Raw genomic sequence first — 70,696 nt, forward strand, 5'->3', positions numbered from 1 at the left:
TGAGACAAAAGGTTCAAAGGACCTTAACAGAAAAAAATTAGGCATGATGGTAAATGTCTGTCATTTACACTACAGTGGGAACACAACTAGGCATTTCCAGTCCAGGCTGACCTGTGTAAAAAGTAGACCCTGGGGCTGGGAAGGTGGCTCAGTGGTAGAGCGCTTGCCTTGCATGCATGAGGCCCTGGGTTCCATTCCTCAGCACCACATAAGCAAAAAGAAAAAAGCCGGAAGTGGCGCTGTGGCTCAAGTGGTAGAGCGCTAGCCTTGAGCTGAAGAGCTGAGGGACAGTGCCCAGGCCCAGAGTTCAGGCCCCACGACCGGACCCAAAAAAAAAAAAAGTAAAGACTCTGTCTTACCAAAATTGACCCAAGCAATACACAAAGCTAGGGTCATGGCTCAAGTGGCAGGTCAACTGCCTATCAAGAAAGTCTGTTCAAAAGATATAGAGTGGGGAAGGATGAGGATGTAGCTCGTTGGTGCTGGCCTGGCTTGTACAATGTTCTGAGCTCAATCCCTATGATGTGGGTTTAGATGATGTGTACAAAACTGTACAGAGCAGCATTATTTCTAACAGCCAGGATGTGGAGACTACCCAAGTGGCAGCCAGGTGAATAAGCTGTGGTATGGCAGTCTTGCTGAGTGAAATAGCTATCTATCCTCAGCAAGAAAAAAAAAAAAAGAGTCCTGGGAATGTGGCTTAGTGGTAGAGTGCTTGCCTAGCATGCATGAAGCCCTGGGTTTGATTCCTCAGTACCACATACACAGAAAAAGTCAGGAATGGTGCTGTGGCTTACGTGGTAGACTGCTAGCTTTGAGCAAAAAGAAGCTCAGGGACAGTACCCAGGCCCTGAGTTCAAGCCCCTGGACTGGAAAAAAAAAAGAAAGAAAAAGAAATAATGACATAGGTCACATGGGTAAACCTTGAAAATATTACAGTAAGTGGGTATACAGGTTCTACAGGATATATATTGTACAATGGCATCCATGCAGTGTCCAGAATAAAAAAAAAAAAAACCTGTAAAGCCAGGTGCTGGTGGCTCAAGCCTATAATCCTAGCTACCAAGGAGGCTGAGATCTGAGGATCATGGTTCAAAGCCAGCCCAGGCAGGAAAGTCCACAAGACTCTATCTCCAATAAACTACTCAGAAAAAGCCACAATTGGCTCTGTAGCACAGGTGGTAGAGCACTAGCATTGAGCACAGAGAGGCTCAGGGACAGAGCCTAGGCTCTGAGTTTAAGCCACTAGACGATCCAAAAAAAAAAAAAGGAAGGAAGGAAACTTGTAAGCAGGAAGTAGATCAGTGGGTTGCCTAGATCAAGAGGGCTCAGGGTATCTAGAGGTGATGCTGAGGAGAACAGCGCAATTAATTATCTAATAAATGTACAATTCTGTGAATATACTAAGAATATTAAGTTGTGTGTATTAAATGGGTATGATCTGTGAATTGTATCATAATTGAACTTTCTTATATGGACGCTGGTTCAGCATTCCTGACTTTGCTGTTTTTCTTTCCCTTCAGTTATAGGTGGGCATTTGTTCCAGAAGTGGACACCAAGTGCCCTGCCTACCTGTCAGATCTGGAGGAGAATCACCAAGCGTGCAAACCCCACACTGTCAGGATTCTAGAACTTCTAACATTAAAATATGGGGTAAATATTTTCCTTTTTTTTTTTTTCTCTTTTTTTGCCAGTCCTTGGGCTTGCCAGTCCTAGGCACTGTCCCTGAGCTTCTTTTTTATTCAAGGCTAACACTACCACATGAGCCACAGCATCACTTCTGGCTTTTTCTGTGTATCTGATACTGAGGAATTGAAGCCAGAGCTTCATGCATGCTAGGCAAGCACTCTACCACTAAGCCACATTCCCAGCCCAATGTTTTCCTTTTAAAAAACCTATTCACAGCAAGGAAGATGAGGAGTAGGCAGTGAGAAGCCATTTGTTGCCAGGCGCTGGTGGCTCACACTTGCATTCCTAGCTACTAAGGAGGCTGAGATCTGAGGGTTGCGGTTTGAAGCCAGCCTGGGCAAGAAAGCCTGTGAGACACTTTTTTCTTTTTTTTCTTTTTCTTTTTGTCAGTTGAGGGACCTGAACTCTGGGTCTGATCGCTGGCCCTCAGCTCTTCAGCTCAAGGCTAGTACTCTACCACTTGAGCCACAGCACCAATTCCAGTTTTTTCTGCTTATGTGATGCTGAGGAATTGAACCCAGGGCCTCATACATGCAGGCAAGCACTCTGCCACTGAGCCATCTTTCCAGCCCTGGCTGTGAGACTCTTATCTCCAACTAATCACAGAAAAAGCCAGACATGAAGCTGGACATGACACTGTGGCTCAAGTGGTAGAGTACTAGCCTTGAACAAAAGGAGTTCAGGGACAGCACCTAGGCCAAGTTCAAGCCCAACCAAAAAAAAGAAGAAGAAAAAAAAGAAGAAAGCCATGTCTTGTCACTTGATTTTAATGGTTTTGAATACTTTCTAAATATTTTCTAGTTTTAAAACTCAAAATGACTAAAAATTCCATCTTTATCTTCTTCCACATTGCAGACAGCAATCCTAGTATAGCTTGCTAGCTTACACAGTCTCACAGAAATGACTTGCCTCTTAAGTTGCTCTGCCACTTCAGCTTTTACAATCTAAGGAGCCTGATAGTAAGAATGGCCAAGACCTTCAGTTAGGCTGGGCCCAGGGTAAAAACTCTGATAGAACATGTGAATTAAAGTCAAGCACTGGTGGCTCATGCCTGTAATCCTAGCTACTCAGGAGGTTGAGATCTAAGGATCATGATTTGAAGCCAGCCCAGACAGGAAAGTCCTTGAGACTCTTACCGCCAATTAACCAGCAAAAAGCTGAAAACAGAGCTGTAGCTCAAATGGTAGAGCTCTAGCCTTGAGCGAAAAAGCCAGGGAACAGTGCCCAGGCCCAGAGTTTAAACCCCAGCAGTGCCAGCAAAATAAAAAAAAGAGAGAGAGAAGACTTAGAATTTGAAGCTTTGCCCTGTCACTAGGACTGGTGATGGGCCTTCCTGAAGAAGTGGTCTCTTAGCTTTCACTACGCAATGTGCCTTTTAGGTTCTCTAGCCCCTAGGAAAGCCTTGTTGTCTCTGTACCCTGTCATCTCTGTAGTCTTGGTCCTTTTTTTTTGCAGGAAATTAGTGAGTCTGATGAGCTCACCATGAAGGGTGAATTTCCTCTTCTGCGCCAACACTCTGTTTCCAGCATTAGGCAGCTGATGCCATTCTTCAAGACTCTGAACTATGCATTTAAAACCCAGAGTCAGCTGCCTGCTGATGTCCCAGTAGCCGTTCTCCCAGAGCTCCCTGTCACCGACAGCCCCAGAGTCTTAAGACTGCTGGAAGAATGTGTGGAATATGATTTTTTGGAACATACTGAATGCTAACATTAGGAGCTTGTTTGATCCATTTACTGATGAATACAAGGGTATATTCTAAATAAGAAAGTTAATTTCAGATAATTTTCTGCTCAGCAACAAAACAATGCCTTGTAATATATTTGAATTCCATCCTATGTTTCTTCTTCGATTTATGTAATGGGAATAAAATTAATATATTCTCTAGCAGCAGCAGCACATATGTGTAATGTGAAGTAAAGCATGGAAAGAATGAAGGAGTAATTTTGTTTGTGGGAGGAGATACCATGGGCCTCAGTGTATTTCTCTTAAGAAGTATAAACTTATTAAAAGAATGCTATTTTTAATGTTTTGCACAAATGTCCTTTAAAGCATTTATTTTGGTATTGCCTTTTGAAACTCAAATGTATTGTTCTTTGAAAATAATGCCCATTTACCTTCGCAGCAGAGGAACGCACTTGAGTATGTTCCAGTGTATCACCTCTTGCCCATTAAAATCACGTTGTGTTGTTTAACTGCACGAGGTGAGTGTGGTCTTAGAATTCTGACGCTGTAACGTTCGTTGTGCAGCATGATGTACCTTCCAGGCCCTGTTGAATCCATTCAGACAGTGGAATCATGGACGTTCAATGCTTGAAACTGGTGTCAGGACTCTTCCTGCACACTCTTCTCTCCGGATCAATTTACCTCTTTGCAGACATCACTATACATTAAACTAATCCTCTGCTTTCATAGCATCTGATCCCACTCTCTCACAAGCCTGTCTGCTGCCAGCTACTCGACTTCCATCCTGGCTTGGAGCCATTTCTGTGCAATAGGAGCTTTGACTCCCTGCCAGGCAGCCCTGTGCAGTCCAAATTCCAGGCAATGAGAATTAATTATGTAAAACGTAGACACTGAATAATGAAGAAAGAAAAATTGCCAGGCGTTGGTGGCTCATGCCTGTAATTCTAGGTACTCAGGAGGCTGAGATCTGAGGATCTTGGTTCAAAGCCAGCCTGGGCAGGAAAGTCTCTGAGACTCTTATCTCCAATAAACCACTCAGAAAACTGGAAGTGGTGCTATGGCTCAAGTGGTAGAGTGCTAGCCTTGAGCTGAAGAGCGGAGGGACAGCACCCAGGCCCAGAGTTCAAACCCCATGACTAACAATAATAATAAAAGTGAAAAGTACATTTTTAAGCAGAGCACTGGTGGCTCACACCAGTAACCTAGCTACTCAGGAGGCTGAGATCTGAGGATCATGTTGTTTAAAGCCAGTCAGGACAGGAAAGTTCATAAAAAACTAGAGAAAACAAAGTGGCACTGTGGCTCAATGTGGTAGAATACTAGCCTTGAGCAAAAGCTCAGTAACAGTGTCCAGGCCCTGAATTCAAGCACAAGGACCATGTCCCTCTTCCCTATCCCAAGAAAAAAAAAAAAAAGAATTGGGTCATTTTGTATGCAAGCTATCTTTTTTTTGTCTGTCATGGGTCTTGAACTCTGAGCCTGATTTCTGTTCCTGCTCTCTTCAGCTCAAGGCTAGTGCTTTACCACTAAGCCCCAGTGCCACTTCCAGTTTTCTGGGGGTTAATTGGAAGTTAAAGAGTCTCATGGACTTCCTTGCCTGGGCTGGCTTTGAACTGCAATCTTCAGATCTCAGCATCCTGAGTAGCTAGGATTACAGGCAGGAACTGCCGGTGCCCAGCTAAGGTATTATCCTCAATGTAAATACATTTGCAAAATTTAAACTATCAAATTGCAAGTTCTGTATATCATAATTGTTTATATGCTGAGTTATTTGCGATTGAAACCTGCTGGTATATCAGGTAACTATGTATATCTAATTAGCAAAATTTATAATAAAATCAGTGACTGGATTATGTCACTGTACCTATGATGCCATGAAAGTTCTGTGACTGCACAAAGATTTAGAAATTCCGCTTTTCAGTATTTTCTCCCTAATATCTAATGTACTATTTTCTGATGATACCAAGTCAAATTGAATCCTTATTTACTAAAGAGAAATCCTAGGAGACCGAGATTGACTGCTCACATTCTTACATCACCCAAGTACACTGGCCATGCGGTGGGCACCTGCACATTCTCTTGTTGCACCGTGTATTCTGGGTGAGGTGCTGGCTCTGGGGTTCACTTGCCTGGGTGTGACTCTCACCTTCCCTGAGAACTAGCCTGGCAAATGTTCCCTGTCCCCTGTGTCCCTTCTATCCAGTACCACTGTCCTGGTTGGCAGTGACTAACCGGCTCTGTGCTGTCTCAAATGTCCTAACAGTCTTCATAATATGAGCGTCTGCACCCCACTTTGGAGATGATTGCACTGCCCCATAATAGTGCTAAAGGTCAAAGGGCAGACTTCATGTTGGACGAGGCTGGTGCCAGCAGCTGAGATTTGCAACAAGAATTCAAGGGTGTTGCTGGGAGTCCAGGTGTGCCTGTGTGAAATGAGCCCTGGGGCAGGGGCCAGGCCCAATGCCTGGGCTTGCATGAGTTTATTTCTTACCATCTCCTCAGGACAAAGGCCTGTTAACAGTTTTCCAAGCCAGGAGGACGGAGGCTCTGAGAAGCAGAGCCAGGAACGGGTCCTAGATTTTCCTGGCTCTTGAGTTCCATGTTGTCAACCCCAAGGCAAGCAGACTGTAAGGTCCATTTCTGGACAGCGAACAGACCTCGCCTGGTACCTGCGTTACCTAGGCAACTGGGATACCTGGAAGAGTCACATCTGCATCCGCTGAGGTCACATCTTAATCTGATGTGGCCACACCTTTCTCCCACCTGATCTCACTTCCCTTTACCTGGACACACCTTTCCCAACCTCTACCCTATATAAGGCCTAACCCGGGGCCAGACGCTCTCTGTTGCCAGCCCTGTGGAGTGCCAACCTTGCCTGTTCCCAGCAGGTCTACTGAATAAATCTACCCCTAACCTGAATACCACGTGCATGGTGCAGTTCTTACTGGGCTACCTCTTTTTAAAAACCTAATACAGGGGCTGGGAAGGTGGCTCAGTGGTAGAGCGCTTGCCTTGCATGCCTGAGGCCCTGAGTTCGGTTCCTCAGCACCACATAAGCAAAAAGAAAAAAGCCAGAAGTGGCACTGTGGCTCAAGTGGTAGAGCACTAGCCTTGAGCTGAAGAGCTGAGGGACAGCGCCCAGGCCCAGAGTTCAGGTCCCACGACCGGACCCAAAAAATAAAAATAAAAAACACAGACAGCTACTGCTGTTCAGCCACAAGTGGAAATGGAAGAAAGTTCTGAAACTACCCTGCTCCATAAGACCTTCTGACACCTTCCTGGAGGAGCCCTGCAGTGCAGGTACCCAGCTCCCACGTATAGTAAAGGCCTTAGTATATGTACACTGTGCAGTTCAGAGTGGGGATCTGAGTGCGGGTGGCTCAAGCCTGTAATCCTAGCTATCAGGAGGCTCGGAGGATCACATTTCAAAGCCAGCTAGGGCAGGAAAGTCTTGAGACTCTTAATCTCCAATTAATCAGAAAAAGTCAGAAATGGCACTGTGATGCAAGTGGTAAAACACTATCCTTGAGCAAAAAGGGGCTCAGGGACAGTGCCCAGGCCCTAAATTAAAGCCCCAGGTCTGAGGGGTGAGAGTGTCTTCTCCAGAAAGTCTAATAAATTAGTAACTGGAAGTGAGGCTCGCCTATCTGTACCTACACGGGGCTCCCTGGAGCACTTTGGGAGAAACTCTAGTTCTCAGAGCAATGCCCTAACAAGCGGGCTCCTAGGGAACTAGGTGAGGGTTGGGTGAGGAACCAGCAAAGCTGCCAGCTGGCTTGGCTGCTGCTCATCTTATACCAGGAGCTGCGGTCCAAAATAACCAAGCCCATCTCGTAACTGGAGTGAGGAAGAAAAACAGACCTAAACACAGTATGGCACTTCTCCCAAACATTCATTGAGCCTAGAATTACCAAATGACCCAGCAGTTCTCTAGAAGCAGAGCACCCAAGAGAAGTTCATCAACATCAGACATACATATGAATGCCCACAGCAGAATCAGGCAGGTTGGAATCTGGGAACTGTTCTGTGACCCCTCCATCTCTTCAACCTTTCTGGGATGCATACGTATTTCTTTAGTCACCCACTTTTTACTCCACCTGGCCTGCTTTCTTCTGCTGTTCCAAGGCCCACCCAATATTGCCCAGTCCAACTGACCTATTCCACTGCCACTTGACCTTTCTTTCCTGTCTTGTCTTTTTATAGTACTGTGGATTTTGTTTGTTTGTTTGTTTGGGTGATAGTACAGGAATTGACCTCGGGGCCAGGGAGAGGTCTCTTAGCATTTTATGCTCTGGGCTGGTGCTCCACCACTTGAGTCACTCCTTCATTTGCAGCTTTTTACTGGTTAATTGGAGATAAGATTGTTGGGAATACATATTGGCCAAGGCTGGCTAAGAATCACTATCCTCAGATCTCAGCCTCCTGCCTAGCTAGTATTACAGGCATGAGCCACCAGTGCTTAGCTGAATTTGAGTGTGTGTGTGTACTTAGGGCCTGTTGATCTCCCTTGTCTTTTTTTTTTTTTTTTTTTGTCGGTTGTGGGTCTTGAACTCTGGGCCTGGGCGCTGTCCCTCAGCTCTTCAGCTCAAGGCTAGCACTCTACCACTGGAGCCTCAGCCCCACTTCCAGCTTTTTCTGCTTATGTGGTGCTGAGGAATCGAACCCAGGGCCTCATACATGCAAGGCAAGCACTCTACCACTGAGCCACCTTCCCAGCGCCTCCCTTGTCTTTTTGTTTGGCTTTTTCATGCAAGGCTTTCTCTATCACTTGAGCCATATCTATAGTTCTGGCTTTTTGTTAGTTAATTGGAGTCTCGTGGAGGGGCTGGGAAAGAAAAAAACCGGACGTGAAGCTGTGGCTCTAGTGGTAGAGCGCTAGCCTTGAGCTGAAGAGCTGAGGGACAGTTCTTCCCAGGCCCAGATTTCAGGCCCCACAGTCAACCAAAAAAATAAAAATAAAAATCATATTGTTATTTGGGGGAAGTGTATGTGTGTGTGTGTGTGTGTGTGTGTGTGTGTGTGTGGTGTTTTAAGTGGCCTGAGCGTAGTATGCATACTTTAATCTCAAGGAGGTGGATCTCAATTTGAGGGATAGTTCAGACAAAAAGGAAAACTATCTCAACAAACTGAGAATGGTGATTTCTGACTATAATCCCAACTATGTGAGAGACAGAATCATGAATCACTATCCTCAGCTCTTAATCTGCCAGAGGAGCTAGGATGACAGGTTTACAGGCCTAAGCCACTCACAGCCATCCGGGAATTGAACCCAGGGCCTCATGCATGCGAGGCAAAAGCACTCTACCACTGAGCCACCTTCCCAGCTATCACTTGGATTTTTTGCTCAAGACTGGTGCTCTACCACTTGAGCCATTCCTTCACTTCCAGCTATTTTGTAGATAAGAGTCTCACAGACTTTTCTGATGGATTTGCTTTGAACCTTGATCCTCAGATCTCAGCCTCTTGAATAGCTAAGATTGAGTCACCAGCGATGAGCTTCTTCAGCCTTGTGTGTGTGTGTGTGTGTGTGTGTGTGTGTGTGTGTTTTGGGGGGGGACAGAGAGAGAGGGAGAGAGAGGGAGAAGGGAAGAGAGACAGAGACAAAGAGGGAGGGTGGAAGAGAGAGGAAGTGTTTTTGGGCTTGAACTCAAGGCTTGTTGGGAGCTGTCCATGAGCTCTTTGCTAATGGCTTGTTTTCTACCACTTGAGCCACAGCTCCATTTCAGACATTTTTATTTGTTCTTAATTAGAGATGAGTCTCATAGGCTTTCCTGCCCAGACTAGCTTTGAATCAAGATCCTCAGATCTCAGTGTCCTCAGTAGCTAGGATTACAGGCTTGAGCCACTAGTACCCAACTTCTTCAACCACCCTGTGCACACATGTGTATATGCATGTGAAATGGCCAGCCTTACTTTCTCTCTGATCTCTTTATTATATTTATCATTCATATAGCAGTAACTACATGCTAGAAACACTAACTGCTCAGAGTACTTGTACAAGTATTCATTCAATCAATTCTCATTAAACTCTATGAAGAAAGGACTAATATTGTCCTCATTTTTTTTTTTTTTTGTCGGTCGTGGGGCTTGAACTCTGGGCCTGGGCGCTGTCCCTCAGCTCTTCAGCTCAAGGCGAGCGCTCTACCACTTGAGCTACAGCGCCACTTCCGGTTTTCTGGTGGTTTATTGGAGATAGGAGTCTCTCGGTCTTTCCTGCCCGGGCTAGCTTTGAACCGCGATCCTCAGATCTCAGCCTCCTGAGTAGCTAGGATTACAGGCGTGAGCCACCAGCGCCCAGCTTGTCCTCATTTTATAGACAAGGACACAGGGACAGAAGTAAAGCAACTTGGGCTTGGAAAGTGGCTCAGTGGTAAAGTGCTTGCCTTGCAAGCATGAAGCCCTGGGTTCAATACCTCAGCACCACATAAGCAGAAAAAGCCAGAAGTGGCTCAAGTGGTAGAGTGCTCACCTTGAGCTGAAGAGCTCAGGGGCAGCGCCCAGGCCCAGAGTTCAATCCCAGGACTGGCAAAAAAAAAAAAAAGCAATTTGCTGAATGTCACATATTCATAAGAGAAGGTGGAAGTAAGCGCAGTCCTGCACTGTGCCATTATATTCGAATTCTAGTACTTGGGAGGCACAGGCCTGAGTTCAAGACAAGCCTGGACTACAGAGCAAGACGATCTCAATTTTTAAAAAATGGATTCTAGTTGTGTTTTTACAAAGTCTATTATAAGTCACTATGATTTCATAATACACCAGCGGGCCATGACCTGTTGCTTAACAGTTGTGACACTCTAACTTCTGCAAGAGTAGAAGCATGTTGTGCTTCCTAAGCAGAGGCTCACTTAAGAGTTTTACACTTGGGCTGGGAAGGTGGCTCAGTGGTGAAGTGCTTGCCTTGCATGCATGAGGCTCTAGGTTCAATCCTCAGCACCACATAAGCAGAAAAAAGCTGAATTGGTGCTGTGGCTCAAGTGGTAGAGTGCTAACCTTGAGCTAAAGGGCTGAGGGACAGTGCCCAGGCCCAGAGTTCAAGCCTCAGGACTGACAAAAAAAAAAAAAAAAAAAGAGTTTTGAATTTGATAATACAGTTTGAAAACCAGAAGAAACCTGAGAAATGTTGCCAGAATATTAACTAGTACTCTTGGGTGACTAGCTTTATGTTATTTTACCACATATCAGTGACAAAGGTAGCAACAGGATTGTTTTTGTTTCTTCATTCATTAATTAAAAAACATTCTCACAGTTACAAATTTCAAATTGATCTAGGTTATGGAAGACAAATTGCAGAAAATCTGAGCCAGGTATTACAATATTTAGTAGCTTATAAATCTGGAGCAAGGTTCAAATTGTTTTTCTGTTCCAGAAAACAGAATGGGAAGTAGTTTTTTTAATGTTTTGGTATTATTTGAAAATATAAATATAATGTATTTTATGAAATGGCAATACGTGTTTGAAACCCCCCCCCCTTTTTTTTTTGTCAGTAGTGGTGCTTGAACTCTGGACCTGGGCGCTGTCCTTCAGCTCTTCAGCTCAAGGCTAGCATTGTACCACTTGAGCTACACACCACTTCCCATTTTCAGGTGGTTTACTGGAGATAAGAGTCTTGCAGAGTTTCCTGCCCAGGCTGGCTTTGAACCACCATCCTCAAATCTCAGTCTCTTGACTAGCTAGGATTACAGGCATGAGCCACTGGTGCCTGCTACTGAAAAACTTTTCTTTAGTCTTCATCTGTAATATTTAGAAATCCTTGCTAGAGGGCTGGGAAGGGGATTAAAAGAAGCTCAGGGAAAGGGCCTAGACCCTAAGTTCAAGCCCTAAGACTGGCAAAACAAAACAAAACAAAAAACTCCTTGATAGATTTACTTCTATGTTGTATTACTTAGCCCAACATTGACCTCAATGTGTGTTTGTTTTTGGCCAGTCCTGGGGCTTGACTCAGGGCCGAGGCACTGTCCCTGAACTTCTTTTGCTCAAGGCTACCACTCTACCACTTGAGCCACAGGGCCACTTCTGACCTTTTCTGTGTATGTGGTACTGAGGAATCGAACCCAGGGCTTCATGCATGCTAGGCAAGCACCCTACAACCAAGCCATGTTCCCAGTCTTCAACGTTGACACCAAATAAATGTTCATGGACCTTTTCTTTTCTTTTTTAAATGATAGTAGGACTTGAACTCTGAGCCTTGCATTTGTTAGGAAGGTGCTCTATTACTTGAGTCATGCCTTCAACCCTTTTGGTTAATTTTTTTCAGATGAAGTCTAGAGTTTTTTGCTCAAGAAATCCTGGATTTCTTTTTTTTTTTTTTGTCAGTCGTGGGGCTTGAACTCTGGGCCTGGGCGCTGTCCCTTAGCTCTTCAGCTCAAGGCGAGCGCTCTACCACTTGAGCTACAGCACCACTTCCGGTTTTCTGGTGGTTTATTGGAGATAGGAGTCTCACGGTCTCTCCTGTCCGGGCTGGCTTTGAACCGCGATCCTCAGATCTCAGCCTCCTGAGTAGCTAGGATTACAGGCGTGAGCCACCAGTGCCCGGCTTGAAATCCTGGATTTCTTATCCTATTTAAGCATCCTTAATTGCTGTAATTATGGACAGTGAACCTCCCTCCACCAAGCTCATTTGTTGAAATGGGATTCTCTGCTTTTGCCCAGCATGTCCTCTTCTTCTTCAACAGCTTTTTACAGAGATGACCCATCCGAGCCAGGCTGAGAATGATTGCTTTTAGAATGAAGGATGATCATTTCTGTAAGGTCCGCTCCTGGATGGTGAACAGACCCCACCCTCCTCACAGCGAAGTCTCCACCCAGTACCTGTGTTACCTAGGCAACTGGCACACCTGGAAGAGGTCACATCTGCATCCACTGAGGTCACATCTGAATTTGATTTGGCCATACCTTTCTCCTCCCATACCCTAGATAAGGCCTAGCCCAGGCCCAGATGCTCTCTTTCCTAGGCCTTTCCCAACCCCGTGGAGGGCCAAGATGACCTGATGCCAGCCAGAAGGATGAATAAACCTACCCCTTACCTGAATACCATGTGCGTGGTGCTGTTCTTACTCGGCTACCTCTTTTTAAAAACCTAACAATTCCCATTAGGAAACTTGAAAAATCTTTTTAATATTATAAGGGTGATGTACAGAGGGGTTAGTTACATGAGTTAGGTAAAGAGTATATTTCTTTTTTTTTTTGTCGGTCGTGGGGCTTGAACTCTGGGCCTGGGCGCTGTCCCTCAGCTCTTCAGCTCAAGGCGAGCGCTCTACCACTTGAGTCACAGCGCCACTTCTGGTTTTCTGGTGGTTTATTGGAGATAAGAGTCTCATGGTCTTTCCTCGCCCAGGCTGGCTTTGAACCATGATCCTCAGATCTCAGCCTCCTGAGCAGCTAAGATTACAGGTGTGAGCCACCGGGGCCGGCTAGAGTACATTTCTTCTTGGGCAATGTCACCCCTTCCCTTGCTCTCAGTTGGACTTATTTTTGGTCTTTATTTCTTTGAGAGTTTGAAAAAATTCATTGATTCGCTAATTTAAAAACGTCTTGGGTGTTGTGTGTGTGTTTAGTTTGTGTCGCCCTGGGGCCTGAAATCAGGCCTAGGCACGGTCCCTGAGCATTTTGCTCAAGGCTAGGCTAGGGCTTTACCACTAGAGCCACAGACCTACTTCCGGCTTTTTGGTGGTCAAGTGGAGCTGAGTCTCACGGGCTTCCCAGTGCACCCTGACCGTCTGGAGGTCTAAAACCCGACCCCAGAGGATGAGGGTCGAGCTACCTTCCGGGACGCAGCCTGCCCACGCATGCGCCCTACCGCGCGCCCACACAACCGGCAGAACCGGTCCTACCAGCTCCCAGGGCTCCTACTCCCTATTCGGCTTTGCCTGGGGGCGGAAGTGTGTGGGCGGGATCCCGCACGCGACACACCCCGGAAGTGGGCGTAGCGCCGCGCCCCCACAGCTGCCCGCCGCCTCCCAGTCGGGTCGTGGCCGAGGCCGGTCCTGGCTTTGTAGCTCGCTGAAGATGGCGGCTCAGTCACCCAGCGGGATCCGCCTCAGCGCGGTGAGCAGCCGCGAGGGGAGGAGCGGGCCGAGTCCCAGGAGGGAGGGCGGGCGGACGGGAGGAGGGGGGAGAGGACGGCGGTGCGCGGCGGGGACGCGAGGGCTCGCGGCCCGGGCGGAGGGCCGGCGTCTCGCTCTGGTGCGCCGAGCCGCTCGGAGCCGAGGCGGGCCGGGCGGCGCGGGCCGGGCGGCGGTCCAGACCGCGGCCCCTCCCGGCCGGGCCGCGGCGCCTCGCAGCTGTCGTCGGAGGGCGAGGCCCCGAGGCCTGGCGTCCGGGCGGCCCGGCTGGCCTGAGGGCCGCGGGGCCTCGCCCTCCGCTGCGGGCCCTCGCCCTCCGCTGCGGGCCCTTTTCCCGCGCCGGGGAGCGCCGTGGCCTGGCCTCCCGCCCGCGGGACGGGGGTGCGCGGCCGAGGCCCCGCGCCGCGGCGGGGCTCTGGGAGACCTTCCGGGCTTTCTCGCGGGTTCCGTCGGCGCGGAGCGGCCGCTCGCGGGGGGCGCCGGGCTGCGAATCCTAGGGCGTGTGGGCGTGGCCTCCCCGCCTGGGCTACCTGCCGAAGTTCCCGGCGGGGTCGGCGCTCCCGAGCTCCGGGAGCTTCCGGACACTCCCGGCTCTGCAGGACTCGGTCTCCAAACCAAACCCAAAGGGAGAGCGCGAGTACTAGATGCAGCTTCCTTTTAACCTCTCAGTGGTCCTGGCTGCTTGGGGTAAACACACTTGGCCACTGGTAACTAAATAGTACAGAGTTCATGTATTATTCATTCAGACAGGTGTGTGTGTGTGTGTGTGTGTGTGTGTGTCTTGAACTTAGGTCCTGGGCGCTGCCCTTTGGCGTTTTTTGCTGTTTGGTTGGCATTCTACCACTCGAGCCGCAGCTCCACTGACGATTTTTGGTGGCTTATACTGATAAGAGTTTCAGGGACTTGCGTGCCCGGCTGCTTTCAAACCCCAATTCTTCAATCTCAGCCTTCTGAGTATTTAGGATTATACAAGTGTGAGCCCCTGATCCCCAGGTTTACACAGATTTATTTATTTACGTATGTATGTAAGTTGGTCCTGGGGCTTGAACTCAGGGCACTCACTGTCCCTTCTTTTGCTAGAGTTTGTTAATTGGAGATGATTCTCACAGACTTTCCTGCCCAAGCTGGCTTTGCAGAGTGATCCTCGGATCGCAGCCTCCTTAGAATTACAGGGAGTGAGCCACCACCAGCACCTGGCTCTTTTTCCCCTTTTGGCTTTATTGGAATTTGGTTTTCAGCTTGCTAGGTGTGCTGATCCTTGCCCCCACTTCTTTTCTATTCTGAATATTTTCTAGATAGGGGCATCCTTTTTGTTTTTTGTTTTTTTAATTGGTCGTGGGACCTGAACTCTGGGTCTAGGCTCTGTCCCTCAGCTCTTCAGCTCAAGGCTAGTGCTCTACCACTTGAGCCACAGCGCCACTTCCGGCTTTTTATGTTAATGTGGTAATGAGGAATCGAACCCAAGGCATCATGCATGCAAGGTAAGCACTCTACCCCTGAGCCACCCTCCCAGCCCCAGGGGTTTCCTTTTTGCCCAGGCTGTTCTGGATCATGATGCTAATATCTCTTTCAGCTTTTTCAATAGAAATGGGCTCATGTGGAAACTCCCTTTCCACCTAACTGTGCCTTTCTCAACTTCCTGGTTCATCATCTGGCCCAGCTATTGGTTGATAGGTTGTTTTGAAAACTTTTTGCCTGGGCTGGTCTCTAACCACAATTTGCCTGTCTCTGTCTCCTGTGTATCTAGGATTAAGTGTTGGTTGCCACACAGGCCTTATTGGTATTTTTGTTTTGTTACTTGCCTATTCTTTTTTTTTTTTTTTTGCCAGTCCTGGGGCTTGAACTTGGGACCTGGGCACTGTCCGTGAGCTGCTCTGTGCTTAAGGCTACAGTTCTCCCACTTGAGCCACTACAGCACTTCTAGCTTTTTCTCTTTAATGTGGTACTGAGGAATATGAACCCAGAGCTTCATGCATGCTAGGCAAGCACTCTGTACCACCAAACCACATTCCCAGCCTCACCTGCCTGTTCTTATTCTACTTATTTCCCTTTTCCTTGACAGAAGTCTTTATTGATTTATAACCCTTGTGTACATATTCTGGTAAAGTTCTTTTGGTGGGGTCTATTCAATGGGATAGTCTTTATAAGCTGGGTTATGGACAGGAGCCTTATTCTGTCTTAGCCACTGGGTATAATGTTTGTTACTCTGGCTCTTCACCTGTATGAATCCTGCAGATTTAACTGCTTTCTAGTATTGGACACCAGATACAGTTATTTTTCCAAAGGAAATGAAAGATAAGGATTAGGAAGGTGGCTCAGTGGTGGAGTGCTTGTCTTGCATGCATGAAGCCCTGGTTTCAATTCCTCAGTATCACATACACAGAAAAGACTAGAAGTGGCCCTGTGGCTCAAGTGGTAGAGTGGTAGTATTGAGCGAAAGAAGCTCAGGCACAGTGCCCAGGCCCCGAGTTCAAACCCCAGGACTGGCCCCCACAAAAAAGATAATTTATTCAGATTCAAATATGAGTGACCAAGGCCTGGAACTCAGATTGCATTCTTAGCTTTAAGGGTCAAAGGTCAATTGAGTTTGTCAGTACTTGCCTAGAATTTTACCATGATAGTAAGGAAAACGTTAGGTCAGATATAGAGTTTTATAATAAATATCCATTAAAAAGGACTAAAGATAGTCCAAGATCATTTTGGCTATTAGTCTGCAACATTCCATTTCTTCTCTCTCCAGGCCTGCTTTTCTATCTACTCAGTCTTTGATCTCTTCCACATGGGTGAGGCTTCCCAGAGAACTTGGTCATATTCAGGCCCAGAATCCCTATAGAGGAGAATTGGCTTGTTTTCTTCACTAGTTTTGCACGTTGGTTCTCTTTGTCCTTTCCCTACCTTATCACACATTGCATTGTCTCATTGTCCACCTCTTCCAAGACAGAAATGAGAAATCAAGCAAAGATAACAGCTCAACCAATCAAGTGTGTGTGTATGTGTATGTGTATGGGGACTGGGTACTGTCCCTTAGCTTTTTCTCCTACCATTTGGGCCACAGCTCTGTGTCTTGCTATTTACTGGTCAATTGGAGATACAAATCTCATGCATTTTCTTACCTGGGCTGGCATCAAATCTCAATCCTCACATCTCTGAATAACTTTTTATAGGTGTTAGACCAATACCTGACTCAAAAAGGGAATTTTTTTTGGAGGGGGGCAGTCATGGGGCTTGAACTCTGGGCCTGGGCACCCTCTCTGAGCTCTTCAGATCAAGGCAAATGGTGCCACTTCAGTTTTCTGGTGGTTAATCGGAGATGAGTCTCAAGGAACTTCCTGCCGGGGCTGGCTTTGAACCGCAATCCTCAGATCTCAGCCTCCTGAGTAGCTAGGATTACAGGCATGAGCCACCAGCGCCCGGCTGTCCTTACTCTTAATGTTCAATCTTCACATCTCTACCAGTGTACTGTAGTCATGGTATCTATGCAGATTTTTCTTCTCCCTGAAGTCAGCAGTTGGTTTATGTCTTACGTAATTTTTCTCTGTATTGATCACTAGATCATCTGAACTTTTAGAGGAACTGGGCAATTTTTTCCAGATGTGTTCTGACCTACCCTGTGTCTTGTTAATTGGGAATCATTAGCTCCATGTGACTTAGAGACGTTTAACAATTTTCTGGATTTTTTTTCCCTTTTCTATATGCCTCTCTATCCAAAAAATTCTTTTGGGCTTACCATATATATCCTTTTATTAAGCTGTTGTACAAAGTGGTTTCAATAGACAAGTCAGGTTATGCATGTTGATCAGAGTTACTCCTCATGTCATTTTCCTCCTTTTCTAAACCCATCCATACCTTTCTGTGTATCTTAGTGACTTAAAGCTCAGGTTCTGGAGCCAGCCTGACAGGTAGATAGCTGGATGTGTGATGAAGGACAAGTTATTTATTCCTGTTCTATGATTGATGGGAGTAATGAACATAGCCTCAAAAGATTTTTATTTTTTGGTCAGCTGTGGTGCTTAACTCAGGCTGGACACTCTCCCGGAGCTCTTTTGGTAAAGGCTAGCATTCAGCTACTTTGAGCCACAGTTCTACTTCCGGTATTCTAGAGGTTAAATGGAAATTAGAGTCTCACAGACTTTCTGCTCTGGCTGGCTTTAAACCTTGATCATCAGATCTCAGCCTCCTGAGTAGCTAGGATTACTGGTGTGAACGCCCAGCATCTGGTTTCAAAAGCGTTTTGTTTTGGTTTCTGTTTGGTGTCAAGATATAGCCTGTGCTGGCTTTAAATTTTTTTTTTTTTTTTTGCCAGTCCTGGGGCTTGAACTCGAGGCCTGAGTGCTGTCCCTCAGCTCTTCAGCTCAAGGCTAGTGCTCTACCACTTGAGCCACAGTGCCATTTCCAGCTTTTTCTATGTATGTGGTGCTGAGGAATCGAACCCAGGGCCTCATGCATGCAAGGGAAGCACTTTACCACTGAGCCACCTTCCCAGCCCTGGCTTTAAACTTTTTACCCTTTTGCCTTAGCTCCCTGGTACTGAGATCACAGGCACACTCTACCACTTGGTGTTGGGAATTAAGGCTAGCCTGTATTTACTTATCTGTCTCTATGTCTATTGAAATAGGGTCTCACTTTGTGGCTCAGAAAGGCCTTCGGCTCAAGATCCTCTTGATTCAGCCTGCTGGGTGCTGACATTACAGGAATGCTTCACCTTTTAATATTTTAAGAAAGATTCAATTTTAATATTTTAAGAAACAGCCATATTTTCCACAGCAACTGCATCGTTTTATACTCTGGAATCTTCAACCTAAACACCAGCTAAACCCCAAATGGGTTTAGTTGGAATAGCAGGTAATAATGGACAAACTCAGGGAAGAGAGTAATTTTATTTTACTTATTTATTTGGGTCCCATCATGGGGCCTGAACTCTGGGCCTGGGTGCTGTCCTTCAGCTCTTCAGCTCAAGGCTAGCACTCTACCACTTGAGCCATAGCACCACTTCCGGCTTTTTTCTTTTTGCTTATGTGGTGCTGAGGAATGGAACTCAGGGCCTCATGCATGCAAGGCAAGCGCTCTACCACTGAGCCACCTTCCCAGCCCCAAGAGAGTAATTTTAAAATGAAGAAAGAAGGGATGAGTTAGGAGCAATGGGTGACAATGTTGTCAGACAACATGTACTCATATATTGTTTTGTAGAATGGGAACTTCTTTGTTTTGGTTTTTTTTTTTTTTTGGGTCCGGTCGTGGGGCCTGAACTCTGGGCCTGAGCGCTGTCCCTCAGCTCTTCAGCTCAAGGCTAGCACTCTACCACTTGAGCCACAGCGCCACTTCTGGCTTTTTTCTTATGTGGTGCTGAGGAATCGAACCCAGGGCCTCGAGCATGCAAGGCAAGTGCTCTACCACTGAGCCACCTTCCCAGCCCCTGGGAACTTCTTTGTACAACTACTTGAAAAAAATAATAAAAAAAAAAAAAGGAAAGCGAAATGAAGCCTGGAGTGGTGGCTCATTTCTGTAATCCTAGTTACTCAGAAGGCTGAGATCTGAGCATCAGGGTTTGAAGCTAGCCCTGGCAGAAAAGTCCCCATGAGACTCTTTTTTTTTTTCTTTTTGCTTATGTGGTGCTGAGGAATCGAACCCAGGGCCTCTGGTATGCAAGGCAAGCGATCTTCCACTAAGCCACCTTCCCAGCCCCCCCATGAGACTCTTATCTCCAATTAACCACCAGAAAACTGGAAGTGGAATTGTGGCTCAAGTGGTAGAGCACTAGCCTTGATCAAAAACCTCAACTACAGGGCTGAGAATGTGGCTTAGTGGTAGAGGGCTTGTCTAGCATACATGGAGCCCTGGATTTGATTCTTCAATACCACATACACAGAAAACGCCAGAAGTGGCGCTGCCATCAAGTGGTATTGTGCTAGCCTTGAGCAAAAGCAGCTTAGGGACAGTGCCCAGGCCCTGAGTTCAAGCCCCAGGAATGGCAAAAAATTAATAAAAGTACAAAGAGTGTTGCATAAACTTCTTTGAAGCAGTCCTTAGACAACTTCACAGGAGTACTATTTTTTATGTAGGATTGTGATTTTTGGCAAAATTTTGTGGTATTTTCTGTTATCAGATGAATAATTGTGACAACCCTCTATAGTCAGGCCTGCCTAGCTCTGTGTTGGTCCTAACAATTTCATATAACACAGTGCAAGAGTTCTAGTTTCTGCATGTCCACTTGTTCTGTTCTTTTTGCCAGTCCTGGGGCTTGAACTTAGGGTCTGGGCACTGTCCCTGAGGTGCTCTGTGCTCAAGGCTAGCACTGTACCACTTGAGCCAATGTGCCACTTCTGGCTTTTTCTGTTTACGCAGTATTAAGGAATTAAACCCAGGGCTTCATGCATGCTAGGCAAGCACTCTACCACATTCCCAGCTCTTTCTGGCCAACTTGATGAGTAAGATAACATCGTAAGTGTTTGGTGGACATACAAACATAAGTGTGGACATGTGGTCAGGTTTTGTTTTTATTTTTTCTTTTGTATGGGTTCTGGGTCTTGAACTTGGCTTGGGCGCTGTCCCTGATCTTTTTTGTTCAAGTCTAGCTCTGCTTCTGGCTTTTTGGTAGTTAGAGATAAGAATCTCACAGGCTTTCCTGCCTGGGCTGGCTTTGAACCATGATTCTCAGATCTCAGCCTCTTGAGTAGTTAGGCTTGATTGTGGCCATGAACAACTGGTGCCTGGCAAGATAAGCCTTTTTCTGAAGATCTTGTGTTTATACATTGCTGGCCACTTTAGACTGTAGAGTCCAGACCAAAACAGAAAGCTGCCTCTATGCCAAGTCTACTACTTTGTTGGAGAAAGGAGCCCAGTTATTTCTAAGTAACTCCATGCTTTTCTTCTGCCAAATTGCCTATCCCTCCCTGAGTCACCATTAAAACCCAGAATCCTGGCTAGGTGCCAGAAGCTTGAGTAGTGCCAGCTTTGAACAGAAAAAGCCAAGCAAGCGAATGAGTCCCTGAGTTCAGTACCAATACACAAAAACAGTACCAGTACACAAAAAACAGAAATGCTTGATGCAGGAGAATACAAGTTTGAACCCAGCCTGAGTTACATAATAAAGACCTGTCTCAAAAATTTATCAACAACAGTGGGGATGGGAGAGGATGAGGGAACAGATGACACTGCAATATGAAATGTGTTTCTTTCCGGATGTATGTGAAGGTAACCTTGCTGTATAACACCTCTAATAACAATAAATTTGAGGGCTGGGAAGATGGCTCAGTGGTAAAGCGCTTGCCTTGCATGCATGAGGCCCTGGGTTCGATTCCTCAGTACCACATAAAGCAAAATGAAAAAAAAAAAGCCGGAAGTGGCGCTGTGGCTCAAGTGGTAGAGTGTTAGCCTTGAGCTGAAGAGCTGAGGGACAGCGCCCAGGCCCAGAGTTCAGGCCCCACGACCGGACCCAAAAAAAAAACAAAAAACAATAAATTTGAAAAAAAAATCAACAAGAACCTTTGCATGAAAGTTAAATTCCCCTACTCATTCTCAGAGCACCCCATTTTCAAAACTTGATGATGTGTTATTCTTTTAGCCTGGGCTAATTTTTGGAAGACAGCTCATGGTAATAAAATGAAGTGTGGGTGGAGGACTTGGGTAGTTTGGGTGAGCGTTCCTCTTGTGTGTAGGAAAAATTGGTTTAGGCATCTTTTTTTATGTATGTGTGTTGGGCCTGGACTTGGACTCAGGACTTGGGGTCTGTCCCTAAGGTTTTGTTTTTGTTTTGTTTTTTCTTTTTTTTTTTATTGTGAAAATTTTTTGATTTTAAGAAAAAAATTCAGTTAACAAAAAAATTTAACAAGTTTCACTTAGCAAAATACACCCAAAAGGAAATCACAGTACAAAGAAAGCTTTAAGTCAAGGCCTCACCAATTCCTACAGTATTAGTATTGTGTCTCAATTCTCAAAACTAACTTTTAAAAAACTTAAAACTTAACCTGACCTAAAAGATATTAAATGAAAGTATAAACTAGAATGAACAAACATGAGAACTGCTGCTCGTTGATTAGGGATCTAGCACCTTTGAGATCTCCAAAAAGTACATGTCCCCACTGCGCTCCTGAGGGGGAAGATCCACACTGCACATACTTCAACTACTTGAACTCAGATAACAGCACTCTGAAGTTTACTAGCAAAAATGTTAATCAAGAAAAGTGGAAGGCCCTCCCCCACAGTATAACCCCTGCTTTCACTGTATTTGATGTCGGTATAATTTGTGGAGGGGAAGGGGAAAAACAAGTTGTTTAAATAAGGATACAGGTGGACCTGTTGCAACAATGAGAAGTACAAGTTGTCATGTCGAAAGCGAACTTTACAACTTTGGTGGGGAGGGGGCTGGGAAGGGATGGGAAGGGGAAACAAAGAAGGAGGCCACAATGCTTGATAAGAAATGTAATTATCTTGCCCATGTAATTGTAACCCCTCTATACAATATTTTTACAATAAAAAAAAAACAAAGGAGGGGATGACAATAGGAAATGGACTTATTACCTTGCTCATGTAACTGTAACCTCTCTGTACAGTATATTTACAATAAAAATATTTAAAAAAGAAAAAAAGTGGAAGAAAAAAGTTTTAGTTTATTCAATATCACATGCTAGAAGAAAAGTTTGCATGAAAAAACACTTAAGTAATTTTTTTGTTCGTTTGTTTTTGCCGGTCATGGGGCCTGAACTCTGGGTCTGGGCACTGTCCCTCAGCTCTTCAGCTCAAGGCTAGTGCTCTACCACTGGAGCCACAGAGCCACTTCCGGCTTTTTCTGTTTATGTGGTGCTGAGGAATCGAACCCAGGGCCTCATGCTTGCAAGGCATGCACTCTACCACTGAGCTACCTTCCCAGCCCCCACTTAAGTAATTTTTAAATCTATATTTCACAAACTCATGGTGTAAAATGGGTCCCACAGCTTCCTCTAGTATAAACTGCTTTTCACTGCTAACTGGCTGCCTGTGAAAATTCAATTAACTCAACTGCTCCTACAAAACTAGTCATATCCTCCCATGTTATCCTTACTGCTGTAGCTGGTCCCATAGCAACCACTCACTGACTGGCTCTCTAGGCCACTATAGGTGGCCTTGGCAGCAGACACACCCATACCCCGTGAGAGTTCATATTGAGATTGGCCCAGATGGAAGAGTGACAGGAGAGGCTGATGTTGAGTTTGCTACCCATGAAGAAGCTGTGGCGGCGATGTCAAAAGACAGGGCCAACATGTAGCACAGATACATAGAACTCTTCCTGAATTCAAACACAGGGACCAGCCACAGGGTTTATAGCAGCCAGGTGATGCAGGAAATGGTGTGTCTGTTTTGTTTTCTCTTCTCAATACTAGCACTCTACTATTTGAGTCACAGCTCTGCTTCTGATTTTTTTTTGCTAATTGAGGTAAGAGCCTCATGGACTTGGTTGCCTATGTTGGCCTAGAACCATGACCCTCGGATCTCAGCTTTCTGAGTAGCTAGGATTAATTTTATTTACCTTTAATTAAAAAAAAAATTAGAGCCTGGTGCCAGTGGCTCACACCTGTAATCCTAGCTACTCAGGAGGCTGAGATAGATCTGTGGATTGTGTTTCAGAGCCAGCCTGGCAGGAAAGTCCATGAGACTCTTTATCTCCAGAAAACCAGAAGTGGTTCTGTGGCTCAAGTGGTAGAGTGCTCACTTTATGCTGAAAAGCTCAGAGACAGCACCCAGGCCCAGAGTTCAAGCCCTAGGACCGGTCAAAAAAAAAAGTAGAAAATACACCACTTCAAGACTAGAAACATGGCTAGAAACAGGCTACCCAGCAAGTACAAAACCCTGTTTGAGTAGAGTAGAATAAACCACTTGAATACACCACTTGAATGGTGTGTGTGTGTTGGAGGGCGGGGATTGTTTTTTGTTTTGCTCTTTGAGACAAGGTCTTATGGTACAGTCCAAGCTTGTCTTAACCCAAGTACTTGGATTACAGGTGTGTATTACCATATCTAGCTTAAGGTACCACCAAACCAGGTTTAAATATGTCCCCCCCTTTTTTTGGTCGGACATAGGTCTTGAACTGTGGGCCTAGGTGCTGTCCCTGAGCAATTCAGCTCAAGGTGAGCATGCTACCATTTGAGCCACAGCACCACTTATGGTTTTCTAGTGGTTAATTGGAGTTAAGAATCACGTACTTTCCTGCCTTGGCTAGCTTTGAACTGTGACCCCCAGATCTCCACCTCCTGAGTAGCTAGGATTATAGGTGTGAGCAACCAGCACCTGGCTTGACCTTATTTTATATGAACTCAATTTTACCTCTTTTTTTTGGTTGGTCGTTGGGTTTAAACTCTGGGCCTGGGTGTTGTCCCTAAGCTCTTCAGCTCAAGGCAAGCGCTCTACCGCTTGAGCCACAGCGCCACTTCCAGTTTTTTGGTGGTTTTATTGGAGATAAGAGTCTCACAGACTTTCCTGCCAGGCTGGCTTTGAACCACCATCCTCAGATCTCAGCCTCCTGAGTAGTAGGATTACAGGTGTGAACCACTGGCACCCAGCCTCAATTTTACCTTTAAAGGAATATTCACTTAAAACAACAACAAAAAAAAGCAGGCATTCTGCTAAGCACTTATAAATTGTGTAAATTTTCTTAATCTGTGAGTTGCTGCTAGTATCCTCAATCTTGCAAATAATAAAACTTGAGATGTAGAGGTTAAGCTTATTGCCCCAGATTCTACACTTAGTAAATGCACCTCATAATCTATCTGCAAATAGCATCTGACATCTGAATTCAAAGTAGCTTTGACCAAAGTACCCCATCATTAACTCAAGACAATGATAGATAGGGATTTATGGTAGTTTAGTAATTTTCTCCTTGTTTGGTAGCCAGAGGTTGTACATCTCAAGGCCATCCCTCTTAATAAGATTTAGAATGGATATTATACTTTCAAAAAGAAGTAAATGGTGTAGAGTTGTGTTTCCTGATGACTGACCACTGGCATGTTCTTAGGTAAATTTGAGAAAAAAACTTTTTGTACAAACTGAAAATCAATTTTTAGTAGAAATTTGTGGTAAAGTACTGTAGAAAGTCTGAATTGGAGCCAGGTATATGTAGCTGATGGCTCAGTGGTAGCTGCTACTCTGAAGGCTAAGACCTGGAAGCCTGAAGCCTTCCACTCTTACCTCTAAAGTAGCCAACAAAAAAGTATGGGATTGGAGTCATGGCTCCCAGAGGGAGAGTCAACCAGAGGCAAGAGAGTCAAGTAAGTATGCAAGCCCCCGAGTTTAAGCCATGGTTCTGGGGTATGTATGCACATACACGGAAGGAAAGGAGGGAAGGAATGAAGGAGGGCGGGGGAAAAAAGGAGAGAGAAAATTCTAAGGTACATGTAGTCCATGTTTCATGAATGTATGCCATATTAACTGGTATATGCTATAGAACGTCTAGCGGCATGTCCTCCTGTTTGAAGACCAATCTTCCGTAGAATATCATATCTCATGTGTGTAGTGCTTCAACCTAATGAATGGTAATGATGAACACTTGGTAAATAATCTAAAAGCAAGTATGAATAGAGGAAGTGTAGATTTCTTTCTGATACCTGATGGCAGCAGTGAGGCCCTGCAAATGCTGGCTTCAGCTTTCTTTCTGTAGCCTATCACACACTACAAAGTTAATGCAATGCCATCTCCCCTCCCCCCCTTTTTTTTTGTTGGTTGAGGGGCTAGAACTCTGGGCCTGGGCGCTGTCTCTGAGCTCTTCAGCTCCAGGCAAGCGCTCTACCACTTGAGCCACAACGCCACTTCCAGTTTTCTGGTGGTTAATTAGAGATAAGAGTCTCATGGACTTTTCTTGTCCTGGCTGGCTTTAAACAAACCATGATCCTCAGATCTCAGCCACTAGATTAGCTAGGAATACAGGCAAGAGTGACCAGTGACTGGCTCCCTTTTTCTTAAATATAAGACAGTCTGTTCAAAATAAGCATCAAATGCAAGGCAGTTTTCTGCATATGGAAATGTTCAAGCCTTAGCCCTTTAAAACTATGTATACATTTTTATATATTTGACGGTATCAAGGCTTGAACTCAAGGCCTGCACTTGCTAGGCAGGTACTCTACCACTTGAGTCACACTTTTTTTTGGGGGGGGGTCCGGTCGTGGGGCCTGAACTCTGGGCCTGGGCACTGTCCCTCAGCTCTTCAGCTCAAGGCTAGCACTCTACCACTTGAGCCACAGTGCCACTTCCGGCTTTTTTCTTTTTGCTTATGTGGTGCTGAGGAATCGAACCCAGGGCCTCAGGCATGCAAGGCAAGAGCTCTGCCACTGAGCCACCTTCCCAGCCCTTGAGTCACACTTTTATACACTTTTATATATCAGCCTCATTTTTATATATTTGATGTTTCCATCACTCAGGAAATTGGAATGTTTTCTACAGCATGGTGTTGGTTGGCAAAGTATTCTTTCATAGTATATTACTGAGTAAATCAAATTTAAAAGCCTTAGAAATCAAGATGGTTTGTTGCATTGGAACTGGTTTAAGAGAATATCAATGCATGCTTTCCACTGCCTCCATTGCCCCTAGTTTAACCATGATGAATTTGGGGTAAGTAATAGTCAAATCAAAGTGTCAAATATTGATCAAGCAAATATATAGGTTCATTAGAAATAACACACTAACGCCAGGAGCCGGTGGCTCACGCCTGTAATCCTAGCTACTTGAGGAGGCTGAGACCTTGAGGATCACGGTTCAAAGCCAGTCTGGGCAGAAAAGTCCAGGATACTTATCTTCAATAAACCACTAGAAAACCGAAGTGGTGCTGTGGCTCAAGCAGTAGAGCATTCGCCTTGAGCTGAAGAGCGCAGAGTTCAAGCCCCACGACTGACGAAACATACATACATACACACACTAAGGAGAAAACTTGCCAAAGTTGTGTCTCAAAGTAGGAGTATTAGGGAAAAATATGCTTGGGTGTTTTTTGGGCCTTGCCTTGGACATAATGAGAGATTTTGCAAGGCTGATTTCTTTTTTTTTTTTTTTTTTTGGTGGGGGGGGTCTGGTTGTGGGGCCTGAACTCTGGGCCTGGGCTCTGTCCCTCAGCTCTTTAGCTCAAGGCTAGCGCTCTACCACTTGAGCCACAGCACCACTTCCGGCTTTTTTCTTTTTGCTTATGTGGCGCTGAGGAATCAAACCCAGAGCCTCAGGCATGCAAGGCAAGCGCTCTACTACTAGCCACCTTCCCAGCCCATGCAAGGCTGATTTCTGTTGGGGATAGATGTGAATGGACCACAGGAGGACAGCTTAAAACAAGTTTTAGTGTAGAAGCTCTTTTGTTGGCTCAGACTTATAAGTTATACTTTAGATACCCTGGAATAAATAGCTGAGTTGTTTTTGTGTAGTCTCAATTTTTAAAACAGGGGGCTGAGAAGGTGGCTCAGTGGTAGAGCGCTTGCCTTGCATGCATGAGGCTCTGGGTTCGATTCCTCAGCACCACATAAATAGAAAAAAAAAAAAGTTGGAAGTGGTGCTATGGCTCAAGTGGTAGAGTGCTAGCCTTGAGCTGAAGAGCTGAGGGACAGCGCCCAGGCCCAGAGTTCAGACTCCACGACCGGACCCAAAAAAAAAAAAAGTAAAAATAAAACAAAGACAATAAAAAATAATTATTTTTTGTTCTTAAAAGTAAAACCTGAATTTACATGAATCATTTGTCTTGTTTCAGCTTTGTCCAAAGTTTTTACATACAAACTCAACAAGTCATACTTGGCCCTTCAGCGCAGTTGCTGAGTTAATAGGTACGTAAATCAATGTTTTATGTACTATGTGTTGCTTGTAATTAACAGTTTAAAGACTTTTTATCAAAAAGTAATCTATAAGTGTACTTTTAAAAAACACATGTATTCTAGTACATAAATCTTAGCTATTCAAATAGGTATCAAGTTACTTGCTGCTCAGTCTTCCTAAGTATTTCATGTTATTTAGGATTTCAGTTACCAAGTTCCTTGTTTATATAGAAAATATTTTCATTATGAAAGTGTAAAATGAGAATTAGCTTTTCAGTAGTATATGTGTGTAATATACAGAGTGGGTTTGTTATTCTATTGTTATCAAGAATTTATACTAATAAGTTTTTTGTGAGAATGATCGAGGTCTAGATGAGTAGTGTTAAATGAACATGAGAAATAAGGCGCAGTTGTGGGAAGAGTTGCATTGAGGTTGTGGGATTTTTTTCTTGGGAAAATTCATGTGCAAGAATAATTTTAAAAAATTCAAGCTGGGCTCTGGTGGCTCACACCTGTAATCCTAGCTACTCGGGAGGCTGAGATCTGGTTCAAAGCCAGCCCAGGCAGGAAAGTCCCTGAGACTATTATCCCTAATTAACTCCTAAAAAACAAAAGTGGAGATAGGGCCGAAAGTGATAGAGCACTAGCCTTGAGGGGAGAAAAAAAAAAAAAAAGCTCAGAGACAATGTCCAGGAGCTGAGTTCAAATCCCACAACTGACCACCACCCCCCCCCCCCCAAAAAAAAAAAAAATTCAAGAATTTTTATGTATGCTGTAGTTTCTTCACCAAAGAAGGGTCTTAGCTTAAATGTGCAAGCAAAAGAAGGAACTTTTGGCTAGGTGCCTTCCTTCTTTGGTATAAATATGTTCTCCAGAGTATTACAGCCCTAATATGTGTTCAGGTGATTATTGTCAAAACCTACAGTGAACCAGGCAGAGGTGGCTCACGCCTGTAATCCTAGCTACTCAGGAGGCTGAGGTCAGAGGATTGTGGTTCAAAGCCAGCCTGGGCAGGGAAGGCTCCAGTTAACCACCAATTAACGACCAGAAAACCTGAAGTAGAGCTGTGGCTCAAATGGTAGAGCGCTCACTTTGAGCTGAAGAGCTCAAGGACAGTGCCCAGGCCCAGAGTTCAAGCCCCATGATGGGTAAAACAAAAACAAAAACCCAGACTTATAGTGACTCTGGTATGGTATGCCACTGCAGCTCTTATTTTTATATCAATCTAGAGGATTACTTGTAACTTCCATGTTGCTTTTGGGGTCGATTCCTCAGCACCACATAAGCAGAAAAAGCTGGAAGTGGCAGAGTGCTCACAACCGACAAAAATAAAAACAACAAAAAACCACAAAGTTTTTCCTGAAATGGCTGAAAAAAAAAATGATGATTTGCATGTAGGCCTGCTTTGTAGAAAGATGAAAGACACACACACACACACACACACACATACAAGTATATATACATACATATATGTTTTGTTTTGTTTTTGCCAGTCCTGGGGCTTGAACTCAGGGCCTGGGCCCTGTCCCTGAGCTTCTTTTGCTCAAGGCTAGCACTGTACCACTTGAGCCACAGTGCTACTTCGAGCCTTTTCTGTTTATGTATAACTGAGGAATCATAACCAGGGCTTCATGCCTGTTAGGCAAGCACTCTACCACTCAGCTGCATTCCAAGCCCCCATTATTTATATTTTAAAACATCCAAATATATTTCAATTATCTAAGTTATTTGGATAACTTACCACTTGATTTTATTATAGTTCATCTCTTTGTTTACTATGTGATTGAAATGAATATGTTCAGTAAGGGTGACAGAAATGCAAAGCCACAGAAACTGGTGAAACTGAGTAGGGCCATGATCATAGACATTCCCGCAAGGTGAATCTTCCACCTGTGCATGTAGCTATGATACTATCTTCTCATTATTTAGTAACTATTATGTAACTTCCCCGTCAAACCCAAGTTCTCAGTTTCCCTGAGGATAGTCAGACTGGCCCTCCTGTTAATCATCTCTGCAGAGATAGTATATATATCTTCACTGTGGCAGTTAACAGCCTTTGCTCCCTACTTAGGCAGAAAGGATTTGGAAAGGGTTAATTCTGCAGTCACTAAATGTAGTTTAGTTTCATGGTGGGTTTTTTTTTTTTTTTGGTCGGTCATGGGGCCTGAACACTGGGCCTGGGCACTGTTCCTGAGCTCTTCAGCTCAAGGTGAGCACTCTGCCACTTCCAGCTTTTTCTGCTTATGTGATGCTGAGGAATGGAACCCAGGGCCTCATGCATACAAGGCAAGCATTCTACCACTGAGCCACATTCCCAGCCCTAGTTTTATGTTTTTTTTTACCTTAGGGGTTCCTGAAAATTGTCTGAAAAGTAAGATTAAATATGATACTCTGTTGCTTGTTAAAATTTGTTCTGAACTAACTACTCTTCTTTAGAATGTGAACTCAAAATTTCTCAAAATCATTTATTCTCCAGATAATGCTTACGATCCTGATGTGAATGCTAAACAGATATGGATTGACAAAACTGTGATAAATAACCGTATATGCTTGACATTCACTGATAACGGGAATGGTATGACACCAGATAAGTTGCATAAAATGCTGAGGTATGTAAAACTGCACCACACTTGGGAGAGGCTGGGCAGGTTGTTAGGCAGTCCCACTATTCTCCTCACCCTTCTCTATGTCTTACATTCTACCATTCCATCATTTCCAGTCGTTACATAGCCATTTACTCATGAGTGGAAATTAGTGTTAAAACAGGATGTCAGTGTAAGTCAAATGTGCCTAGAATAGAACCAATACAGACAGGTATACAGGGTAGAGGTAGAGGGGGAATTTAGGCACAGAGTCCTTCTGCTGTCACTAAAGTATTCCTTACACTGTCAGAAAGTTACATTGACCCATCACTGATCACAGTGCATAGGCCACTGAGAACAATAGGGTTATTCTTATCTAGAGGAAGAGATTCAGAGGTCTCTTAGGAGCCCAGATGATAACTCATACCTTTATCTGTGTGTGCCAGGCAATGAGCTCCTATGTAATTACCCGAAATTCTGTGTCTGGGTGATGCAGAATTGATTTCCTATAATTCAGAAATGGGGAAGAGGGGCTGGGAAGGTGGCTCAGTGGTAGAGTGCTTGCCTTGCATGCATGAGGCCCTGGGTTCGATTCCTCAGCATCATGTAAGCAGAAAAAGCCGGAAGTGGGGCTGAGGCTCAAGTGGTAGAACGTTGGTCTACAGCTGAAGAGCTGGGAGACAGCGCCCAGGCCCAGAATTCAGATTCCACAACCAACCAAAAAACAAACAAAAATCCAGAAATGGGGAAGACATCAAGGTAGTAATATACCAATTATACAGTCAGCAAAAGTGAAGTCATCATTTGAACTCAGGCTTCTTACTTGGTAATGACACTTAATTAAAAAATTAAAAATTGAGTATGATAGATGTTAATTTTTTTTTCGTATCTTTCTTTTTAGCTTTGGCTTCAGTGACAAAGTTACCATGAATGGTCATGTCCCAGTTGGATTGTATGGGAATGGCTTCAAGTCGGGTTCTATGCGTTTGGGTAAAGATGCAATCGTTTTTACCAAAAATGGAGAAAGTATGAGTGTGGGCTTCTTATCTCAGACCTACCTGGAAGTCATAAAAGCAGAACATGTTGTTGTTCCAATTGTGGCATTCAACAAGCACCATATCCTTTTTTGATTTTGAAATAAAAGGTGTAGAGAAAAAAATATATATATATTCTGAACACCTCATCTTTTTGCCTTCCTTCAACTTTTTATATTTTATAGTAATGGTGGTGATTTTTTTTGTTTGTTTGTTTTTGTTGTTGTTGTTGGTGGTGGTGGTGGTGGTTGTGGGGCTTGAACGCTTGGCCTGGGCACTGTCCCTCTTCAGCTCAAGGCCAGCACTCTACCACTTGAGCTATAGCGCCACTTTCTGGTTTTCTGGTGGTTTATTAGAGATAAGAGTCTCATGGACTTTCCTGCCCCCGGCTGGCTTTCAACCGCAGTCCTCAGATCTCAGCCTCCTTAGTAGCTAAGATTACAGCCACCGGCACCTGGCAGTAGTGATTTTTTTGTGACAGTTTCTTCCAGTGGACCAAACTGGTCTCAGACTAGTAGTAGTCTTCCTGCCTCTTCCTCCCAAATTCTGGAATTAGAAGTTGGTGCCACTATACCCAACCAAATTCTTGTGGTTTTAACCAGATATATTCTAATTTTTGTCCACTGCCTTTACCCTACACCTGAAGCTGAAGATTTGACCTTTTCTCTGTTTCAGGGCTGGGGATGTCATCTCAGTGATGGCAGGTGCTTACCTATGGTGTGTAAGATGCTGAGTTCCATTCCCAATACTGCAAAACAGTTTATTTCCATAGCTCTTGTCTGTTCCTTTGAACATAGGTTCTTGCTATGCTCCCACAGTGTCCTCAAACTAATTATCCTCCTGCCTCAGCCTCCTATGAGTAGCTGGGGTTACAGGTGTGGACTATCACATCTGGCTCATACCACCACACTAGCTTATAGCTCTTCTCGTTTCAGGCTAATTGTAGACTAATACAGTTTCTGTTCTGGCTTGGACGTTTTCCTTAATGACAATGAAATGTAGGATAACTTAAAGTGCCTTCTGTAAAATTTCATGAAGTGTACTAGAAAGCAATAAAATAGAAATAATAATGAAGTCGCTGCCCCCTTTTCTGTTTTAATGTCAAGTTAGAATCGTACTGTGTTATCTATCTGGCCTTAAACTTAAAATCTTTCTACCTCAGTCTCCTTGGTATCTGAGATTTGAGATGGGCAACTGTACCTGGCTACTTACTATCCTTGGTGTTCTTTTGGAAACACACTGCCATTTAATTTAGGAAATAATTCTTCTAATGTTTATTACAGTTGTTTCTGTACTATAATTGTGCAAAGTATGTTGGTTATCATTCTTTAACTAAGGACATACAGCAGATGATTAACTTAGCAGAATCAAAAGCAAGCCTTGCTGCAATTCTGGAACATTCTCTGTTTTCTACAGAGCAGAAATTACTGGCAGAACTTGATGCTATTATGGGTAAGAAGGGGACAAGGATCATCATTTGGAATCTTAGAAGGTAAATGTAGACCTCAGCTAGTTGTTGACCGTTTACAGGACTGGTTTCACCATGTTGACCCCTTATCACATAGAAAAGTGCAGAGAGGTGCCCGTTTGGGGCACATTCAGTAATTTGTCTTTTCCAAGGGCATTTTATTGCAGCTACTTTGACTTCAATTTGAGGTATTTCATATTGCTATTTAAAAAGTTCCTGTTTCTGCCATTTTTGTCTCCAAAATAGCATTCTGTTCACTCTATTCTAAAACAAAAAAGTGAAAAAATCTCAAGCCCCAACCAGTGCAGATTATGAGTTAAGAGGGAGATCTTTATCCATTTTGTTTGTACTGAAAGCTAAGCATGAGCACCTGGTCAGAAAAGAAACACAGATGAGAACTTTGTCTTCCTAAAATGTGTAGTCCTTCATCATGAGAGGAACAAAGCCCTTGCAAATAAGAACTTTAACATTTAGGATTAATGTATAATAGTGAGAGGTTAAGATACTGAACCATTGAAATAAAGCATAAATTATGGTAAGCCTAAAAAACTTTAAAACTTGGATTTTTTTCTGTCCTCTTCAGTTAACTTTTTTCTTTAATTTTCTCTTTTCTTTTATTCCAACCATCCTCCTCGAAACCTTTTTTTCTTAACTAAGCTCTTCTTTTTAATTAAAAAATTTAAAATTAAACTTTTTTTTTCCCCCCTTAATTTTCTTTTTTTCTTTTTTTTTTTTTGTTGGTTGTGGGCCTGAACTCTGGGCCTGAGTGCCGTCCCTTAGCTCTTTAGCTCAAGACAGGTGCACTCTACCACTTGAGCCATAGTGCCACTTCTGGCTTTTTCTGTTTATGTGGTGCTGAGGAATTGAACCCAGGGCCTCACGTGTGCGGGGCCAGCACTCTACCACTGAGCCACCTTCCCAGCCCTATTAATTAATTTTCTTAACCTCTATTTTGAGATGCAGACTCATGTGTAATTCTAAGAAATAATACAGAAATGTCATGTGCCCTTTCCCAGGGATAACCCGCTGTAGATCTATAATCACAATAGTCTGTTAACAGTGACAGGAGGAAGTGGCGCGGTGGCTCAAGTGGTAGAGCGCTAGCCTTGAGCTGAAGAGCTGAGGGACAGCACCCAGGCCTAGAGTTCAAGCCCCACAACCAACCAAAACAACAACAGCAATCAAATGAGCAAAATAAAACAAAACAAAACAAAAAAAACAACAACAACCTGACAGTGACAGGATATTGTCATAGATGAAGTCAAAACAAGAAATGTTCCTCACCACAGACATCTTTCTTGTTCATGGACTCACCGACTTTCTTCTTCCTCTCCCCACTTAGTCTCTGGCTGCCTCTTAACTGTTCCCTTTTCTGTAATTTTGTTACTTTAATGTTGTCTAAGTAGAACTTTTTTTTTTTTTTTTACTTTAGTTCTCCGGAGGTATATCCAGTTCCTTATGTGTATCAGTTTACTTTTTCCGCTAGTAGCATATGGACAGACTCAGTTGGGTTTAGCCATTCACCTGGTGAAAGTATGCCTGGGTTCACACTTGAGTGCTACTACAAGCAATGCTACAAACAGTCTTGTACTGTGGTTGTGGGAATACAGTTTTCATTTTCTTAAGATAAAATGTCCAACGGTGTAAATGCTAGGTCATATGATCTTTCTGATTCCTTTTCTTTCTCTTTGCTTACTTTGCACCTTGCACCCCCCAGGAAGTCTGTTGTGTTTAGGTCTTTTTATGTTTGTTTGTTTTTTTTGTGGGTCATGGGGCTTGAACTCAGGGCCTGGATTCTGTCCCTGAGCTCTTTTGCTCAGGTAGGCTAGAGCTCTACCATTTTGAGCCACAGCTCTACTTCTGGTTTTCTGGTGTTTAATTGGTTATAAGAGACTCACCAACTTTTCTGCTTATGCTGGCTTTGAACCTTGATCCTCAGATCTCAGCCTTCTTAGTAGCTAGGATTACAGGTGTGAGCCATCAGCACTCAGCTTTTTAGGTTAATTTTCGTTTATTTGGTTTCTCCCCTCCTAAAGACTTGGTATTTGATCCTTTATTCTGATGCAAAGTTAAATTTTGTTTCCCTTTAAAAATTATTTTTACAGCTACAAAAATGCAACAGAATTTGACTTTGAAAAGGATAAATATGATATCAGAATCCCTGAGGATTTAGATGAGATAGCAGGAAAAAAAGGATACAAGAAGCAAGAGAGGATGGACCAAATTGCCCCTGAGAGTGACTATTCCTTGAGGGTATGTATCTGTCTTCTTGGAAGAGAGAGTCATAAGTCATGGAAATACTAGCGTCCTGTTACAGACAGCCAGTGATGTCGCAATGAAAATATCTGGCTGGGCACCCATGGTTCACACTTGCAATCCTAGCTACTCAGGAAGCTGAGATTGGGATCATGATTCAAAGCCAGCCCCGGCAGGAAAGTGTGTGAGACTCTTACTTCCAATAATCTACCAGAAAGCTGGAAGTGGTACTGTGGCTTAAGTGGTAGAGCGCTCGTCTTGAGCTGAAGAGCTGAGGGACAGCCCCCAAGCCCAGAGTTCAAGCCCCATGACTGACAAAAAAAAAAAAGGAAGAAAATATCTCAGACAAGAATCAAATTAATGTGAGGTCAAACTGGGAAGAAAAGTCCTTGAAACTCATATTAACCATGGAAAAGCCAGATTTGGAGGTTTAGGTTTTTTGTTTTGTTTTTGCCAGTCCTGAGGGCACCTGGAGCACTGTCCTTGAGCTGCTTTTTTGCTCAAGACTAGTACTCTACCAATTGAATGACAGTGCCACCTCCTGCTTTTTCTGTGATTAATTAGAGATAAGGGTCTCGGGACCTTTCCTGCCCAGGCTGGCTTCAGTTGGGATCTTCAGATCTCAACCTCCTAGGATTGCAGGAAGGAACCACTGGTACCTGGCACATATAATGTTTTAAAATATCATTAATTAATTTTATAACTGACAAAACACCATTTCTTTGGAAATCTGGTTGGAGGAGGGACTGCCGACATTTTAGTTTTGTTGAATCTCATCTTTGAGTTACATAGTGCATTCTCTTCACAGTTTTCACTCTATGGAGGGAGACACCAAAGAGCATCTTGTGTTGTTATGTTTTAGATCATGGAGTTTGGTCAAGTTTCTTAATTATCTGAATATTTTAATGTGTTTGGCCACAACTTCCTTTTTTTTTTTTTTCCTGTTGGTCGTGGGGCCTGAACTCTGGGCCTGGGCACTGTCCCTCAGCTCTTCAGCTCAAGTCAAGTGCTCTACCACTTGAGCCACAGTGCCACTTCCAGCTTTTTCTGCTTTATGTGGTGCTGAGGAATTGAACCCAAGGCCTCATGCATGCAAGGCAAGCGCTCTACCACTAAGCCACCTTCTCAACCTGCACAACTCCCTTTTTTTGGTGGGGTGGGGAGGGTCCGGTCGTGGGGCCTGAACTCTGGGCCTGGGTGCTCTCCCTCAGCTCTTGAGCTCAAGGCTAGCACTCTACCACTTGAGCCACATTACCACTTCTGGCTTTTTTTCTTTTTGCTTATGTGGTGCTAAGGAATCGAACCCAGGGCCTCATGCATGCAAGGCAAGCGCTCTACCACTGAGCCACCTTCCCAGTCCACAACTCCCTTTTTAAAAAGCATTGTGCTTCCTACTTTGCTTAAATATTAGTGCATTATTTAGATTTTTTTCATTGTCAATCTTACATAATCTTGTTTATATTAGCTCTTGCTAATTATTTTTACCTAAATAAAATGATTATAGGTAATAATATCAATCTGTCAATATTCAATTGCCATGTAAAAAGTTGTCCTTTGTACTTAAAAATACAAATCATACACCAAAAAATTTTTTTTCACTTGAAAACGTCAGTATCTAAATAGCTATTTCAGTAGACTGTTACTAAAGACCATTTTTACTAACCACGTTATTAAAGCTAATACTTTGTTCCTCTCAGAACTGGCATTTGAACTCAAGGTCTTGAACTTAGCAGGCAAGCACTCTGCTACGTGACCCACTTCTTTGGCTCCTTGTGCTTTAGTTAGTTTTCAGATGGTTTTACATTTATACCAAGGCTGAGCAATAATTTTATTTTATGCTTCCTACATAGCTGGTATGGCAAGCACACAACCAAAAGATGAAGTCTGATAGGTAGACTTCGGTTGAGCTCACTTATAACTAGGATGCTCCTAATCTCAAATAGTTAAGATTATAGGTGTGAGCTATTGTGTCTGTCTACATTTATTTATTTATTTTTTTTGTCGGCCATGGGGCTTGAACTCTGGGCCTGGGCGCTGTCCCTCAGCTCTTCAGCTCAAGGCGAGCGCTCTACCACTTGAGCTACAGCGCCACTTCCTACATTTATTTTTTAATGAAAAATAGTCACAGTAGCATGAAGTACAGCTTTATATGCATTCTGTATTTTATTTTTTGGTGATGAGGATTGAGCCTTGAGCTCACATGCTAAATACACTTTTTTTTTTCCTTTTTGGGTTGTGGGGCTTGAACTCTGGGCCTGGGCACTGTCCCTTAGCTCTTCAGTTGAAGGCTAGCGTTCTGTCACTTGAGCCATAGCGCTGCTTCCAGCTTTTTGGTAGTTAATTGGAAATAAGAGTCTCACAGACTTTCCTGCTTGGGCTGGCTTTGAACAGTGATCCAGCAGATCTTAGCCAACCTGAGTAGATAGGTTTATAGGCATGAGCTACTGCTTAGTACACATTTTAACACTGAGCTAGTTTGTTATTTTATTGAAGAGTTAATGTGTCTGTTACTAACGCAGGCTAATAGCATTTTTACCATCACATCTGAGTATGTTGAGCAAATCAAATCTATAGATCTTTTTTTGTTGTTGTTGTTGGTTGTGGGGCTTGAACTCTGGGCCTGGGGCCTGTCCCTGAGCTCTTGAGCTCAAAGCTAGCGCTCTACTACTTGAGCCACAGTGCCACTTCCAGTTTTCTGGTGGTTAATTGGGGATAAGAATCTCATGGACTTTCCTGCCCAGGCTGGCTTTTTAACCTCGATCCTCAGATCTCAGCTTTCTGAGTTAGCTAGGATTACAGGCGTGAGCCACCAGCTCCTAGCTAGATCATTAGATCATTATTTTGAAAGGACAAATATTGCTGTTTCTTTGCAGGCTTACTGCAGTATATTATATCTAAAGCCAAGAATGCAGATCATCTTACGTGGACAGAAAGTGAAGACACAGCTAGTTTCCAAGAGTCTTGCCTACATCGAACGTGATGTTTATCGACCTAAATTTTTAGTATCCTTCATTTTGTGCTGCTAAGATGTCAGTAAAGCCTAACCTTCCTCCCTTTCCCCTTTCATCCTACTAGGGATTCTGACCCTTTCTGTGAGCATTGGGGCTTTCTCATAGTGAACTAGCAATGATGATTGGAAGGGAGTGGGAGGTTGTGTTCAGAATTTTCCTTAACTTTTTAAGACTAGAACAGTTCGAATTACTTTTGGATTCAACTGCAGAAACAAAGACCACTATGGGATAATGATGTATCACCGAAATAGACTCATCAAAGCATATGAAAAAGTTGGATGTCAGTTGCGGGTAAGCCTTATATTTGAAAAGAAAATGTTTTGCTTTTTAAACAAATTAGAATAATGTTATTTGGTCATTGTTTTGCCTGTGACTTTTATATGTTGATCTTTTTAAACATCAGTATGGCATTTAAACTTTTTTTTCCGAGTTATTTGTGGCTCCTCTAAGAAATCACATCCTAATACAGTGATATCTTTTCCCTTTGTATAAAATCGATGATGATGATGATATTTGTTTGAATGGCTATATATTGAATATGGGAATATACAGGAAAATATTTTATACAGACTTTGTTGAAGGGTACTTTGAGCATCACGAGTTATCCTGAAAACGCTAATTTTGTTTTGTTATTTCAGGCAAACAACATGGGTGTTGGAGTAGTTGGAATTATAGAGTGCAATTTCCTCAAGCCAACTCACAATAAGCAAGATTTTGACTATACTAATGAGTACAGGTATGTTAACTATTAATGTCTGAGTTTTTTTTTTTTTTTTTTTTGGTGCTGATACTGCGGCTTGAACTTAGGGCCTGAGCACTGTCCCTGAGATTTTTTTTTTTTTTTTTTTTTGTCGGTCGTGGGGCTTGAACTCTGGGCCTGGGCACTGTCCCTCAGCTCTTCAGCTCAAGGCGTGCGCTCTACCACTTGAGCTACAGCGCCACTTCCGGTTTTTCTGGTGGTTTATTGGAGATAGGAGTCTCACGGTCTCTCCTGCCTGGGCTGGCTTTGAACCACGATCCTCAGATCTCAGCCTCCTGAGTAGCTAGGATTACAGGCGTGAGCCACCAGCGCCCGGCTTGTCCCTGAGATTTTTGTGCTCAAGGCTAGTGCTCTTTCAGTTGAACCATAGTTCTTCTAGCTTTTTTGGTGCTTAATCAGAGATAAGAATCTCACAGACTTTTCTGCCTGGGCTGGCTTTGAACCATAATCCTCAGATCTCAGCCTCCAGAGCAGCTAAGATTATAGATATGAGCCACTATGCCTAGCTGTGACTGAGATTTTTTGTTAGTAGTGGGGCTTGAACTCCAGTCTTGGGTTGGGGCCCTGAGCTCTTTTGCTCAAGGCTAGTGTTCTACCACTTAAAGCCACAGTACCAGTTCTGGTTTTCTGGTAGTCAGTTGGTGACAAGATCCTCACAGACTTTCTTATCTAGTCTGGCTTTGAACCATGATCCTCAGATCTCAGCCTCCTGAGTAGCAAAGGATTATAGAGCCCAGCGTCCAGCTGTGACTGAGATTCTTAAGAAATGGGGTACCAGGCATTGTGCTTCATCAATAAACAACAAAATTCTACTTGGATGGAATGGAATGTATTATATTTCCTAAGATGGAAGAAGGTAAATGTGTTTTATATAAGCCCCTTAACCACTTTCCTATCATATACTCATAATTTTGTAAAGTGAAATATAAGATGCCCTCAGATGGCAAAAAAGATTAGCTTAGAAGTTACAGGATTTATGGAAATATTTCCATAGTAAACTTACAGTCAGTAAGAAGGCCAGCCCAATGCCTGAACTGTAGAAGATGCTTCTGGAAGTTGTGGGCTGCTGGTGGTAGAGGACATAGCAGGAGCTCTAGATGGATAGCAGTCCAGAACCTGGACAGGATTAAGGGATGACTGACATTCTCAAAAAGCCTTTGATAAGATTAATAATAGTCTGTAAACACATGGAAAAACTAGGGAAGATCTGGGCACAGAAAAAGCTGGAACTGCCACTGTGTGGCTCAAATGTGGAGCGCTAGCCTCGAACATATAGAGGGATATGACCCAGGCCCTGAGTTCAAGGACTGGCAAAAAACAAAAACACCACCAAAAACTTGGGAAGAAACAAAAGAAAATAAAAATGCTCAGAAATGGAAAATGAAGGCATTCCAGTTCCTATGAACAAAAACATTAACAGGATAGCATGAGATTTTCATACTTTTAAGATAGTATGGCCACATTCCTTTAAAGTTGAATCGGTTTTGAGAGAATTTCCCGCCTTCTAAATCCAAACATTTAAAAAAGTGGCTCAAGCTTCACACATACTCCTTAATGTTCTGCAAACAGGAGGATCACAAGTTCAATGGCAGCCCAAGATAGCATAGCAAGACTACCCAGGGAAGAGTCTTGGGTCCTACCACAGAGTAGGGCAGCCCTCCTACAGGCTACCACCCAGGGGATGGTCTGGCTTGTTTCAAATAAACTAATCACCATCTAACAAATAGCCAGAAGGGAGGAGAGGAAGGTGGGGAGGCACAATACAAAACAGCCTGTTCCTGACCCCAAGATAAGACAACTGGTTTCCGGGTTCTGCTGCTCACTCTCCTGAGCTTACTCTCTTTATTAGACTTTTCACTACAACTGTGAAAAAGAAAGAAAAAGAGGGGGAGGGACCTATGTGTCAAGACCTTGTCTCAACTTATCCTCCTTCAAAAACAAAAACAACCAGAAAACTAATACATTAACACTACTTCATTTTATCAATTGCTCTAATGGCAAATGCCATCCACCAACGTATGAAAAGGATAATGAAGCCAAGGGAGCTAAATTCCAAATTGGTGTGGGTGATTAGGTAGCCTGACTTTGAAAAGCTATTCTCTACTGAGCCATGCCTCCAGCTCCAAATTAATTTTTTTTTTTTTGTCAGTCATGGGCCTTGAACTCTGGGTCTGGCGCTGTCCCTCAGCTCTTCAGCTCAAGGCTAGTGCTCTACCACTTGAGCTACAGTGCCACTTCCAGTTTTCTGGTGGTTTATTGGAGATAAGAGTTTCACGGAGTTTCCTGCTGGAGCTGGCTTTGAACCGCTATCCTCAGATCTCAGCCTCCTGAGTAGCTAGGATTACAGGCGTGAGCCACTGGTGCCTGGCTTCCAAATTAATTTTAAAAAGAGAAAACTCAATGGACACTGGTGATTTACATCTGTTGTTAACCTAGCTAATCATGGTTCAAAGCCAGCGTGGGCAGGAAAGTCTGTGAGACTCTTATCTCTAGTTAATCACCAAAAAAGTCAGAAGCAGAGCTGTGGCTTCAGTGGTAGAATGCTGGCCCTGAGTTCAAGCTCCAGGACCAACTCCAAAGAAAAAGAAAAGAAAACTCCTAGATGCATTCTACTCAGACCGACATGTTGAGTTGAAACCTTGTACAACTATTTAAATAAAAAAAATACATAAAAATTTTTCAATAGAAAAACTAAACTCATGAGCTTTTTCTTAAGACAGAATAACACTTGGTAAGTTTTTTCTTTGTGCCGTTTCTGGGGCTTGGACTCAGGGCCTTGCCCTCTCACTTTACTTTTTTTTTGGGGGGGTTAGTCATGGGGCTTGAACTCTGGGTCTGGGCAATGTCCTTCAGCTCAAGGCATGCGCTCTACCACTTGAGCCACAGCACCACTTCCAGTTTTTCTGGTGGTTAATTGGAGATCACAGGCTTGCCTGCCCAAGCTGGCTTTGAACTGTGATCCTCAGATCTCAGCTTCCTGAGTTAGCTAGGGTTACAGGCATGAGCCACTGGCACCAGGCTCACTTGTTTTTTCCCATCAGGCTGGCGCTCTACCACTTGAGTCACACCTCTACTTCTGGCTTCTTAGTGGTTAACTAGTGATAAGAGTGTCTCGGGATGTTTGCCCAGGTTAGCTTTACATCTGGTTTTGAACTGCTATTCTCAGAACTCACCCTCCTGAATAGCTAGGGTATAGGCATGAGCTTCCAGCTTTAGAAGTCTTAATCGTAGGACATAAGTGGTTTTGAACTATATGTACTAGAAACAATGCCTTTCAAAAACAAAAGCTGAGTTCTGATTTTAATTGAACCTATAAGTTTATTGGTTAGACTTCAAATATAAGGAGACTATGGTTCTCTAGTGTACTTTCTCAACAGAAACCCAGCATATTGCTGTTGTTAGGTCTTTCAACCATACCCCCCACATTTCCCTCCATCCTCTCCCTCTTTTTTTGTCTGTCTGTCCATCTATTTTATCTATTATCTATTTATCTCTTCATGTTTATTTTTCATGATGCTGGGGATTGAACTCAGAACTTCATGTATATTAGGTCACCATTGTACTGTACTGGGTATTCCTTATAGCCCTGTTACTGTCTTGTGTCTTACTTCCTAGATAATACTATCTTTGCCTTAGGAACTTATGAGCATCCTTATAGAAGATTGTTAACTTTGAATATTGTCTATTAACCCCACATTTTGAAAGTTCTCCTTCCTCACTGTGTCCATGTAATCATTGCTAGATTATTTGTTTTGTATTTGAAAAAAATTTCAATCATAATATTTTTTTCTTGAATTGATCTGACATTTTACAACTTTGTTTTTTAAGGCTTACAATAACAGCATTAGGAGAAAAGCTCAATGATTACTGGAATGAAATGAAAGTGAAGAAAAATGCAGAATATCCTCTAAGCTTGCCAGTTGAAGATATACAGTAAGTTCATATAGAAAAAATACCAAGTCACCGGGCGCTGGTGGCTCACGCCTGTAATCCTAGCTACTCAGGAGGCTGAGATCTGAGGATTGTGGTTCAAAGCCAGCCCGGGCAGGAGAGACCATGAGACTCCTATCTCCAGTAAACCACCAGAAAACCAGAAGTGGCGCTGTAGCTCAAGTGGTAGAGCGCTCGCCTTGAGCTGAAGAGCTGAGGGAAGGCGCCCAGGCCCAGAGTTCAAGCCCCATGACTGACAAAAAAAAAAAAGAAAGAAAGAAAAAAAGAAAAAATACCAAGTCACCATAGTGGATATCAAGATACAGTATATTAGAGAGCTAGGAAAGTGGCTTGTGGTAGTGCTTGCCTAGCATACATGAAATCCTGGATTCAACTTCTCAGTACCACATAAACAGAAAAAGCCGGCCAGGCGCCGGTGGCGCACACCTGTAATCCTAGCTACTCAGGAGGCTGAGATCTGAGGATCGAGGTTTAAAGCTAGCCATGGCAGGAAAGATGGTGAGACTCTTATCTTCCAATAAACCACTCAGAAAACTGGAAGTGGTACTGTGGCTCAAGTGGTAGAGCACTAGCCTTGAGCTGAAGAGCTCAGGGACAGCACCCAGGCCCAGAGTTCAAGCCCCACAACTGACAAAGAAAAAGAAGAAGCTGGAAGTGGCCCTATGGTTCAAGTCTAGTGGAGTGCTAGCCTTGAGCAAAAGAAGCTCAGGGACAGTGTGCAGACCAAGTTCACGTCCCAGGACTGGCCAAAAAAAAAAAAGACAGACAGATAGATAGGATAGATAGATAGAATATTAGAGTATACATACAGTGTTTCATATACTTACAACTTACTCATAGTAAGAAATGTACAATATCAATCAGCACACTGCAATAAAAAAGGTTTAGGTATGCATTACATACAGAACTCATAAACAATATTTAGCTGAATGTATGACATACATAGATATGACCATTCTAAAAATGCTTATATTTTGAGAAGCATTGGTATGAATAATCATTGTGTAGGCTGTAGTTGTGTTCAGGTGTCTGAATTAAACACTGAGCATTGTAAGAATTAACAGCATTGCCTGGCAAGCCCTGGAAACACACCTAACACATACTAAGAATCTGATGAGGGGGGAGGGTGGGAAGGGATGGGAAGGGGCTTGATAAGAAATGCACTCATTATCTTGCCCATGTAATTGTAACCCCTCTGTACAGATTTTCACAATAAAAATAAAAGAATCTGATGAATGAGTGAATACTACATAAATGTATTGGTAAGGAAAGATAACCAACATAGAGTAAAAGATAAGAAAGATACTGTTCAGGGCTGGGAAGGTGGCTCAGTGGTAGAGCACTTGCCTTGCATGCTTGAGGCCCTGGGTTCGATTCTTCAGCACCACATAAGAAAAAAGCTGGAAGTGGCGCTGTGGCTCAAGTGGTAGAGTGCTAGCCTTGAGCTGAAGAGCTGAGGGACAGCGCCCAGGCCCAGAGTTCAGGCCCCACAACCAGACCCCCCCCCCCCCAAAAAAAAAAGAAAGATACTGTTCAATATATCAATTTTGGATTTATAAGCATGAAAAATTTCTGCCAGGATTTAAATATTAACAGCAGCAATCCCATGAAGCAATGTTTTATAAAATAATTTGTAGTTTTATAGGAATGTAAATTTTTTTTATTGTGAAAATACCATAGAGAGGGGTTACAATTTCATGGGCAAGGTTCTTTTTTTGGGGGGGGGGGGGGAGGTCCGGCTGTGGGGCCTGAACTCTGGGCCTGGGCACTATCCCTCAGCTCTTCAGCTCAAGGCTAGTGCTTTACCACTTGAGCCACAGCGCCACTTCTGGCTTTTTTCTTTTTGCTTATGTGGTGCTGAGGAATTGAACCCAGGGCCTCAGGCATGCAAGGCAAGCGCTCTACCACTGAGCCACCATCCCAGCCCCAATGGGCAAGGTACTTATTAAGCATTGTTGCCTCCTCCTTTGTTTCCCCTTACCATCCCTTCCCATCACACCCACCCACCCCCGGATGTAAATATTTATTTGTGCAGTATTGGGGATCAATACCAAAGCTTTGCATATGTTAGCTAAGCCCTCTCTCACTGTACTATACCCTCATAACTTGGTTTATTGATTTTTAATTATTTGTTGGTATCAGGCCTTGAACTCAGAATCTCAAGTTTCTTTCAGTTAGCACTCTGTCACTTGAGTCATGTCTTCAGCTGGCTTTTGCTGGCTAATTGGAGATGGAGTCTCAAGGACTTTATTGCGTAAGCTAGTTTGGGTCATTCTGATCTCAGCCTCTTGGATAACTAGAATTGTAGGTATGAAGCCCTTCACTTTATTAAAAATTTTTTGTGTTTTAGTCAATTGTGGGGCTTGAACTCGGGGCCTTTTTGTTGCCCTGAGCTTTTTTGCTCAAGACTAGCTTTCTACCATTTTGAGCCATAGTTCCACTTACAGTTTTCTGGTGGGTAATTGAAGGTATGTCTCATAGGCTTTCTTGACTGGGCTGGCTTTGAACCATGATTCTCAGATCTCACCCTCCTGAATAGCTAGGATTACAGGGATGAGCCATCACCACCTGTTTTCTTTTTGTACTAGTTCTGTAGCTTGAACACAGGGCCTGGGTGCTGTCCCTGAACTTTTGTGCTCCAGGCTAGCAAGCCACAGCTCCAGTTTTGACTTTTTGCTGGTTAATTGGAGAAGACTCTCATGGACTTGTCTGGATTGAACCATGATCCTCAGGTCTCAGCCTTCTGAGTAGCTAGGATAATATGTGTGAGCTATCAGTGCCCAGTTTAATTAAAGTGTCCTCTTTTTTTTTTCCCCAGTCCTAGAGCTTGAACTCAGGCCTGGGCACTGTCCCTGAGCTGCTGCTTCTTTTTTTTTTTTTTTTTTTTTGGGGGGGGGGGTCCAGTCATGGGGCCTGAACTCTGGGCCTGAGTGCTGTCCCTCAGCTCTTTAGCTCAAGGCTAGCGCTCTACCACTTGATCCACAGCACCACTTCCAGCTTTTTCTGCTTATGTGGTGCTGAGGAATCAAACCCAGGGCCTCGCATGCAAGGCAAGCGTTCTACCACTGAGCCACCTTCCCAGCCCCGTCCCTGAGCTTCTTTTAAAGATAGCACTCTTGCCGGGCGCTGGTGGCTCACGCCTGTAATCCTAGCTACTCAGGAGGCTGAGATCTGAGAATCGCGGTTCAAAGTCAGCCCGGGCAGGAGAGACCATGAGACTCCTATCTCCAATAAACCACCAGAAAAACCAGAAGTGGCACTGTAGCTCAAGTGGTAGAGCGCTCACCTTGAGCTGAAGAGCTGAGGGACAGCGCCCAGGCCCAGAGTTCAAGCCCCACGACTGACAAGAAAAAAAAAAAAAGATAGCACTCTCCCACTTGAGTGGCAGCGCCACTTCTGGCTTTTTCTGTTTATATGGTACTGAGGAATCAAATCCAGGGCGTTATGCATGCTAGGCAAGCACTCTATTACTAAACCACATTCCCAGCCCTAATAGTGTTCCCTTAATCAAAACATTTAAGTTGCCTTGTTTGTATTGGTGTGTGACTTTGCCCTTTTGAAGAAAACCAAAATGGTTTTTAAAATTTTAAGTTGATGTATATAATAAATGTGGTTATCATAGAATTTTCAGGAACGTAATTATAGGTATTATGTAGCAGATACTCTAGAGAAAACCTGGTGAAGTATTTAAGATTGTATTTTGTTCATGTGTTTGTTATAGGAAGCGTCCTGATCAGACATGGGTTCAATGTGATGCTTGTCTAAAGTGGCGAAAATTACCAGATGGGATAGATCAACTTCCTGAAAAATGGTATTGCTCCAATAACCCTGACCCACAGTTCAGGTACCATATAGTTGGGAGTACCCTTTTTGGAAAGGCAGAAAAGTATTGTTTGAGCTGTATGAGTAGGCCAGGGCGATGTGTTATTCCCTTGTGATTTTTCTGTCTAGAAATTGTGAAGTTCCAGAAGAACCTGAAGATGAGGATTTGGTACATCCCACTTATGAAAAAACTTACAAAAAGAGGTAAGTAAGGAATTAATATACAACAAGGATACTACCCAAATCTCAAATATTTGGCAAAATGTTGGCAAAAATGTTGGCAGTTTAATTGATGTTTCTTACATTAGACTAAGCTAATTAATTAAAGGATGATGTAGTACAGCAAATGCTATTTTCTTGTGCTTTGAGTAGCTGCTGGTTGAAGCTCGGTGTTTATTGTATCAGTGAGATACTTACCCTGTGTGCCTTGAGCCTTGATAGATGAACCATTTCAGTGCTCCCTTTAGGAGCACACACTCTTGCAAGAGGACTTGATGGTGTCTTGCCACTTAGAAGTTGATGTTGCTGCCTGGTGCCAGTGGCTCACACCTGTAATCCTAGATGCTCAAGAAGCTGAGATCTGAGGAGCACGGTTTAAAGCCATCCTGGGCAGGAAAGTCCATGAGACTCATCTCCAATGAACCACCAGAAAACCGGAAGTGGCACTGTGGCTCAAGTGGTAGGGCACTAGCCTTGAGCTGAAGAGCTGAAGGACAGTGCCCCACAACTGACAAAAAAAAAAGTTGATGTTGCTATATTAGCTGCAAATCCAGCCTCATAAGGAGTTTCCACAGAGGGATTTCTAATGGCTGGGGGGGGGTGTGGGGGAGGACAGATATGAATCACAAGTTCATAAGGAGTCCATTTTGCAATACTTTTTACTGGACAAATACAGTAAGAGTGTTAGAGGGAGCAAGTGATGTGTCCAGCTTAACTAGAGTAAAGGTGTGAAAGAAAAGAATAGACAAAGTAGGTAGGAAAAGATCAGCTTTGGGAACTCTGGTTAAGTCCAGGTCCACCAAGAATCTTCATATTGTGTGGGTTTTGTTCTTTTATTTTTTAAATTTATTAGTGCATGGTTCTTTAAGTAATGAGAAGTGCTATAAGAAGTAAAGAGAAGCTTGTGTGATTTCCTAACTCAAAGGTCTGAGATTCAAGGCTGTGGAAATTGAAAGTTTCTGTCAAACATGAGAACTTTTTATAGATTTCCTCCTCTAGGGGTTTGCCTTGCTAATGATTGTAAGTAAAGGTCAGTGTGCAAATCTGAGTAATTTGGTAGTGATGGCCCTAAAACAAAGGATTGAAAAGTAATAATGAGATAAATATATGTATATATATATATATGTGTGTGTGTGTGTTCATTCTCATCTTTCTTTTAAAGCAACAAGGACAGATTCAGAATCAGACAACCAGAACTGATTCCTCGGGTAATTAAGTCTTCCATTTTATAACTTTCTGTCTTTTTTTTTTTTTTGTAGTATTTAGGTTAATTAATACTGAATTCTAAAGTTTTGGACTTAAATAACAAATCACAAGAACCTTGTTTGTTCAGGTTTACAGTCTCTTTTTTTGTAGCCCTCTTGCCCTTTTTTTCCTCCCCAACTCTTAATTTCTAACCTGTTAGTTTAGATTAATAGACTAGACTAGACTAATAGTCTAACTATTAGTTATACTGTTTAGTTGTATTGTTTGGTTGAGTGTCATCTTTTAAACTTTGTTAGCTGGGCACTGGTGGCTCACACCTCTAATCCTACAAGATCGTCCTCAGAAAGGCTGAAATCTGAGGATTGAGGTTTGAACCCCAGAAAAATCCGTGTGAGACTCTGATCTCCAGTTAACCACTTGAAAACCGAAAGTGGTGCTTGGCTCAAGCGGTAGGGTACTGGCTCAGGGATGATGCCCAGACTCTGAGTTCAAGCTCTACCACCGACCCAAAAAAATCCCAAAGAATTTTATTGTTAAGAGAACTATGTGTGGTATCACATGCCTGTAATCTCAGCCCTTGGAAGGAAGCTGGAGGATTACAAGTTTGAAGACAAGTTTGAAGAGGATTTGTACTCATGACTCTAAAAGCAAACAAACATCACCAACAAAGACCCAAGGTCTAGTCCAAGTGGTAGAGCACTTAGCAAGCCCAAGGCCTATGATTAGATCTTTAGTGCCACCATTAAAAAAAAAAAAAGGTAGGGGCTGGGAAGGTGGTTCAGTGGTAGAGTACTTGCCTTGCATCCATGAGGCCCTGGGTTCGATTCCTCAGCACTACTTAAGCAGAAAAAGCCGGAAGTGGCGCTTTGGCTCAAGTGTTAGAGCACTGGCCTTGAGCTGAAGAGCTGAGGGACAGCGCCCAGGCCCAGAGTTGAGGCCCCATGACTGGCAAAAGGAACTATGTCCTTCAGGAGCATCCAGGGAGCCATTTTTCTACCCTTTGTTGGCTACTCAACCTGACCTTTACATTTCTTTGATAGTGTTACAGAGCTTTGGCTGCTGGGTGTGGTAGTGCATACTTGTAATCATAGAGCTCAGAACGGACCAGAATGCTTGCAAGATTGAAACAAGCTCGAGCTAAAACCTAGGGGCAGGGAATTAGCTCAGTGGTAGAGTGCTTGCCTAGCATATGCAAGGCCTTGAGTTTAACCCTAGCACAATACCCAAAAAATCTCCAGCTGAACTGTGTGCATATAATAAGTACTAAAATAATTTTGAAGTTTTGTTCTGCTGTGAGAAGTGTATGTTTGGTTATGATTATGCTGAAATGTTTTCTAGTATAGCTTTGGGTGAAAACAGGTGGGGAAATGGCCTATAAAAATTTATTATTATTATTATTGAGTACTTTACAGAGGGGTTACAACTCCGTAAATCAGGTGATGAGTACGGTTCTTCTTGGACAATGTTGCCCCATCCTTTAGTGTTCTCCAGTTTCCTCCTCCCCTGCCCACAAGTGGTATAGTTCATTTTTAAAGGTAGTATCTTGTTTGGTTTTTTTAATAGTGTGCTGCTACTGAGGCTTGAGCTCAAGGCCTTATGCTTTGCTTAGCTTTTGTGTTCACATCTGGTACTCTACCATTTGAGCCATGCCTTTAGTTCTGGCTATTTGCTGTTTAATTGGAGATGAGAGATGCAGATTTGCTCAGGTTCACTTCCAAACAAGATCCTTAGATCTCAGCCTCCTGAATAGTTAGGATTGCAGGCATAAGCCACTGGTGCCATGCAAAAGGCAGTGCTTTTTTTTTTTTTTTTTTTTTTGGGTCCGGTTGTGGGGCCTGAACTCTGGGCCTGGGCGCTGTCCCTCAGCTCTTTAGCTCAAGGCTAGCGCTCTACCACTTGAGCCACAGCGCCACTTCCGGCTTTTTTTCTTTTTGCTTATGTGGTGCTGAGGAATCGAACCCAGGGCCTCAGGCATGCAAGGCAAGCTCTCTACCACTGAGCCACCTTCCCAGCCCAAGGCAGTGCTTTTATAACTAATTATGTTCAGGTTTTTTCTCATAGAAAAATTTGTTTTTAAATTTGTCTTGATGAGTCCTACATAGTAAGGCTGTTTGGGCTTTGTGGACCTCATACACTCCTGTTGTATGGTCTTTGCTTTGTTCTGCTTCCTTTAAAAATGGAAACCCACTCTTAGCACACAGGCAGGCCCATTTGGCTCAGTGTTATGTTGATTCTTGGTCATTTACATGTTTAGAATATTTCTCAATATCTTCCAGAGTCAAAGTAGGGGGATTACAGTCTTACCTTTTGTTTAAGGCATGTCCTATTAAAGTAGTTTCTAAAGATTCATTCTTATTTCTCCTACAGATCAATGCTGACCTGCTGTTTCGGACACCCCCTGTTTCCAGCCCAAGCTTTCCTTCTGTGAAGGAGAGTGTGCCAAGAGGACATCTTTCCGAAGTAGCAAGTCCCTACACAACAAGACTCATGAGCAACCAGCGAATTTCACCCCAGGCTGAACCTGAGTCCAAGTTAGTGGTCAAAATTTGGTTTTTCTATTTGTGGATGCCAGATAAAACCTTCATGAGACAGTGTGTGTCAGGAACACACTTGAAGGAGATTCTAGTTGGCATAAATGTAAAAAGTCTTAGGGAGGGCTGGGAAGGTGTCTCCGTGGTAGAGAGCTTGCCTTGCATGCCAAAGCCCTAGGTTCGATTCCTCAGCACCACATAAGCAAAAAGAAAAAAAGCTGGAAGTGGCGCTGTGGCTCAAGTGGTAGAGCGCCAGCCTTGAGCAAAAAGAGTTCAGATACAGCACCCAGTCTCTGAGTTCAAGCCCAATGGCCAAAAAAAAAGCAGTCCCAAGAGGACAGCATCTGAGTAAGGGAGTCTTAGAGTAGGAAATTGGGAACAAGAACTAGGTGAAGAGAAGTTAATACAATAAAATTGATTTCCACTGCCTGTAGAGTATCTCTAAATAAAAAATACGCATTCCAACACCTGTTGTCACAACTTTACACAGCATAAAATAAATAGAAATCTTTGGGAGGAAAAGTGTGAATTACCTGTAACAATCAAAATATTTTAATTTTTTTTATATTTAAAATTTTTGAGAAAATAGTTTCCAGTTTGAAAGTTTTTACAACAGTCACTCCACCACTTGAGCTACTGCTCCACTTGTGATTTTTAGATGATTAATTGGAGATAAAAATCTCATGGACTTTGCTGCCTGGGCTGGCTTTGAATAGCAATCCTCAGATCTCAACCTCAGTAGCTCTTATTACAGGTGTGAGTCACCAGTCCTTGGCTTTTGTTCCTTTGTAAGTTCAGGGACCTCACTATGACCTTGAAATTATGATCTTTTTCTGTCTTAGCTTCCTAGTGTTGCGATTATAGGCATGCAGCACCATATTTGGCTTAAGATGTTTTCATTTTGGAGAATTTCACATTTGTTAGTCCTCTCTTCCCTTCTGAAGGTACTGTGGGAGATTGTGCCATCTCAGTATGAGACAGTAAACTCATGGAAAGTGAATCCTGACACCAAGAAGGCTGGCACATAAGGCCAACTAGCAAACCAGTATAGGTGTCTTACCAGTGTGAGACACAGTACTCGTGATAAATTTATAAGAAACTATGAGAATGAAGAAAACAGTGAGTCCATTTTAGAGTCAGAGAACTTGTAGATGAAATGTTAGCAAATATTGGTTTACTTTATAAATTTTTCCTTTGATCAGTGAATGTGGACAGAAATAGTAGTTCCTGCCTGTAATCTTAGTTATTTAAGTGGCAGAGATCCGGGTCACTGGCAGCGTGATAGAGATGTATGAGAGACTTCCTCTCCAGAATAACTAGCAAAAGGCCTGGCTGGAGGCATGGCTCAAGTAAGAGCACCAACTGAGCAAAAGTTCAAATTATAGTATCAGTTTTTTTTTTAAAGTGAACAATGGTATTTCCTAGAATCTCATGATAATTATATAATTATTACAGTAGTGTGTTTGTTAGATTGATAACTTCTGGTTGTCTTCAATATTCACATTTTATAATCTCGTATAAACTTTTTTTCCAGCCTGAAACGGCGATTTTCTCCTCGTTCACCAATTTTGAATTCAAAGAATCGGAGACTGAATAACCAAACATTTGAAAATTCAACTTTCAAAGTTGATGATGATGAAGATGTCATCATCTTAGAAGAAAACAGTACTCCCAAACCTGCAGTAGATCATGACATTGAAGTTAAGCCAGAACAGAGTCACACTGAACAAAGTGCACTTCAGCTTGTGGGCTGTACTGAACTTTGTGGGCAGACAAGCTCAACAAATAAGTGTGATCAGGGTACTGCTGCAGCCACCCAGACTGAAGCACCAACTTTAGTTGTCAAAAAGGAAGAGGCTATTGAAGATGAGATAGGGGCAGGAAATGATCTAGCAATACTGCCCACCTGTGTAGATGCTGAAGCAAAGATACAGGAGGCCCAGGAAACCATCAGTAAGTCTGCAGATGACATTGGCTGCCAGTTGCAAGAACTGAGAAATGAGCTACACTTAGTTACCCAGGAAAAAGATAATTATAAGAGACAGTGTCATGTGTTTACTGACCAAATCAAGGTGTTACAACAGAGGATACTGGAAATGAATGACAAATATGTAAAGAAGGAAACTTGCCATCAGTCTACTGAAACTGACAGTGTCTTTTTACTTGACAGTATTAATGGCAAATCTGAAAGTCCAGACCCTATAGTATCTCAGTATCAGCAAGCTTTGGAGGAAATAGAAAGGCTAAAAAACCAGTGTAGTACTTTGCAACAAATAAAGGCTGAATGCAGTCACTGTTCTAACAGTGAGAGTAAAAGTGAGATGGATGAAATGGCTGTGCAGCTTGATGATGTATTTAGACAGCTGGACAAGTGCACTATCGAGAGGGACCAGTATAAAAGCGAGGTAAGTCATAGCATCCACACAGCCATTTAAATGTTTAGTGCCAGTTCTGCATTAGAATACTTTCAGTAATCCTAATACTATTCTGTTCTAAACTGGGGAGTGGGCCTCTTTGGGGGCATAGGGACATATCCTGACATATTGGGGTCTTACAGTATATTGAAAAGATTGCTGAAAAATAGTAGGATTTGACCAAGTATGGTTAGTGGCCTCCAGTGAACAGAATATCAATATCTAGTATACCAGAATACCACTGTCATCCCTATTAGACACTTAGGTACTCAGAGTATCTAGACATTGCATTCACTGTAAGCATACCTTTTGATAACTTTACACAAATAGGTATTAATGTCTCGATTTTACAGATGAATCATTGTTAGGATTAGATGTGCACAACTGGCATTATACCCCTCCAAAGTGGCAGCTCCACAGTTACCTGATATCTGGGCCACTTTTGCATTGTTGCTTTGCTTTTTAAGGTGCAGCTGTGACTGGGGTGTCTCTTTAGGTCAGCCAATACATCTATGTTCTAAGCTACAGGAGGGAGAAAGAGAGTGGTTGCTTAGATTTCATCTGGCAAATGGGTGCCTGGACAACGCAGTCTCTCTTCAAGGGTTCTTTTACTGAGGAAGAAGGAGAAAAACGGTAGATATCAGGACATAGATGGCAGCCTCTGCATGTATCCCACCTCAGATATAGGAAGGTCCTTTTCAAAATTATATATAATCGTTTTATGTGGCGCCTAAAAGGATTTCCCTGCTTTAAAAAAAAGGCACAGTATGGTGTTATGTTTCCTCATCCTCATCTGCTGATAGAACATTGATATAACTACTTAAGAACATTGATATAACTACTTAGTTCATGCTTAATGATAGGTTAGCTCAGGAGCTGAATGATAGACTATATAACAGATCAGTATAAAGTCAGTGTTGTAATTTAATATTGAGTGTGTATGAAATGAAAACTACTGTGACATTCATATATTTAACCTTTATAGTATCTTTTCCTTTCTAGACCACTGAATTTTGGTTAATAGAGTGACAACTTTTTTTAGTGCCATTACTGGGGCTTGAACTTGAGGCCAGAGTGCTGTCCCTTAGCTTTTTTACTTCAGGCTGGAACTCTACCATTTGAGCCACAGCCAAATTTCCAGCTTTTTGCTGGTTAATTGGAGGTAAGAATCTTATGGACTTCCCTGCTTGGGCTGGCTTTGAACTGGTTTTCTTAGATCTTCACCTCCTGAATAGCTAGGATTACACACATGAGCCACCAGTGCCTGGCAAAATGAACATTTTGTTTCTATAAAAAGATGTAAAAGGAAGCCGGGCGCCAGTGGCTCACACCGAAAATTTCAGCTACTCAGGAGACTGGGGTCTGAGGATCACAGTTCAAAGCCAGCCCAGGCAGGAAAGTACATGAGACTTTTATCTCCAATTAACAACCAGAAAACCAGAAGTGGTTCTGTAGCTCAAGTGGTAGAGCACTCACCTTGAGCTGAAGAGCTCAAGGACAGCGCCTAGGTCCAGAGTTCAAGCCCCCTACCCCCCTTCCCCCCCATAAAAGATGTAAAAGGGGTAGATACATAACTCAAGCAGTAGAGCATCTGCCCACCAAGTACAAGGCCCCACCAAGAAAAAAAGCAAAATAAAGATGTAGAAGTAGAGCTATAAACAAACGTAACTTTGTTTATAGGAGACATTTGGATTCTGGGGATGTAGCTTGGTGGTGGAGTGCTTGCCTCAAAAGGACAAGGTTCTGGGTTTGATCCTCAGCACTAAGAAAAGTTTTCTTTTTTCAATAGCTTCTAATTTTTTTGGGGGGGGGGGGGCCTCCGGTCGTGGGGCCTGAACTCTGGGCCTGGGTGCTGTCCCTCAGCTCTTCAGCTCAAGGCTAATGTTCTACCACTTGAGCTACAGTGCCATTTCTGGCTTTTTTCTTTATGTGGTGCTGAGGAATCGAACCCAGGGCCTCAGGCATGCAAGGCAAGCGCTTTACCACTGAGCCACCTTCCCAGCCCCTCAATAGCTGCTAATTTCATCAATGTGGTTCTCTATGTTTCTTAGCTTATATTTGGATCTTAACAGTGGTTACAACATTCATTTTTTTTTTTTTTGGTCAGGTTGAATTACTAACATTGGAGAAATCACAGATTGGTTCTCAGTGTGAAGAACTGAAAAGTGAAATTGAACAGTTGAAGTCTACAAGTCAGCAAATAGGAGCAGAGGTTTCCACTTCCGGGATGGAGGAAGCTGTGAATTACACAGACAGGGAAAGGTGATCTACATGAAGCTTGGCTGGGGCTATAGTTGTGATTGGCAGGCTAGTTTTATTATCTGTGAGCACAAATTTATCAGAAGATGCCATTGTTGTCTACCTCAATACCACTCCCCCCCCCCCCCCCCCCACACACACACACACTATAATGGAGAGAAGGCACACCCCATCCCTGTAAAGTGCTGGCAGTTTAGTTCGTTTAAGTGAAATGGGAATTTAGAGTGGTATACATTTTTGAGGAAAAGTACAAACTAAGCTAGATCTTGAAGGAACACATGAAGTTGGCCATGCCTGGATGACCAGGAATACTTTTTTTCTTTTTTTGGTTGGTCATGGGGCTTGAACTCTGGGCCTGGGCCTGAGTTTTTCAGCTGAAGGCTAGTGGTCTGTCACTTGAGCCACAATGCCACTTCAGCTTTTTCTGCTTATGTGGTGCTGAGGAATTGAACCCAGGGCTTCCTGCATGCAAGGCAAGCACTCTACCACTGAGCCACCTTCCCTGCCCTGAGGGGACACTTCTTGAGACTTGCTTTTCAACCTGATTCTTTTACTTTACCTAAGTGAGTTCCTACCCTTCTTTTACTGTATGCAGTCTGTCTGTAATCTTGTAGGAAATCACAAAATTAACTAGAAATGGTCCCAGAATAGGTATTGATTCAGACATCCTATTAAAACAAAATAGTAAGTGAATGCCTATCCATCCTTTCTCAGTAAGATCCAAAATGTGTTCGAGTTTCTGTTTAGATTTATTGTGTTGGTTGTGCATTTTGTTCTTGCTGAAGTTTTTGAGATAGGGCCTACCAGTGTAGCCAGTCTGGCCTGGAACTTGCTGTGTACTCCATGCTGGCCTCAAATTCATGATCCTCCTGCCTCAGCCTTCTGAGTGTTGGGATCTCTTACAGGCTTGTCATCACATACAGCTACTTTTGAGGATAAAATGTTGACATTCATAAATTTGGATGGAATGATCATAATTACCTTGTGTGTTTGTGAGTGCACGTGTGCATGATGTATGCATTTGTGCATGTGTGTGTGCACATGTATCTATGTGTTGGCACTGGGTCTTGAACTCAGAGATTTATACTCTTCACTCAGCTTCAGCTTCACTGCTAGTGTTTTGCCATGTAAGTCATAGCTCCACATTCAGCTCTTTGCTGGTGAAGTAGAGGTAAAAGTCTGCCTGGACTGCCTTCAAACCAGTTTTTAGATCTTAGTCTCCTGAGTAGCTGGGATTATAGGAGTGAGCCACTGGCACCTGGCAATACTAATGATCTTAAATCTAGAGTTTTTCATGACACTATTCTTTATAAATCACGATAAATGGAAAGTCAGTAAGCCTGAGAACAAGCTCAGAGAAATACTGTACTTTTAAAAGCTTGCTTAACATTTTATTTACCTCAGTTTGGCAAGCTTATTTGATCACGCTTGGTTATTGTGTTCAAAAGGAAGCCGAAATTCAAAGAAAAATGTGTTTTTCATATGGCATAACACATCTATAATTAATGTGTAGATTCTGTTTTTCCTGTTTGCAAACAAAGTATGAGCAAAAACCAAACTGAGCCACTAGTTTTTTTTTTTTTTTTGTTAGTCATGGGGCTTGAACTTTGGGTCTAAACGCTGTCCCCTCAGCTCTTCAGCTCAAGGCTAGCGCTCTACCACTTGAGTCACAGCGCCACTTCCGGCTTTTTTTCTTTTTGCTTATGTGTTGCTGAGGAACCGAACCCAGGGCCTCATGTATTCAAGGTAAACGCTCTACCACTGAGCCACCTTCCCAACCCGGCTGCCACTAGTTTTATGAAGCACTTTACTTGGATCTAGGTTAGCATCTTATGGGTAAAATGAATTATTCTCTTATTCAGGAAAGGTTTTACATTTCTTGACGTTATCATTCTACAGAGTTTTGATTTGTAGCTTCTGTATGGCAGCTATCTGTGATGATGCTCATCTAGTAAGGTTAACGTTTGTATTTGCAGCCTCAAGCTTCGATCTCTGCGAGTTAACGTGGGACAGCTTCTTGCCATGATTGTGCCTGATCTTGATCTGCAGCAGGTGAACTATGATGTTGATGTTGTCGACGAGATTTTGGGACAAGTTGTGGAGCAAATGAGTGAAATCAGTAGTACTTAAGAGGATGATTTGTGTGGTCAGAATATTTGCTCAGTTCTTTCAGTTGTACATGTTTCAAAATGTAAACAATTTTGTTTTACAGGTATGTTAGGTAACAGTTTTGTTTTACAGACATGTTAGGCTGTTGCTTGTTTTATAGGCTGAAGAATCATATTTTTACCAAATTCTATGCATTTAAATGTGGTCACAAGTACTGTGGACACATTATAATAATTTTAAAAACCTGTGAATCATTGGTATTGAGCAGCTGACTAGCTAACTTATTGTGTTTTGAATGTAAATATTTGTAATTAAGCCCATACATATTTTTTTATTGCCCTTGAAACTTAGGTGTTTTTCACCAAGAGCTTTTCAGGTTGCTCCTAAGGTTTGTGCAATTTTTCTGGTTCTCTAAAGTGTATTTTTCTTGAAGTTGGGGTTGTGCCATAATACAGATGGATATGTTCTAAGAGTTATAAGTAAGGTTTTAAAATATCAGTCTCAATAAGTGTCTGAGGGAAATGAGCATTAGTTTCTTTGTTTTTGTTTTGTTTTGATGGTACTGGGGTCTGAACTCAGGCCTCACACCGGGCAGATGCTCTAATACTTGAGCTTCACCTCAGCCCTTTTTTTCAAATAGAGTCTCAGGTTCTTCTTCTTCTTCTTCTTCTTCTTCTTTTTTTTTTTTGTTCTCTTTCACATCTGGTTTGAATTATAGTTATCAAAGCAATATAATGCAAAGGGAAATGCAACAAGAAAACATGCTTAGAAATGATGAAAGGGTCACTGGAACAAATCATTGTAACATGGAACCAAGCACATTATAAGTGTAATTTCATGATGGACAGCATGGGACACCTGCATCAGTCTTCCTTACACAGTAATCATGAATACAGAACCAGTAAACACACAAAGCTGTCATGGCCTGCTTTACACTTTTACAATAGTTTTGTTTGTTTTTGTCCGTCCTGGGGCTTGACCTGGGGCTTGAACTCGGCCTAGGCCCTGTCCTTGAGCTTCTTTTGCCCAAGGCTAACACTCTACCATTTGAAAGCCACAGTCCAGCCTTTTCTGTTTATGTGGTACTGAGGGATGGAACCCAGGGCTTCGTAGAATTTTTGGTTCTGGCTGATCCCCTGCCTTTGCCTCTCCTATAGGGGGTGGCTTACAAATAAGTACCACCATGCTTGGCTTGTTTGTCCAGGCTGGCCTGGAACCATACTCTGCCTAGTCACCACTCCCACACAGCTGGGAGACAAACAGGGCCATCATGCCCAGAAGGACTAGTATTTCTCATTTCCTAATTCCTATCGACGCAGTATTTTATTTACAAAAATAAAGTAAGCAAAAACCAATTCTATTTTGCCTAGAATTTTTTTTTTGTGCTAAGATTGCCAACTGTGTTTAAACACAAGTTTATACGGTATTGAAAATATCATGTGACCACCACAATGATTTTAAGGTCCGTGTTTGGCTGTTTATTCAGCATGAGGTGGGCACAGTGAATATTATTTCTTTTTGTGAAATTTCCTGTGAAACCTGTTTTGAGCTTACTGCAGGTGAGTGTGATTTGAGGGAGGCCATTTTTCTCAACATTTTATACCTTTTATTATATTGCAAACATAAGTATTTTATATGCTAGAGTTAAGGAACAAACTGGCTTGGGATTATAGTATTACATGCCATGAAATATGCTTTATTGGTCCCATGTTTTGTGCAATCTTAAAGAGAAGGTAGCTTTCTATTAAGTACAAAACTATGTGTATATAATTTAGAATCATATTTTCCTCAATTAAAATGTGTATTTTTTTTCAAAATTCTATCATTGCTATTTATTTTAACTTTTATGTATACTTAATTACATGTCTGTCATATATAATACTGAATTTTTACTGTATAATACCTTCTAAAAAGATTAAATAAATGAAATTTGTTTTTATGTGTTTGGTCAACTAATTGAAAATGTGTTTTTGGTCTAAAACTGATTTTCTGCCACATTTATAACTGCCCCAAATTGAATATACTTCATAATAAAATAAAATGTATGATACCTAACTCTCAAATTTTAACTTTAAAAAAGAATTCAAAAATAGATTTACATTATTTTTACACTAAAAGTTATTAGTCCCTCAAGTAGATTCTCAGTTTTCTGTTTTAATTACAAGTTATACTTTGAACAAAAACTTTCAAATTTAAAGTTAAGCTTTTCTGGAGAGAGGAAAGTGGGAAGGAAGAGGGGGAGAAAAAGAATGTGTTAGGTCAGTTTATGAGATATATATCATTTCATCAGAGAAACGTGGTCTAATCAGTACTGTATGTCACAGAAGTTGTGTGAATGTTTAAATTGGTCAGAAATTTACCACTTTTCTTGGTTAGCTTCTACTCTTACAAAATGAATTTGATATGGCTATTTTCTTTTCTTTTTTTTTTGGTCCGGTTGTGAGGCCTGAACTCTGGGCCTGAGCACTGCCCCTCAGCTCTTCAGCTCAAGGCTAGTGCCCTACCACTTGAGCCACAGCTTCACGTCTGGCTTTTTTCTTTTTGCTTATGTGGTGCTGAGGAATTGAACCCAGGGCCTCAGGCATGCAAGGCAAGCGCTCTACCACTGAGCCACCTTCCCAACCCCTCTTTTTTCTTTTTTTTCTTGTCAGTCATGGGGCTTGAAGTCTGGGCCTGGGCTCTGTCCCTGAACTCTTCAGCTCAAGGCAAGCACTCTACCACTTGAGCCACAGCGCCACTTCCAGTTTTCAGGTGGTTAACTGGAGATAAGAGTCTCACAGACTTGGAAGTGGCGCTGTAGCTCAAGTGGTAGAGTGCTCGCCTTGAGCTAAAGAGTGCAGGGACAGCGCCAAGGCCCACGACTGGTTCAAGCCCCACAACTGACCAAAAAAAGAGTCTCACAGACTTTCCTGCCCGGGCTGGCTTTGAACCGTGATCTCAGATCTCAGCCTCCTGAATAGCTAGGCAAAGCAAGCACTCTTCCATTGAGCCACATTCCCAGCCCAGTAGCTAGGCTTACAGATATGAGCCATCAGTGCCTGGCACTAAATTGATTCTTTAGACATACTTTTGCATATCTTTATCCTTTAACAAAATGCCAGCAAGATAATGAAGTTGAAAATGTGTCACATACATTTCTTTCTGTAAAACCAAAAGGATCATGGTCTCTATAGGCAGGACCTGCTTTAGTGAGCTACGGCTATAAGAGTAGGGTAATGTGACATGCTTCTGAGCCCTTCCTGTGAGCCTCCAATGTCATCTGGGTCCTCCCAGGTGAATTGTGTTTACCCTCAAGAAGTCCTGTAAATAATAGGTACTCACTGGCCTCACCTCTAGCTGCTGATTCCATAGTTTAACTATAATAAACAGAGCTACAGTAAACATGGGTAGCAGGTATCTTGTATCTTGATTGGCTTTCCTTCATATACACACTTGCCCAAAGTGTATGATAGTGTCAAAAATGGGTCGATTTTTCAGGTTTTTTTGGAGGAGCCTCCATACTGATTTCCGTAGTTGTACTAGTTTACATTTCCCCCAACAGTGCATGGATGTTTCTACCCAGACCCTAACATTCTCACCGAAATTTGTTTTTTGTTTTCTTGATTGCCATTCTAATTTGGGTAAAATAGAATCTCAATTTAGTTTTGATTTGCATTTCCTTTTTAGCTAGTAATTGAACATTTCATATATTTACCAGTTATTTATATTTCTTTGAGCATTGTTTTCATTTGCCCATTTATTAACTGGGTTAATATGATTTCTATTTTTTTTGTCTTTGTATATTTTAGGATATTAATCCTCTAACTGTTGAATAGTTTTCTCTTCTGGGTGCCAGTGGCTCATGCTTATAACCTAGCTATTCAGGAAGCTGAGATCTGAGAATCATAGTTCAAAGCCACAAAAGTCTTATCTCCAATTAATCATTAAAAAAATCATTATCTTCTTATCTCCAATTAATCATTAAAAAAAAGAAGCCCAGGGTGGAGCTGTGGCTCAAGTGGTAGAGCACTAGCCTTGAGCTTAGGGACAGTGCCCAGACTCTGAATTCAGCCCCAGGACTACAAAAGTTAAAAAAAAAAAATACTACTACTAATTGTTCCTTTTGGTGTATAGAAACTTTGTTGTTGGTGGTGATCATGGGGCTTGAATCGTGAGGTCTGGGCACTGTCCCTGAACTTTTTTCTGCTCAAGTCTAGCACTTTACCACTTTGAGCCACAGTTCCACTTAAGGATTTCTAGTGGTTAATTGGAGATAAGAGTCTCACAAGCCTGGTGCTGGTGGCTTACACTTGTTGTCCTAGCTACTCAAGAGGCTGAGATCTGAGTTCAAAGCCATCCCTAGCAGGAAAGTCTGTAAGACTTACCTCCAATTAACCACTAGAAAAACAAAAGTGGCGCTGTGGCTCAGAGCACTAGCCTTGAGCAAAATAGCTCAGAAACGGCAACCAGACCCTGAGTTTAAGCCTCACGACTGGCAAAAAAACAAGACTTTCTTACCCAGGCTGGCTTTGAACCAAGATTCTCAGATCTCAGCCTCCTGAGTAGGTAGGATTTCAGCCATGAGCCGCCAGTGCCTGGCTCATGTAGAAACTTTTAAATTGGAAATATCCAGTTTTGTTCTTATTTTTTGGCTGCTAGAATCTTATTAAGAAAATAATTGCTGGTGGCTGGGAATGTGACTTAGTGGTAGAGTGCTTGCCTTGCATGCATGAAGCCCTGGGTTCAATTCCTCAGTACCATATAAACAGAAAAGGCTGGAAGTGGCACTGGTTCAGGTGGTAGAGTGCTGGCCATGAGCAAAAGCAGCTCAGGGACCATGTCTAGGTCCTGAATTCAAGCTCCAGGATTGGCACAAAAAAAAAAAAAACGAATTGCTGGGGTTGTAGGCATGGTTCAGGTGGCAGAGTGCCAGCCAATGAACAAAAGTGTCAAATACTGAATTTGAGTTCCAGTCTTGGACAAAAAAGAAAAGAAGTACCTATAACTATATCTTCCAGAGTTTTCCCTACCTTTTTAAGAGTTCAGGTCTAGTATTAAAATCTTTGGCCCACTCAGATAAGGGACTACTTTCCTTCTGCACTCCAGCAGCCACTTTTCGCAGTATGGTTTATTGAAGAAGCTGTCTTCCTTTTTTCAGTGTATGCTTTTGGCTTCTTTCTCAGAGATCAAATGGTTATAGTTGTGTATTTTATTACTGGGTTTTTTATTCTGTTCCACTGATCTTCGTGTCCACCTTTGTCTCAGGACCAAGCTGATTTTGTTACTGTGGCACTCAGGACCTGGGCACTGTCTCTGAGCTTCTTTTGCTCAAGGCTAGTGCTCTACCACTTAAGTAACAACAGTGCCACTTCCCAGCCTTACATAAAAGGTGCTGAGGAATCTAATCCAGAGCTTCAGAGCATCCTGCATGCAAGGCAGGCACTCTACCATTAAGCTACGTTTACCACCTCTAGTACAATTTGACACCCAGTATTGCAACTGTTCTTTTTTTTTTTTTTTTTTGGTCAGTCGTGCGGCTTGAACTCTGGGCCTGGGCACTGTCCCTGAGCTCTTCAGCTCAAGGCAAGTGCTTTACCACTTGGGCCACAGTGCCACTTCAGGTTTTCTGGTGGTTAACTGATTAGCGTCTCATTGACTTTACTGTGCAGGCTGGCTTTGAACCATGATCCTCAGATCTCAGCCTCCTGAGTAGCTAGTATTACAGGTGTGAGCCACCCTCTACCTCATCCCCATCCCTGGCACAACTGCTTTTTAGGACCTTTTATATTTCCATCTGAATTTTAGGATTTCTTCTGTTACCACAATGACATTGGGACTTTAATTAGCATTTCCTTGAATCTGTATGTTTCTTTTGATTATGCAGCCATTTTCATGATATTCTGCCAATCTATGAACATGGGAGTTATTTCCATATACTGGTGTTTTCAACTTTTTTTCTTCAATGTTGTTTCTACCTGTGTGTTTTTAGGCTATTATGAATGGAATTGTTTTCCTGATGCCTTTTTCAGCCTGTTTATTGCTGGGATATAGAAGAGCTATTCATTTTTGTAGGATGACCTTTATCGTACTACATTGCTGAAAATGTTTACCTGATTCAGACTTTTTTGGTGTAATATTTATGTCTCATACATAATGAATCATATCTGAAAATAAAGTGGATGTGACTTCTTCCTTCCCTGTTCAGATCCTTTTTATTTCTTCTTTTGGCTTCCTTTCCCCTGGCTTAGAATTTCAATATTTTACTAAATAAGAATGGAGCAAGTGGACACACACCCTAACCTTGTTCCTTACTTTAGTGGAAATGGTTTCAGGTTTTCCCATTTTGTTTGATGTTGGCTATGGGTTTGTCACACACAGTCTTTAATATGCTCACGTACATTCTCTGCATCCCTAGTTTCTTCAGAGTTTTTATCATGAAAGGATGTTGCATTGTTAAAGACTTTTTCTGTCTGGATTAAGATGATTGTGTGATTTTTGTCTTTGATCTTAGGAGCTTTAGAACAAACTTCCTATGGAACTGGTGCAGGCTTTACTGGTGTTTCCCAATTAGAGAGTAACATGAGAAGAAGTATTTGTAAAGTCATGTTTGAGGTACATCATCCACAACAGCTAAACAGTGGAAACCCCTAAATGTCTCTGGAGGGATGATATGTGCATAGACGGATGCATGGGTGGATGGATGGATGGATAGATAGATAGATAGATAGATTGATTGATTTATATTCATGGATGGATACCTAGCAGGAGAGAGGCCTCTCCTCCAGCCCTGGAACTGAAATATATTCCCTCATTTGGATATCATCATGTGACCAGATCTTCTGATCTCCAGGCAAAACCACACAGGGATTAGCAAAAACCTGAACCAATGCCTGCCTGGGCACTGGGGACCCAGATGGAGTAGGCTGGCTGTCCATTCTAAGGATAAAGCTGGGGCTAGAGTGTCCCATCTGAGCCAGAGGTGGGGAGCGCTGGCTGACTAAGGCCTTGTATGGGGGAGGAGAGAGGCCTACTGTTGTATGGGGGAGGAGAGGGGCCTACTGTAGAAGTAACCTGTCTACTTCCTCCTGTCTAGAAGCTTCTAATCTTGCACTCCACATCACATACTTTGAAATTAGTGTAGTCAAACTGGTGGCTTGATCCCAGAGCAGATGGGGGTCTTACCCCCAAATAAGCACCAAATAGGCAGTAGTGGAGCTATAACTCAAATGGTAGCATAATAGTCTTTAGTGAAAAAGATAAGGGATAGCACCTAGGCCCCGAGTTCAAGCTCTAGTACCAGCACACATACAGAAAAAAATGCATTTTAAAAATTAATGCATCAGGGCTGGGATGGTGGCTCAGTGGTAGAGCGCTTGCCTTGCATGCAAGAGGCCATGGGTTTGATTCCTCAACACCACTCAAGTAGAAAAAGCCGGAAGTGGCACTGTGGCTTAAGTGGTAGAGCACTAGCCTTGAGGTGAAGAGCTGAGGGACAGAACCCAGATCTAGAGTGTAGGCCCCACAACTGGCCAAAAAAAAAAAAGTAATGCGTCATATTAGTAGCTGTTTTCTGGCCTTTTAGGCCTATTTGTTAGCTTAAACCTTTCCCTACTTGAAAAGGCTTCATGTATTTATCTCTGCCTGTTAATTGATTCTTTAAAATTTCAAATTCTATGTCATTTCCCACACTTACAAACCCATTTGGGAGGCAGAGATCTGTAAGACTAAGATTCAATGCCAGCCTGACCAAAAAGTGTGAAAGAACCCGTCCTTGCCAATTTGGGCATGGTGGGGCATGCCTTTCATTCCGGTTACAGGAACAGCTGAACCAGCAATAATGACCTTGGCTGTTTGGGCATAAAGTAATACGCAAGCATGAAGCCAACCTCCTCAAAGCCGTGTTTATAACCGTATGTGTTAATATAAATGTAATGTGAGCAACATTCTAAGTCCTTGCACAATTCTGTACGCTCCACAACATTATAGAAGCCGTTGTATAAAAAGGCATAGATGTGTTTGGTGTAGGTAGAGGCAAGGCGCTGAGCAGGATGCCCTGGGTGAGGCCATGGGCTGTCCTCATGAGGTTGCACTGGGCAGCCATCATCTAGCAAAGTCCTTCGGCCTTGAAGGCCCAAAGCCTGCTGGTACTACATGGAGAGTGTTTATTGTCAGAATCTCATCTCAACCAAGTTCCCAGATTAGCCTGTTTCACAGAATCCCAGCTAATATAGCAGGGTTGCAGTGGGCACCAGTGGCTCACCCCCGTAATCCTAGCTACTCAGGAGACAGATCCGAGGATTGCGGTTTGAAACCAGCCTCGGTAGAAAAGTCCCCGAGAGTCCTATCTCCAATTAACCAGCATAGAGCTGGCAGTGGGGCTGTGGCTCTCGTGGAAGAGCGCCAGCCTCCAGCAAAAAGGCTCACAAGGTACCTTCAGCCCGGTGCCGGTGGCTCACACCTGCCAGCCTAGCTACACAGGAGGCTGAGATCTGAGGATCGTGGTTCAAAGCCAGCCTGGGCCGGAAAGTCCATGAGACTTATCTCCAATAAACCACCAGGAAACCGGAAGTGACGCTGTAGCTCTAGCGGTACAGCACTCACCTTGAGCTGAAGAGCTGAGCAACAGCGCCCAGGCCCAGAGTTCAAGACCCACGACCGACCAAAAAAAGAAAAAAAAAAAAAGAATCAGCTGCCTGTCTTCCCCCTGGCCATGTAGGGGCCTGACCCGCCGGCTCCGGTGGACGGATGACCGCCACCGACCGGTGGCGCTGCACAGGTCTCTGGAGGGCCGCCCGCTAGAAGACAGGATAGCGCCGTAGCCACGCCCACCGCGCGGCGGGCCTCGCATTAGCCACGCCCACGAGGGGGTGGAGCCTGCGGCGCGCGGGAAGCGCCGCGCGCGACGGCGGGAGGTGGCGGCGCCGCGGATTCGGCGCGTCCCTGCAGGTTCGGCTTCTGGAGTTGGTGACCTCCCCCAAATTCCACGGTTCTGAGGAGACGAGCCAGGCAAGAGGTACTGGCGGGGCGCGGGCCGCTGCTGGGGAGGGGATTAGTTCCGCAGTGGCGCGCGTGCGGGCGGCCGGCCCTGCCGGGGCCCTGCGTGACCTCCTCCCTGTTAGGCCGGCCGGGCTTCCCGAGGGGGCTCTCCCCACTGTCTCCTCCCCGAGGAGGGGGCTACCCCCGAGTCCCTTCCCCGAGGAGGGGCCTCCCCCCAGTCTCCTCCCCGAGGAAGGGCTCCCCCTCAATGTCCCCTCAGGAGGGGGCTTCCCGTCCACTGCCCATGTCCCGTTCCATCCTGCCCTCTGGCACGTGCAGGTTCCTTGCCCCTGAGACTCCTTTTTCTGGGATGCTCTCCCCCCCTCCCCCACTCCCGATCCTTGTGATTCCCTACCTACCTATCCCTCACTAATCTCCTTGGTTCCTCCTTCTCAGGCAGCCCCTTCCAACAATGGTAGACAGCCCCACCCCACCCCCATATAGGCCCCCTCTTGGACCCTGTGGATGCTCCCTCAAGGCCGCCATCCTGAGTGTTTTTCATTTTTCTCTTCTGGGTGTAGCAGAATCATGAACTTGAGGAAGGCAGGGATCAAGGAAGCAGAACTTTCCAGCCTCTTCTCCCCATGCTCGGTGCCTTCACAGTATTTAGCAGGGGTTCCTGATAAGCAAGCACTTGCTCAATAGACTTTCACTGCTACAATGTCCTATAATTTATTGCTGGTGTTTTTCTGCTCACTACAGAGAAACTTCTTGTGAGTCCAGAGTGGGAGGATGAAGGTCATCACGTGTGAAATAGCCTGGCACAACAAGGAGCCTGTGTACAGCCTGGACTTCCAGCACAACACAAACGGGAAGATCCACAGGCTGGCATCAGCTGGGGTAGACACTGCTGTCAGGGTAAATCCAGGCAGAGATCTTAAGATCCATAGAAACCCTACTTTGAGCTGAAATTTTCATTCCTTTATTCATATGAAACTAATCAAGCCTGGTTCTAGTGGCTTGTGCCTGTAATTTTAGCCACTTCTGGCTTTTTTCTTTTTTCTTATGTGGTGCTGAGGAGTCGAACCCAGGCCCTCGAGCATGCAAGGCAAGTGCTCTACCACTGAGCCACCTTCCCAGCCCAGCCCTGAGATTCTTTTCTCCAATTAACCACAAAAAAGTGGGAAGTAGAGCTTTTGCTCAACTGGTAGAGTGCTGGTCTTGAGCCAAAAAAATCAGAGGGATGGTGTTAAAGCCCTGAGTTCAAGTCCAATAGTGGCATACACATAAATTAACATAAGTGAATACATAGAACTAATGTCAACCAACCCCAATGCCTTGTTGTATAGCCTGGGAGAATCTCAGGGCTTGGAGTAAACAGTGAAAACATGAAGCGATTTCATGCTAACTCCTTACCTTGTGGCCAAGTGGTGCCAATCATTTTACAATATGATGGTGGCTTCTCGTGGGGTGACACCTTGCTCTAGACAAAAGTAGGAGGGAGGACGGTACACAACGCAATTACTGCTGTATGCTTTAGATTCATTTAATGTCTCCACAAAGAGAATTCAACTTTCTCCTTGCAATAAGCATAGAATTGTTTAACAATTTTTTCTTGGGGGCTGGGAAGATGGCTCAGTGGTAGAGTGCTTGCCTTGCATGCCTGAGGCCCTGGGTTCGATTCCTCAGTACCACATAAGCAAAAAGAAAAAAGCCGGAAGTGGCGCTGTGGCTCAAGTGGTAGAGCGCTAGCCTTGAGCTGAAGAGCTGAGGGACAGCACCCAGGCCCAGAGTTCAGGCCCCACGACCGGACCCAAAAAAAAAAACAAAACCAATTTTTTCTTGGCATGTGAACTCGGATTCGTACTTTCAATTGGCTTTTCCACTCCAGGCTGGTGCACTACCACTTTGACCAACACCTTCACTAAAAGCTTTTTGCTGGTTAGAGATAGCAGTCTTGCAGATTTGTTTGCTCAGGCTGGCTTTGAACTGCAATTCTCCGATCTCAGTCTCCTGAGTAGCTAGGATTACAGGCCTGAGTTACCAGTGCCCGGCAACACTGTATGTTTTCCTAGTGAATGTTTTTGCTGTCAACAGATCTGGAAGGTTGAAAAAGGACCAGATGGAAAAGCCATTGTGGAATTTTTGTCCAATCTTGCTCGTCACACCAAAGCTGTTAATGTTGTGCGGTTTTCTCCAACTGGAGGAATTTTAGCATCAGGAGGAGATGGTAAGTATTATATTTCCATATTCCTCTGAGAACCTGATACCTATGTGTCTTATGTCACGAACTGATCATGGTGGGAAACACCTGTAATCCTAGAACTGGGGATGAGGGAGAGGTTGAAGTAGGAGGATTGTGAGTTTGAAGACAGTATGGGCTATGTAGCAAGACCTTGTATGCGCCCCCCATACCCCCCAGAAAATGAGATTTGAGCCAAATTAGCTTTCTTCTGATATCAGTATTTAGGTAGCTCAGCAAAATAACATTTTGGAGTGTGTCAGAGTAAGGAGTAGCAGGCAGTGTTAGAAACCTCAGGATGGATTTGAGAACAGCTCCTCCTTCAAAAAAGGGTACAGGGGTCTCCTTGAGACCCCCTCTTTGTGGTCATCCCCACAACGCAGACAGTCACAGAGAACCACCAGAAAGACAAACCACAAAGGAAGCAGCAATGCAAACAACCAATAGTCCATAGTAGAAAACAGCATACCTAGGGATCCTGGGGCAGTGGTTCTGGCTTTGATTGGGAGTTTTATGTCTGTGGTGTTCAGGGTCACATTTTCTTGTCTCTGGGAACATTTTAGGGGCTGGTCTTATCATGAATGTTTGTTTCTATTTTATTCTTGTGCTTATTTTATTCTTGCTTATGTAGAATATACTTTTTTTTTTTTTGTCAGTCATAGGACTTGAACTCTGGGCCTGGGTGCTGTCCATCAGCTCTTCAGCTCAAGGCGAGCGCTCTACCACTTGAGCTACAGCACCACTTCCGGTTTTCTAGTGGTTTATTGGGGATAGGAGTCTCACGGTCTTTCCTGCCCGGGCTGGCTTTGAACCGCGATCCTCAGATCTCAGCCTCCTGAGTAGTAGGATTACAGGCATGAGCCACCGGCACCCAGCAGAATATACTTTTATGCTTCTACCTAGGGGATGGAGCTCAAATATTAGAGCTGCCTGCCTGATGAGCATGAAGCCCAGAGTTCAAACCCCAGAACCACCAACACAAAAAGAATAAGCCTTTATACCATACTTTAAAATGGTGTAGAAAACAGTATAAAACAGAAATCTCAGTTTTGGCTGAGTTCAGTACCACAGTGTCCAGAGTGTGGCCTGTGTGTGAACTGACAGGAAGTGCATACTTGCCCTGGCGAGGAGGAAGCACAGGACAGCTCTTGTTTTGCAAAGTCCTTTGGTCTTAAAGGCTCAGAAGCCTGCATTGATTGATTGCTTGATTCAGTGCCTGGGCACTGTCCCTGGGCTTTTTGCTTAAGAGTGGCATTCTCCTACTTGAGCCACAGCTCCCCTTCTGCCATTTTGGTGGTTAGTTGGAGATAAGAGTCTCACAAACTTTCTTGCCCTGGATGGCTTCAAACAACAGTCCTTAGATCTCAACCTCCTGAGTAGCTAGGATTGCAGGTGTAAGCCACCTTCCTGGGTTGTCCGGCCGGCATGTGTTCAATTGACCCCCTGCATAGATGCTGTCATTCTGCTGTGGAAGGTGAACGACAACAAGGAGCCAGAACAGATTGCTTTTCAGGATGAGGACGAGGCTCAGCTGAATAAGGAGAACTGGACTGTTGTGAAAACGCTGAGGTAACTGGGGTGCCTCTGGGAATGGTTATCTCTACAACCTGCATGCTTTAAACGCCTTCTGATCTTTGTGTCTGCTTTTATTTGTTCCTCTGTTTTTTGAGACTGTTACAGCCCAGCCTAGTGTAGAACTTTCTGTGTAATCCAGGATGCCTCCTTACTTGCCATCCTGTGTCTACCTCTGAGTACTGGGATGATAGGCAGTACCACCATACTTGGCTTTGTTTTGAGACAGAGTCTTGGTATATATAGCTCACCCTGGCCTCAAACTCACAATCCTTCTATATCAGCCTGAAATTACAGACATGTGCCACCACACCCACCTTTTATCTTTATGTCTAACTTAAATTCTTACTTATGTCAGGTAGTCATAAGACAACAAAGGATAAAAACATGTCCGTAAGGCAGGTGCCAGTGGCTCCCACCTATAATACTAGCTGCTCAGGAGGCTGAGATCTGAGGATTGAGGTTCAAAGCCAGCCTAGAGAGGAAGGTCTACGAGATTTTATTCATCGTTCTGGCTGGCATCAGGCCATCTTGGCCCTCCACACGGTGGGGAAAGGCCTGGGAAAGAGAGCTGGGAGAGCTGGGAAAGAGAGAGAAAAGAGCTAGGAAAGAGAGCGTCTGGGAAAGGTGGGAAAGAGAGAGTTAGGAAAGAGAAGGGAGCTGGGAAAGAGACGAGAAGGAAAGAGCTGAGAAAGACCTAGAAAAGAGCAGAGAGAGTGTCCATGAGATTTTAATCTCCAATTAACAACCAGAAAACAGTAAGTGGAGCTGTGGATTAATGTAATAGAGCACTAGTCTTGACAAAAAAATTCAGGGACAGGACCCAGGCCCTGAGTTCAAGCCTCATTGACCAACAAAACAAAAACAACAAGAAAGAAACATGCTTGTAATGGATTTTATTTTACTGTCTGATATAAAATTTTCTTGAGTACGAATCTTTTTTTTTTCTATTTTTGAGATAGGGTCTTGCTGTTTAACCTAACCTGGCTCTGAACTGCCTGTCCTGCTCCCACCCTGCCAAGTGTTGGGATTACGGGTATTCACAATCATACCAGCTAAAATGAATCTTTTTTTGTGTCAGAACTGGGACTTGAACTTGGCTTCATGCTCAGGCTTAGCTATTT

At 43.5% G+C, this 70,696-nt stretch overlaps 3 protein-coding genes across 3 annotated transcripts in view; all 3 read left to right on the forward strand.

Moving 5' to 3' along the window:
- The window catches only part of Dop1b (DOP1 leucine zipper like protein B), a 95,818-nt gene extending 91,932 nt beyond the window's left edge, over nucleotides 1-3,886 (forward strand). Inside the window, exons 36-37 of the mRNA XM_042687218.1 lie at nucleotides 1,524-1,653; nucleotides 3,145-3,886. Of these exons, the coding sequence (XP_042543152.1) occupies nucleotides 1,524-1,653; nucleotides 3,145-3,396 (382 nt within the window). The 3' untranslated portion in view covers nucleotides 3,397-3,886. The remainder of the gene's footprint in view (nucleotides 1-1,523; nucleotides 1,654-3,144) is intronic.
- Nucleotides 3,887-13,324: 9,438 nt separating this feature from the next.
- On the forward strand, nucleotides 13,325-57,404 carry Morc3 (MORC family CW-type zinc finger 3). Its single transcript, XM_042687301.1, has 17 exons — nucleotides 13,325-13,416; nucleotides 27,121-27,193; nucleotides 29,658-29,790; nucleotides 30,665-30,879; nucleotides 32,142-32,289; nucleotides 34,371-34,518; nucleotides 37,395-37,523; nucleotides 37,704-37,823; nucleotides 38,171-38,268; nucleotides 42,121-42,225; nucleotides 45,965-46,087; nucleotides 46,195-46,269; nucleotides 47,447-47,492; nucleotides 49,858-50,021; nucleotides 51,556-52,426; nucleotides 54,543-54,697; nucleotides 56,671-57,404. The coding sequence occupies exons 1-17, from the start codon at nucleotides 13,378-13,380 to the stop codon at nucleotides 56,822-56,824; spliced, it is 2,796 nt and encodes a 931-aa protein (XP_042543235.1). The 5' UTR covers nucleotides 13,325-13,377; the 3' UTR covers nucleotides 56,825-57,404.
- Nucleotides 57,405-65,679: 8,275 nt separating this feature from the next.
- The window catches only part of Chaf1b (chromatin assembly factor 1 subunit B), an 18,925-nt gene continuing 13,908 nt past the window's right edge, over nucleotides 65,680-70,696 (forward strand). Inside the window, exons 1-4 of the mRNA XM_042687289.1 lie at nucleotides 65,680-65,795; nucleotides 66,521-66,676; nucleotides 67,856-67,988; nucleotides 69,452-69,569. Coding sequence (XP_042543223.1) covers nucleotides 66,551-66,676; nucleotides 67,856-67,988; nucleotides 69,452-69,569 — 377 coding nt within the window. The 5' untranslated portion in view covers nucleotides 65,680-65,795; nucleotides 66,521-66,550. The remainder of the gene's footprint in view (nucleotides 65,796-66,520; nucleotides 66,677-67,855; nucleotides 67,989-69,451; nucleotides 69,570-70,696) is intronic.

This window comes from Dipodomys spectabilis, unplaced genomic scaffold (genome assembly GCF_019054845.1).
Source record: "Dipodomys spectabilis isolate Male_0828 unplaced genomic scaffold, ASM1905484v1 ptg000107l, whole genome shotgun sequence".
In the NCBI taxonomy this organism is placed as follows: Eukaryota; Metazoa; Chordata; class Mammalia; order Rodentia; family Heteromyidae; genus Dipodomys; species Dipodomys spectabilis.

Coding starts and splice junctions, on each gene's coding strand:
- Morc3 (XM_042687301.1), top strand. CDS start 13,378: ATGGCGGCTCAGTCACCCAGCGGGATCCGCCTCAGCGCG. Junction 32,290..34,370: donor ATCATTTGGAATCTTAGAAG/GTAAATGTAGAC, acceptor TTATTTTTACAG/CTACAAAAATGCAACAGAAT. Junction 34,519..37,394: donor AGAGTGACTATTCCTTGAGG/GTATGTATCTGT, acceptor GTTTCTTTGCAG/GCTTACTGCAGTATATTATA.